This window comes from Nannobrachium achirus, assembly GCF_963921795.1.
Source record: "Nannobrachium achirus genome assembly, chromosome: 15".
In the NCBI taxonomy this organism is placed as follows: domain Eukaryota; kingdom Metazoa; phylum Chordata; class Actinopteri; order Myctophiformes; family Myctophidae; genus Nannobrachium; species Nannobrachium achirus.
The window spans coordinates 10,032,736-10,104,824 of NC_137822.1; the positions used below are offsets into that span (position 1 = coordinate 10,032,736).

Sequence of the window (72,089 nt, forward strand, 5' to 3'; positions counted from 1 at the left end):
CAGATGTAGGAGCGGTTGGCACCGCTCTTTAAATAGTCGACTCCTCACCCCTTTTCATTTATATCGCTCCTTGTCTCTGTGTCTTCTTACTGTCCTTATCCATGCACCCTAACCTCTCTTTTTCTTGTGTCTTCAGGCTCGGGATGAGGAGAAGAACAGGAGGAACAACATGGACACCACCAACCAGGTCATGTTGGACCTAGAGGACCTGCTCCCCAAAGGCCCAGGTTGCATTAAGGTTCCGGAGCCTGAGCCGGAGCCTGAGCCTGGTAAGTTGTGATCTCCTGCTAGACTAGAGCAGTGGTTCTCAACCTTTTCAGGCCGCGACCCCTAAAATAATCAAATTTTAACTGTTTATTTGCATGTCGCAGCGACGCATTGTGAGCTTGTAGATCAGATATTCTCGGTATAATTAAATCCCTCTCTGCCCAGAACCCGAGCCAGAGCCGGAGAAGAAGAAGAAGAAGAAGAAAAAGGTTGTGGTAGAGGAAGACGTGGAGCTGCAAGCGGCCAATCCCAACGCTGGAAGGCCAGTGGTGGACCGGTCCCCGAGGGCCAGAGGAGGCCCTCCTCCCGTATAACGGAGAGAGAAAGTGATGACGTGCATTCATACGGGTTTTTTCACTCCTGGAATAACTCCTTATCATGTTCTATTCATGAAAACTAATGCATACAATTCATAATGTTGATAATAATAATAACTATTCTACACTGCGATACAAACCATTCTGTATAGTGTGGAATTATTTGGGACTTAAGATTTTCAACAACAAAACAACAAAAAAGTAAATATATCACTTTTACCATACCGTTTTTTTCCTTTCTTTTTTAATTGAAGTTGGTAGTAACTACTATAAAATAATGTAAGAGGTTATTGCCTATTTAAACTGAAATCAAATCTGTAATTAGAATGTTGGACCTTATGTGTCACTAGCCAATGTGTGTCAGTATGTAACAGCTTTGTGTGATTTAATTTTGTTTGTTTTATATGTTTGTTTTATCTTGTGTTTTATGCTAATTTGAACTTGCTCTGTGATCTATTTGTGATTGATTGATTGATTGGATACTTTATTAGCAGTTCGCATAGGAAAAGCACAGGACAGTTCATGTATCCACGAGTTTCCAACGCCCCATAGTGCATTGCGCAGACGTCTGTACCGAGCTTCCGGCGCCGATTTACAAGCTCACAACGGGTTGCATCTGCGACGCGACGTGAGCTTGTATGTCTGCTGTTAAACCCGGAAGTTTGGTCCCGATAGTCTCCAGTAAACTCCCGCGGAAACTTGTGGATACAAGGTCTAATAGGATTTAAACCCAAGAAAGCACAATGGCTTGTTTACATTGGGGTACTTTTGTACTCAATTTATAGAGATGTGTGATGCTCATGTTTGTTACATGTGCATTTGAGCTTTGTTCTGTTATTTATTGTGTAGTTTATTTGATTGTTATGTACACTCGATGTTGCTTGAAATGAGGGTAACTTCCATGATTCCATGAAAAAGCATTTCCTGAGAGGTTTTATATCAATCTGAGTATGGAGAAATAAAGCAATTCCTGACAAGTTTTGTATCAATTTGCCTATCAGCAATTACTGATGTGTTTTTAAAACATCCACCAGGGGGCAACATGTTGACTTTCTGTCATAATGGATGATTTATCAACATATTTTTTTGTCACTCAAAATGTGTCACAATTTTCTTTTCATTGTTATAGCATTTGTGGGGTCACCTGTCTCTCCTCTGCAGTGCTGAATGGCAATCCTGTTGATTGGAAGGGGCCAAGCACTCTGGAGAAGGAGGGGTGTTTGTTTAGCCTATGTTGATATCAGGTTTTGTCTTTTTTATACAGATCTGTGAATGAATTGGCGCCTGGGAGAACATTGTTGAACTTTTAAACAGTACAGTAGGCTACTTCGTTATGTCATTGTGTAAGATAACTCATGGCCTTAGTTAGCTGTGTGTGAGTTTACAGAGTTACCGATTGCGATTACTAATTATGTGATGGTTTGCCTCACCTGGTTAAAAGACATGCTACGCCTACAGGTGCCAACTGCCATAAACCTCCACAAACAAGAAGAGGTAGGTTCAAGTTGGCTTGCAGCTAGCCGTTATGACATCCAGGGTCGAGCTGCCAGGGCCTTCTAAAAGGATTTGTCCTGTTCTAGTTTCTAAAGTTCCTGGTTTGTTTCATTACTTTAGCTGTCAAGTGTTGAGTCCTCAGAACTGAGTGTCCTCAGTTCCTTTATTTGGAGGTTAGTTTTGGCCAGGCCTGAGCCTGCTCTGTCAATAAACCTGCACGTTTGGAGGTAAATAAAAGGCAAAAGTCTGCATGTGGACTTGTTGGAGCATCCAACTGTTTCCCAATGTCCCTATAGGCCTATACCAACTAGAGTTCTCAAATTCTGCCCGAACCCGACCCGACATTTAGGGTAGGGTAGGGCCTAAAATGTATGCTAACTAGTCGGGCCGGGTAGGGCCTCGGGCCAACAGTTAGGGCCCAGTTAGGGCCGGGCCTAAATTTTCAGGACCGTTGAGAACTCTAATACCAACAGTTCATGTTGTATATAAACACAGGGCACAGTTGCGTACTATGTATAGTGTCTTTCATTTAGCTGGGGACCCCCTGGAACCTCCTAAAGGACGCCTGGGGATCCCCAGACCCACTTTGAGAACCCAACCCTTTTGTGGGTCACGACTCGAGTAAAATTCCACTTGTTTTCCTACATTAAAAAAAGTCGCGAAAATAGACAATCTACAAGCTCACAATGCTGCAAAGTGATATGCTGTGCACCTGTAGATCTGCTATTTTCACTAGTTTGGGTCCCGGGCAAACGTCTAAACTCTTTTGGGTGTCGACCTGAAAAGGTTTGGGAACCACTGACTTGGTGATATATTACATTTTTGTGCAAGCGTGAGAAATAAATGGCCAAGATCTTTAAAAACGCCAACCTGAAATTGTTTACACCTCTTGTGAGATGTCTGTCTCCGTCTCTGTTGAATTCCGTGCATGATGGTTTGTTTGTCTGGTGTTTTAAACATGTGTTTGTAAAGGGAAAAAATGTTGATTGTCAGGTTCTGGCATGTAATTACATAATTGAGATGACCTCATCATTGCAGACCACAGAATGAGGTGTCCAAGAAGAATTTTTAAAGCTCTTTCTTTTCTGCCTTTAATGATAGTAGCCTACACTGGAGTTGGACAACAGAGAGAGAGATGGGGAGAGACACGGAGCAGGTAGAAGGTCAGCGGGATCAGGATTCAAACCCGCGACATGCTGTTGCATTGGAGCCTATGTGGTCTGCACTCAGACCACTAGGTCAGTGGGTGCCTGAGTGTCCATAGAAACAACTTTACCTTTATTTTTGGAGCTGTGTGGAGCTCCCTATACATGGCCGTGTGTGTATCCGTCCGTCTATGTATGTGGGTATGTATGTGGGTCCGTATGTAGCCTCAAGAATGTGGTAGTACCTTTTATGACCACACATGTTAAGGGAGGGGCGCTGTTTTCAACTGCAATACACACACACACACACACACACACACACACACACACACACACACACACACACACACACACACACACAGCTCCACTTCGAACAGAGGTTCGATTTTTTTTTATTTTTTCCAATTCACATTTATTTTCTTTTTTCAGATTCAAGGGTTAGATATTTGGAGATAGCTGGATAAAGAAGGTCACAATGTTTTAAAAGTATAAGAAATTGAGAGTTGATTTAGTGTCGAAGTGTCCTTGAGCAAAACATTGAACCCCTAATGGCTCCTGATGAGCAGATTAATTCCTTGCATGGTTTCCTCTGCCATCGGTGTGTGAATGGGTGAATGTACAATGTAAAGCCTCTTGTCTTGGATAAAGTTGCGATGTAAAAGCCATTGTTTGATTTGTGTATGAAGCAAGTGGAAATTAAACTTGTCACACAACCCGTTGCATGTAGAAAAGGCCCAAGGTATACACTATACGATATCAGTGTTTAGTAAACTACATCGTCAAACGGGTCTACAGTTACAAGTTGCTCAACCTGTATGAATGAATGCTGGCATTGAGAGAATGCAAGCTAGGGGGTTGGCCAGCCTTGGAATACTTTTGAAAACAACCGTACAAAGGGAGTCACTGCAAGGTGTTGCAGAATTCACAAGATTGCTCTTTAACAGAACGGGTGAGTTTTGTTTTTGTTTGAGTGCATATAGTTTTGCCATTACATTTTTGTGGGATATTAAGTGTTTCAGTAGGTGTGAATAATCTGTTGGATTGTTCTTGTTGAACAGAGTGTGTGACGTGTAATCTCTCTAAATCAGTGGTTCCCAAACGTTTTAGTTTGTGACCCAAAAGCGAAATTAGACATTTGCCAGGACCCAAACTAGTGAAGATAGCAGATCAGACACGACATGTCACAGACACGTGAGCTTGTAGATCGGCTATTTTCTCTACTTCTTAAACATTTGTTTTCTAATTTCTTAGGTTTTTCTTATATTTATTCATGACATTTCTTTATCATTTTATCTTTTATCATGACAAATTTTCCTTTTTTGTTAATGTTTTTTGAAAATGTTTTGAATAATTAAAAACCAAATAGGAGACAGAAAAATTAAGGGACCCATAAAAATATCTGTGACCCACAAATCGATCCTGACCCGCTGTTTGGGAACCAGTGCTCTAAATCACATCAGGGTCCTTATTCAGCTGTGTTTTCAATTCATAGCAAAGCAAAGATGACTTTCTTCAAGAAGTTCTTCAAAAACATTATCCATGACAGGGACCCTGATAAGGACTCTGTGGACTCAGTGAGTACCGGTTCATCACAGTTAATGTGTTTAAGTTAAAGTCCAGTTTTGGTGTTTATAATTATGGTCTTTTCTCTGTTGTCTTATTGAGCTAAAATTGAACATGGTCACTCTGTGTTGTGAGAGTTTCAAGCTATGAATGAACGTATGAAACCCCTTTCTATGATTTCTGAGATGTGATCAATATCAATTAGAGATTGTAGCCTGTGTCTGGCAGCAGAATATTCAGCAGTGTATTCAGGCCTGGAGTTTCACCATTTTAGCCTGGCCTTTGGTGTTGTCAAATCAGCTGGGTCACTGGAGCAGCCTGGGCGAGGCATCAAGGCGCCTCAGTGCATATCATTTATAAGGCCAAACTCTGGGGACACGGTGGCCATGTGAATACTGCCCTGGTCAATTACCAGTGGGGATCTGAGTGGGTTAGTGTATCTTTACTGTCAGTTCATTCTCAATACTTTTTCTGATTGAATGTATATATTCACAGGGCAAGGGTAAGCCATCGAAGCCGAAGCCTAAGTTCTATGGAACTGTTCCTCCGTATCCTAACTTCTCCGCCAGCAGTGATGCCTCAGAACTGCAGAAAGCCATGGAAACCAAAGGTATAAAGAACTAATTAGTGAGGCACTGTACATTATAGGCCTATACTTCTACATTAATTACAAAATGACTTAATTTCTTCAAGATTGGATTGGATCTCTTAATCCACCTTGAGAAACTTGAGAAAGAATACACATTTTTCTTTTAGTGTGTAGTAGCCGTACTAGCCTACAACATAACATATATTCGCATTCACAGGAGTAGATGAGGATGTGATCATTTCCATTCTGGTGAAGAGAAGCAATGAACAAAGACAGAGGATCAAAGGAGTCTATGAGCAATCCACTGGGAAGGTGAGTCATGGTCCTCAAAACCTGTCCCCACATAGTCCACAACATCTTGGGGGGTTGAATTATAGCTTTTAGGGTATTAAAATTCAGGCTACTTTTTATAAACATACTACTAGGTTTTTCAATTGATCATAAAGAGAAAATTTGTTTCGGCTGATTTGGTTTTGGACAGAAAAGAAGATGGCTCTTTAGTTTTTTTGAGGAGACTTATTCTTTCGTGTATCATCGTCCTTGATTGGTTGACAACATTTTATTTCACAAGATTTCTTGTTACTTGGGAGGCCATGGGGAGACGGCAATGAGTGAGTGACTGCCTGCCTACGTTCTTAAACAAAAACTAATCTGTTATTTTCAGCAAGTGACATGTCATGAGAACTTTAGTGCACATTAAAAGAATTCAATCAATTGAACATGATCTCATGTAAACATGCCGGATTTAGAAAGAAGCCAATTTCCGTCTGTAGTCCCACTGCTCCCACATATAAAACATCACAACAACATGACAAACTGAAAAACAAATGACACATGCCTACAAATAAATAAAATACCATACCTAATTTAAGCCTTTAACAAGCAAGCTAATACCTGCTATAAGTCTAATACCAAACCAATAGATATGTCAAAATCGGATTTAGATATTCTAAGATTTAAAATGATCTACAACGTAATAGTGCTTTGAATACTTTATTAGTCAGAAATGCACTTGTTTCTGTTTCAGGCTCTGGCTGATGACCTGAAGTCATCCCTAAGGTCAGACTTCGAGGATGTTGTTCTGGCTCTGCTCATGGCACCTGATCATTTTGATGCCCACTGTCTCAGAAAAGCCACCAAGGTGTGTAGTTTAATTAATATCGACAGAAATCGTTTTCAAGTTCAATATTCACAATTTTTAATATTTATTTTTTGGCTTTTATGCCCAATATTCACTCTTTACGATAGCCATGGTTACAGAGTCTTGTAATTTTAAGAACCAAGCAGTTAAATAGTTTTGTAAATGGTTTCTTATGAGGAACACCTGAATGAGGAATATGGGTTACAGAAATCAACAATGTTTTTTGAACCAGTGTTTAGAATGGATTTGAATATATGTTTGATTTTACCATTTTAATTCTTCGTTACAATTCTTTTTGAAGAATACAAATGATACATTAATTAATAATCTCTTTTTTAAACACTACCAATTGTCTATCCAACAGGGACTGGGCACACATGAAGATGTCTTGGTGGAAATTCTTGCATCACGGTCAAACTATGAAATCAATGAGATCAAGAGTGTTTTTAGCGAAGGTACAGTAATTTTATATTTGATGCTCCCAAGTCCCACTTTACCATACAACAAAAACAACCTTCGTTGTGTTATCGTTCCTACAGTATATTGCACAGTAAAATGTTTATATTTCGGAGTGAATTCCAAACTATGAAGTGTTCTCTCTCCATCAGAGTACCAGGAAGAGCTGGAGGACGTCATTAAAGCGGACACCAGTGGAGACTTCACATTGGCCCTTCAGGCCCTGCTGCAAGCCAACAAAGATGAGGACAGTGAAGTGGACTTGGACCTCGCCAAAAGGGATGCAAAGGTACAGTACTGTACTGTAGTAACATGACCAACATGCAATGCAGTGGTTCTCAAACCTTTTAATTTCAAGGACCACCATAACTACGTCGACCTCAGGGTCTGTAACCACCTAAGGAACCCTGAGTGTCCCTAGGCCTAGACCAAAGGTCTTCAACAGGGGGTCCGGGACCCCTAGGGGGTCCTCAGAGTTACTACAGGGGGTCCTCCAAATCTTTGTGTGATAGAAACTTTTTTTATATTAACCACTTGAACCCTAGCGCCCATATTCTGAGAACTTTGGCCAAAAATAGCAGATCTACAAGCTCACAATGCTATTTTTGGCAAAGAGGTTTGGTGTAGAGGGGAAAAAGAGCAGATTAAGTACAGAGTGAAAGGTCAAGTTTATTACTTATTGACGGTTCAAGTGGTTACATATCTGAAAACACAAATTGACATGAATCCAAAATACACTGATGATTGTGCTGTCAAACAATGAAACTATATGGAATCTATGAAAATGTTGTGGGGGTCCCTGCTTCATCTCTCAACTAAGGGGTTCTTGGCCTGAAAACGTTGAAGACCCCTGCCCTAGACTTTTGAGAACCTGTGTGTATGTGGTCGCTTCAGGACAGAACATTGTAAAAAAGGCTGTTGGCAATTTGTGTTTGATGCTGCGTGACTGCGTGGACCTTAACTGCATTTCCCTTTGTGTATCAATAAAGGTATTGTCTTAACTGAATTTATAATAAATTCTATGACAGGCTCTGTTCGAGGCTGGTGAGAACACCAAAGGAACCGATGTCCAAGCTTTCATTGACATCCTGACGAGTCGAAGTGCTGCTCAGCTCTCTAAAAGTAAGGTTCCTTTATCCACTTTAACCCATTTTGGATCACTGCCATTTTCCTTAGCTTTCCGTAGCTACGACCAAACTGTTGGTACAAAGCCTGCAAGGTCTGTCCAAAATGTTCAAGTGCAAACCGATAGCTGGTCACATCTTATTATCTTATTACAGGCATATAGTTATGAATAAATACTATGTAATGTTAAAGTAAGTAAATCAATATGCCCATCTGTTATTTGTTGGGCTTGAGTTTATGATTTCAGCATTTCTTTCTCCCATGCACTCCTTTGTTTATTTCTCTAATAATAAACATGCATTTGCATAAAGCAAGCATTTGTCTACTACTCCCATGTTGATACGTGTATTCAAGTCTTGAAAAAGATCTGTTTACGGTAGCTTTAGAATGTATAAACAATATGCAATTAATGTGAGATTAATCATGATTAACTATGCGATTCATCAGAGGAAATATTTTAATCGATTGACAGCCCTAGAATAAATATAAACGTTCTGTATTTAGGTAGTTTCATCATGACCACCTGTAAAATTAAATAAAAAACTTAAAGTAAATTAATGTGCACCATTTGACCTCGTAGCGTTCCAGAAATACGCTGGCCTCAGTGATGTCACCTTACCCAAAGCCTTGGACATGGAGCTGAAAGGAGACATTGAAGACTGTCTTGTTGACATTGGTGAGAAGGATTCTTCCTAAAATGATTCCAATCAGAATCTTATTGAGTAAACAGGATTTTCATTATGGCCAGTGGGGACATTTCTTATCCCTGCTTCTGGGCAGACTGAATTAAAGACTCTATTGAAGAGAAGAAATTTAGTTTTGGGAATTGTACACTGTATGTTTGATATCAAAATGTAGTTAAGCGTCACCCCTCTGTATTATTTATGTATTCATCTTTAATATATATATATATATATATATATATATATTATTTGAACTTAGGGTCATATGTGGAAATGACTATAGCGTTATTTATGTCACTGTGCTATGCGCTCTTACTCAGTGATCCATCGGGCTGCCCTCCTAAACTGTGTTTCTTTTGATGTACAGTGAAGTGTGCCTGGAGTAAGCCTGCGTTTTTTGCTGAGAAGCTCCATCTGGCTATGAAGGTATGATGTCTGCCTGTCTTTTGTGTGAATCGGGTTTAATGGAGTGTCATGTTTAGCCTCACAAACTGTTTGCAATTTCACTCCCTTCCCTACTCACTACAGTGCACAATATAGTGATTAAGATTCCTACTATTTGTCACATACATTGCTGTATGTGAGAATGGTTCTCTGTGTTTGACCCATCTCACTGTGCCACAGCTGAAATACAAGCTCACGTCGTGTCGCAGATGCAACCGTTGTGAGCTTGTAGATCACACTCTGCTGCGATGCCGGAACTGCCGCGCACCTTCTGAGCAATGCACGATGGGATGTTGGAAACTTGTAGATAGGCGGTTGAAGATGTAAGCCATTTACCATGAGAGGGAGTGGGTTGTTGGCTGATTTACCACTGTTTCAGGCAGGGACGTGCTGGCCATTGGGAAAAGCGGGACAACTCCCGAACGGCCGGTTCATTATCGGTCGGTCCAGGCCGGGCCATTAGGAAAAAATGAAACTGTTTGCACAAAAGTAAAAAATTTACTGTTTGCACAAAAAGTAGTGAAAACAGCAGATCTACAGTGCGAGGCGTTGTGTGCTTGTAGATCGGCTGTTTTGACTAGTTTAAATCATTTTTTTTTTTTGGACATACATGTGCATATCATATGGAAACTAGACAATATTGTTCCTTCGAAACAATTGTGGGCTCGCTTCAAGCCAGAAAACAATGTCTATAAAAGTACAAAATGTCAAGATCGCAGGCAGTGCTCTCTTTGACGTTACTGAAATTAGCTGCATGCATGATTTGAGGCATTTTGTTCCAAAAATGTGTTATGCAAAAGTTGACCCGCTGGTGGCGCTATAACAGGCCAATGTGAGAAGGGAGGCATCTGTTCCTTGACCTAGTGGGAATGTGCTTGCAAGATTTCACGCATATCGCAGGCTGTATTCATGAATTAATTAAAAAATAAAGTGTGCATGCGTGTGCGTGTGTGCGTGCGTGAATGAATGAATAAATAATAAAGTGTGCGTGCGTGCGTGCGTGCGTGCGTGCGTGCGTGCGTGCACGTGCGTTCGTTCGCTCGCTCGCACGCACGCACGCACGCACGCACGCACGCACGCACACACACACGTGTGTGCACGTGCACTTTATTTATTTATTCATTCATTCATTGAATGAATGCGTTCGTGGAACGAATGCTCACTACGGTCATCTGTATTTTTTAAGCCCTGGGAAACCCACCTTAACGCCCTCATTAGCATAATGTATGCAAGCATAATGTATGCGCAACACGCCCACACGCATTTCCAAACCATGCACCAGCCCCAATTTTCATACGTCGACTAAGCTCCTCCCCTTCATTTACATACGGTCGTCTGCATTTTTTACGCGCTGGGAAACCCACCTTAACGCCCTCATTAGCATAATGTATGCGAGCATAATGTCTGCAAACCACGCCCACACGCATTTCCAAACCATGCCCCGCCCCCAATTTGCATACGTCGCCTAAGCTCCTCCCCTTCATTTACATACGGTCGTCTGCATATTTTACGCGCTGGGAAACGCCACTTAACAGCCTCATTAGCATAATTTATGCGAACCACACCCACACACATTTCCAAACCATGCACCGCCCCCAATTTTCATACGTCGACTAAGCTCCTCCCCTTCATTTACATACGGTCGTCTGCATTTTTTACGCGCTGGGAAACCCACCTTAACGCCCTCATTAGCATAATGTCTGCGAGCATAATGTATGCGAACCATACCCAAACGCATTTCCAAACCATGCCCCGCCCCTAATTTGCATACGTCGACTAAGCTCCTCCCCTTCATTTACATACGGTCATCTACATTTTTTACGCGCTGGGAAACCTACCTTAACACCCTCATTAGCATAATGTATGCGAACCACACCCAAACGCATTTCCAAACCATGCCCCGCCCCAATTTTCATACGTCGACTAAGCTCCTCCCCTTCATTTACATACGGTCGTCTGCATTTTTTACGCGCTGGGAAACCCACCTTAACGCCCTCATTAGCATAATGTATGCGAGCATAATGTCTGCAAACCACGCCCACACGCATTTCCAAACCATGCCCCGCCCCCAATTTGCATACGTCGCCTAAGCTCCTCCCCTTCATTTACATACGGTCGTCTGCATATTTTACGCGCTGGGAAACGCCACTTAACAGCCTCATTAGCATAATTTATGCGAACCACACCCACACACATTTCCAAACCATGCACCGCCCCCAATTTTCATACGTCGACTAAGCTCCTCCCCTTCATTTACATACGGTCGTCTGCATTTTTTACGCGCTGGGAAACCCACCTTAACGCCCTCATTAGCATAATGTCTGCGAGCATAATGTATGCGAACCATACCCAAACGCATTTCCAAACCATGCCCCGCCCCCAATTTGCATACGTCGACTAAGCTCCTCCCCTTCATTTACATACGGTCATCTACATTTTTTACGCGCTGGGAAACCTACCTTAACACCCTCATTAGCATAATGTATGCGAACCACACCCAAACGCATTTCCAAACCATGCCCCGCCCCAATTTTCATACGTCGACTAAGCTCCTCCCCTTCATTTACATACGGACGTCTGCATTTTTTACGCGCTGGGAAACCCACCTTAACGCCCTCATTAGCATAATGTATGCGAGCATAATGTATGCGAACCATACCCAAATGCATTTCCAAACCATGCCCCGCCCCCAATTTGCATACGTCGACTAAGCTCCTCCCCTTCATTTACATACGGTCATCTACATTTTTTACGCGCTGGGAAACCTACCTTAACACCCTCATTAGCATAATGTATGCGAACCACACCCAAACGCATTTCCAAACCATGCCCGCCCCAATTTTCATACGTCGACTAAGCTCCTCCCCTTCATTTACATACGGTCGTCTGCATTTTTTACGCGCTGGGAAACCCACCTTAACGCCCTCATTAGCATAATGTATGCGAGCATAATGTCTGCAAACCACGCCCACACGCATTTCCAAACCATGCCCCGCCCCCAATTTGCATACGTCGCCTAAGCTCCTCCCCTTCATTTACATACGGTCGTCTGCATATTTTACGCGCTGGGAAACGCCACTTAACAGCCTCATTAGCATAATTTATGCGAACCACACCCACACACATTTCCAAACCATGCACCGCCCCCAATTTTCATACGTCGACTAAGCTCCTCCCCTTCATTTACATACGGTCGTCTGCATTTTTTACGCGCTGGGAAACCCACCTTAACGCCCTCATTAGCATAATGTCTGCGAGCATAATGTATGCGAACCATACCCAAACGCATTTCCAAACCATGCCCCGCCCCCAATTTGCATACGTCGACTAAGCTCCTCCCCTTCATTTACATACGGTCGTCTGCATTTTTTACGCGCTGGGAAACCCACCTTAACGCCCTCATTAGCATAATGTATGCGAGCATAATGTATGCGAACCATACCCAAATGCATTTCCAAACCATGCCCCGCCCCCAATTTGCATACGTCGACTAAGCTCCTCCCCTTCATTTACATACGGTCATCTACATTTTTTACGCGCTGGGAAACCTACCTTAACACCCTCATTAGCATAATGTATGCGAACCACACCCAAACGCATTTCCAAACCATGCCCGCCCCAATTTTCATACGTCGACTAAGCTCCTCCCCTTCATTTACATACGGTCGTCTGCATTTTTTACGCGCTGGGAAACCCACCTTAACGCCCTCATTAGCATAATGTATGCGAGCATAATGTCTGCAAACCACGCCCACACGCATTTCCAAACCATGCCCCGCCCCCAATTTGCATACGTCGCCTAAGCTCCTCCCCTTCATTTACATACGGTCGTCTGCATATTTTACGCGCTGGGAAACGCCACTTAACAGCCTCATTAGCATAATTTATGCGAACCACACCCACACACATTTCCAAACCATGCACCGCCCCCAATTTTCATACGTCGACTAAGCTCCTCCCCTTCATTTACATACGGTCGTCTGCATTTTTTACGCGCTGGGAAACCCACCTTAACGCCCTCATTAGCATAATGTCTGCGAGCATAATGTATGCGAACCATACCCAAACGCATTTCCAAACCATGCCCCGCCCCCAATTTGCATACGTCGACTAAGCTCCTCCCCTTCATTTACATACGGTCGTCTGCATTTTTTACGCGCTGGGAAACCCACCTTAACGCCCTCATTAGCATAATGTATGCGAGCATAATGTATGCGAACCATACCCAAATGCATTTCCAAACCATGCCCCGCCCCTTTTGCATAAGTCGGCTTAATTTACATAATTAATGCGTGCGACGCCCACAAAACTCATTACGTTAGGCCCACTCGTTAAGTCAGAGTCCTCCCTCTTGTTGAAACCACGCCCACTCGTTAATAGCAGATCTACAAGCTCACAACGCGTCTTGATGTGGCGCGTTGTGAGCTTGTAGTTGAAACCACGCCCACTCGTTAAGTTCGACTCCACCCCTTGTATTTGCGTGTAATTACCCCGTCAGCGCGGTGACGAGAACGCTTGTCATGCGGCCTCATTTACAGGAAGGAAGGAAGGAAGGAAGGAAGGAAGAAAGAAAGAATTTGCCTAAATGTGTGGGGTTCTTAACGAGGAGGCAGTAATTACGCACGCACGCACGCACGCATGCATGCATGCACACACACACACACACACACACACACACACACACACTTTCTTTGTTTATTTATTTATTTATTCATGTGTTCGTTCATTCATTATATATTTATTTATTTATTTATTTATTTATTTATTTAAATACTCTGTTGCTAGTATCCACAACTTTCCAACATCCCATAATGCATTGCGCAGAAGTTGGATGGAGCTTCCGTGAGCTTGTATGTGGTATTTAATACCAGTAACACGAGAAGCCAGAAAGCGAGTTTGGAGACGGTAGCACGCTGCAAAACGGAGTTATGGCTCTTTAAAGCCCAGCCGATCGATAGGCAGACGCCTGGGGGGGGGCGGAGTCCAGGGGCGGAAATAAATAAATAATTAATTACATAAATAATCAGTCTCGGAAACAGTCAGGAAATAAATAAATAAATAAATAATCAGTCTCGGAAACATAGTCGGGAAATAAATAAATAAATAATCAGTCTCGGAAACATAGTCGGGAAATAAATAATTAAACCAGTAAGACTCCCTAATATATACTGACTGCGTAGCGATTTGTGTGATTTTAGGGCAAAATCTGTAGGAGTAGTGTCCAAAAATGGGTTTAAAAAAATCGGCCTGAAGGTGGCGCTACATGGGACAGATCCATGTTGATGACATGAGCGTAGAGCAAGTGTGTACCGATTTGTGTGATTTTAGGGCAAGATTTGTAGGAGCAGTGTCCAGAATGAGTTTTGGCCTCATGGTGGCGCTAGAAGAGGAGGGCCATGTGAGAATCGTAGTTTGGCAGGCAAGGACTGTGTGTGCCAAATTTGGCACGGATCGGGGCAGCGGTTGCAGAGATATGAGCAGGGCAAAAGTGTGACGGACAGACAGACAGCCGGTCGAGGTTTCGATAGTAACTGCGACCCGACGGTCGCAATTTATCAGTCAGTGGCGGCGCAGTTGGGCCTGGTGTGGAGACAGGGAAATAATTCATTCAATAAATAAAGCTCCTTTTAGTTGAGCTTGTACCAGTGAACTGTACTGTCATGAAACTTGTCGTAAAGTCTTCAATCAATCACTCAATAAAGGGATCAATACAAACCCACATTTACCCAAAACAGCTGATCCACAAGCCCACATGCAGCCTTGTAGATCGGCTGTTTTTATTGTTTTATTTTTTAAATTGTTTCCCCCTGACTTAGTCTTTTCTAGGATCACCTTTTAGTTGACCTTGTACCAGTGAACTGTACTGTCAATGACACTGTACCTATGACAGTCCTATATCAATAATTCGTTCATTCATGAATGACTTCCCTGTGGAAATAAGCCAAAAACATTACTGGGATCTCCTTTTAGTTCATGTTTATTACGTATCTATCTATCTTCCTATCAATTGGTCACATGCATTCACATTGCACTGAACGCACGCAAGCACGCACGCACGCACGCCCGCTCAGCAGCTGGCTTTTTTTCTTTTTTCTTTTTTTCACAGAGCTCCAGACTCAGACACCGAGGTCTCGGAGGGCACCCAAGCCGGACTGCGTGCTCTGGCAGCGGCCGCGAAGCGGCCGCGGCCGCCCCAACCCACTGGAGCTAGGTAGAGTCTGGTGAAATAAAACCAATCAGTAGGTCCCCATCAACAGATGTCGCTGTAGCCAAGGAATTCACACCCAGCCTGCTCACCTGACCAGGAAGTCCAACCAGTCTGTGTTGGAGAAACAACTAACTGCTGCTGCTGCCTCAAGGTAGGAATCACAGTATGTGTGTTCACTAACACTAATCATTGCTATAGAGTGCTTGTTCAGTAACAGTGTTAAACGGCTCTATATTGTGACAGGAATCCTTCCCACCGAGTGTTTGTTCACTAACAGTGTTACAGTGTGATATGAAAGAATCCACATGAGGGCAGTGTTTCCATTCTCAACTCACTGAGTTGAACAGAGGGCGGAACCCAATGCAATAACAAGTCCTATTATTTAGAAAGGAGTCACGTCAATGTCAGCATTTTTTTCTCTCTCTCTCTTTTTGGCAACATTTTTTAAATCATTTTTTTTAAATCATTTCACAATGTAAAAACAAAAATCATTTTGAGAAAAATGTAATGACCTATACACAGTATCTATAGGCTGTGTCTGTGTATATTCTGAGTGTAGATGTTGTTGTACTTTAACCACTTAAGCCCTGTGTCAGGGGTTCCCAAACTTTATAGACCATTCCCAAAAGAGAAATCAGATGTTTGCTCCAGTACCCAAACGAGTGAAAATAGCAGATCTACAAGCTCACAACACATCGCTTCTCGCTGCGTTACAAGCTTGCAGATCTGCTATGTTCACTACTTCTTTCTTAAACATTTGTTTTCTAATTTAGGGAATTTCTTCGATATTCTTTCTTTTATTCATGAAATGAAAAATGATTTTTTCTTCTTTTTTTTGTAATTAAAATGTTTTTTCTTCTTAAAGGAGTAGTTCACCCCCAAAATGACTTTTTTTCTATTGATTGCTCATGCCATGGAGAGTAGAGTTCAATAATATTTTTGTTTTTTGCCACATTCCTAAGACAAAGATTTGATTCGAGTACATTTGCCCCCATTGATTCCGGATGGGGACCCGTTTCAAAACGGGTCCCCATCCGGAACGAATGGGGGTACATTTATTGTTATCACATTTTTGTCTTAGGAATGCGACAAAAAACTAAAAATATTATTGAACTCTAGTCTCCATGGCATGAGTAATCAATAGAAAAAAAGTCATTTTGGGGGTGAACTACTCCTTTAATACAAAATGTGGTAATGGTACAGTGCAGCACAACAACAAATACAAATATATACAGTCAGTCCAAGATAATGCAGAAATAAAAATACAAAATAAATAAAAGTAGGAACCTCTTCAAATAAGGGTCATATATGTTGTTGATTTTTTAAGAAAATCTTTTACAATGATAATAATTACAACATTTAGGAAACACAAAATAAAGGGATATTCAACTTGCGACCCACAAAAAGTGGTCCCGACTCCCGACCCACTGTTTGGGAAACAGTGCAATAGACAATCATATGACAAACACAACGCCTTTTACAATTTAGCACTTTTGTTGGGTATAAATTAAATTTGTGTTTTGTTAGTCCACATAATTCTTGTCTACTCACAAGCTGGCCATCTTGCTTTTACGTCATATTCTGGGGTTGAGAAAGCAATTTTAATTCTGAAGTGTCTAATGGGAATTGGGTGATTCTGATTCCAATACCTCCAGGAAAAAAAAACAATTCTGATTTCAGTGCCTTTGACTGAAATGTCCTATAACTTTGTCTCTTAACAGACTGGCCATTTATTATCTGAACGTAACGTCCAAGGCTTACCAGCAGGCCAACCTAGATCTGAAGAAGAAGATGCAATTGGTGAGTGGAACACAACAGGCAGAGAACGTTATTCATACAAACCCATATTATTTGAAATATACATTTATAATAGTTTTGAAAGTCCTATAAAAACCTAGAGGCACCGGTAAGTGGTGAAATGTCATGCAATTCAAGTAATAACGGGTTCTCAGAACTGATCTACTCTGTACCAATGATTACTGGGCTGGCCCAATTCAGATACTGTCTGTATTCAATGTTTTTCCACGAATACTCCAATTTCCAGTTGTAGACTACCGGTAATTGAAAGAAACGTAATGTTTGATCACAGCCCCCTCTGCTCAGCCAGAGGACTTCAGTGTGGCAGGGTAGGCTATGTCAACTATTACTTACCCAATCAACTTGGCCCTGGTTGCTGTGCTGACAACGTGTCACTTTATGACTCGTCGATCAGCATGTTCTTGTTTCGGTACCCAGCATGGTGCAGTACTCCCTTCTCTCTCCCCCTCCCGCTCTCTCCCCCTGCTTCCCTGTCTTCCCACAGACTCCCTCTCCCCTCTCTGTCTCTGGCTCTCTCTGAAGTTTGGGTATTTTTGGTATTTTTTCCCCTCACAAATGTGAACTAGGTAGGTGACTCAGAATTATCAGGTAAAAGTCATAATTGCAAAGAGAAATCACACCCAGTGTGAAGTGAGCGGTGCCTTTTACGAGTTCATTTCATTAAGTGTCCCGCAGAGCTTGGTCAATGAGCCAAGTGTAGCACATGCGTACATGCAAACAGACAAAGCCAGATGTAGGAGCGGTTGGCACCGCTCTTTAAATAGTCGACTCCTCACCCCTTTTCATTTCTATCGCTCCTTGTCTCTGTGTCTTCTTACTGTCCTTATCCATGCACCCTAACCTCTCTTTTTCTTGTGTCTTCAGGCTCGGGATGAGGAGAAGAACAGGAGGAACAACATGGACACCACCAACCAGGTCATGTTGGACCTAGAGGACCTGCTCCCCAAAGGCCCAGGTTGCATTAAGGTTCCGGAGCCTGAGCCGGAGCCTGAGCCTGGTAAGTTGTGATCTCCTGCTAGACTAGAGCAGTGGTTCTCAACCTTTTCAGGCCGCGACCCCTAAAATAATCACATTTTAACTGTTTATTTGTGTGTCGCAGCGACGCATTGTGAGCTTGTAGATCAGATATTTTCGGTATAATTAAATCCCTCTCTGCCCAGAACCCGAGCCAGAGCCGGAGAAGAAGAAGAAGAAGAAGAAAAAGGTTGTGCTAGAGGAAGACGTGGAGCTGCAAGCGGCCAATCCCAACGCTGGAAGGCCAGTGGTGGACCGGTCCCCGAGGGCCAGAGGAGGCCCTCCTCCCGTATAACGGAGAGAGAAAGTGATGACGTGCATTCATACAGGTTTTTTCACTCCTGGAATAACTCCTTATCATGTTCTATTCATGAAAACTAATGCATACAATTCATAATGTTGATAATAATAATAACTATTCTACACTGCGATGCAAACCATTCTGTATAGTGTGGAATTATTTGGGACTTAAGATTTTCAACAACAAAACAACAAAAAAGTAAATATATCACTTTTACCATACCGTTTTTTTCCTTTCTTTTTTAATTGAAGTTGGTAGTAACTACTATAAAATAATGTAAGAGGTTATTGCCTATTTAAACTGAAATCAAATCTGTAATTAGAATGTTGGACCTTATGTGTCACTAGCCAATGTGTGTCAGTATGTAACAGCTTTGTGTGATTTAATTTTGTTTGTTTTATATGTTTGTTTTATCTTGTGTTTTATGCTAATTTGAACTTGCTCTGTGATCTATTTGTGATTGATTGATTGATTGATTGGATACTTTATTAGCAGTTCGCATAGGAAAAGCACAGGACAGTTCATGTATCCACGAGTTTCCAACGCCCCATAGTGCATTGCGCAGACGTCTGTACCGAGCTTCCGGCGCCGATTTACAAGCTCACAACGGGTTGCATCTGCGACGCGACGTGAGCTTGTATGTCTGCTGTTAAACCCGGAAGTTTGGTCCCGATAGTCTCCAGTAAACTCCCGCGGAAACTTGTGGATACAAGGTCTAATAGGATTTAAACCCAAGAAAGCACAATGGCTTGTTTACATTGGGGTACTTTTGTACTCAATTTATAGAGATGTGTGATGCTCATGTTTGTTACATGTGCATTTGAGCTTTGTTCTGTTATTTATTGTGTAGGTTATTTGATTGTTATGTACACTCGATGTTGCTTGAAATGAGGGTAACTTCCATGATTTTAGAGTTGAAATAAAGGTTTGAAATTAAATGAAATAATCTGTCAATTTAATCTGCAAAGTTTTACATAAACTGTCCCGCAGAGAAAAAAGCATTTCCTGAGAGGTTTTATATCAATCTGAGTATGGAGAAATAAAGCAATTCCTGACAAGTTTTGTATCAATTTGCCTATCAGCAATTACTGATGTGTTTTTAAAACATCCACCAGGGGGCAACATGTTGACTTTCTGTCATAATGGATGATTTATCAACATATTTTTTTGTCACTCAAAATGTGTCACAATTTTCTTTTCATTGTTATAGCATTTGTGGGGTCACCTGTCTCTCCTCTGCAGTGCTGAATGGCAATCCTGTTGATTGGAAGGGGCCAAGCACTCTGGAGAAGGAGGGGTGTTTGTTTAGCCTATGTTGATATCAGGTTTTGTCTTTTTTTATACAGATCTGTGAATGAATTGGCGCCTGGGAGAACATTGTTGAACTTTTAAACAGTACAGTAGGCTACTTCGTTATGTCATTGTGTAAGATAACTCATGGCCTTAGTTAGCTGTGTGTGAGTTTACAGAGTTACCGATTGCGATTACTAATTATGTGATGGTTTGCCTCACCTGGTTAAAAGACATGCTACGCCTACAGGTGCCAACTGCCATAAACCTCCACAAACAAGAAGAGGTAGGTTCAGTTTGGCTTGAGGCTCAGGTTATGACATCCAGGGTCCAGCTGCCAGGGCCTTCTACAAGGATTTTATCCTGTTCTAGCTTTTAAAGTTCCTGGTCATTACTTTAGTTGTCAAGTTTCCTTTATTTGGAGGTTAGTTTTGGGCAGGCCTGAGCCTGCACTGTCAATAAACCTGCACGTTTGGAGGTAAATAAAAGGCAAAAGTCTGCATGTGGACTTGTTGGAGCATCCAACTGTTTCCCAACGTCCCTCTATACCAACAGTTAATGTTGTATATAAACACAGGGTAGAGTTGCTTACTATGTCTAGTGTCTTTCTTTTAGCTGGGAACCCCCTGGAACCTCCTAAAGGACGCCAGGGTATCCCCAGACCCACTTTGAGAACCCAAACCTTTTGTGGGTAGGCCTACCAATTTTAATGGGTCATGACTCGAGTAAAATTCCGCTTGCAATGCTGCGCAAAGTGATATGGTGTGTGCCTGTTAGATCTGGTATTTTCACTAGTTTGGGTCCTGGTCCTGGACAAACGTCTAATCTCTATTTTGGGTGTCGACCTGAAAAGGTTTGGGAACCACTGACTTGGTGAACATATTACTTTTTTGTGCAAGCGTGAGAAATAAATGCCCAAGATCTTTAAAAACGGCAACCTGAAATTGTTTACAGCACTTGTGAGATGTCTGTCTCCGTCTCTGTTGAATTCCATGCATGATGGTTTGTTTGTCTGGTGTTTTAAACATGTGTTTGTAAAGGGAAAAAATGTTGATTGTCAGGTTCTGGCATGTAATTACACCAGTAAGACTCCCTAATCGGGAGATAAGCGACCGTAGGTCACATGTATACACAAAGAGTAGGGAGCAGTGTCCCCAAAAAATGTGGACGGATCCATGTTGATGACATGAGTGTAGACATACTGTGTACCGAGTTGAGTGATTTTAGGGCAAAAATTGGAGGAGCAGTGTCCAAAAATGTGTTTTGCAAGAATCGGCCTCATGGTGGCGCTAGAAGAGGGCCATGTGAGAAATGAGGGGTGGGGTCTCCGCGCCGCCGAGGCGGACGAATAGGTACCGGCCCCGGCTCTCCCGGTGGCTCCTAGGCCAAGTTAGGGCATTTTATGTGCGCTGCAGTGGCAGGGGGTCCTCCACTGGGGGCGCCACCACTTTTGCATCCGTTCTGGAGCACAAGGAGTCGGTGGTCCCCGGGAATTCCCCGTCAGCAGCCCCGTTGGGGTGGTCATTTGGTCATTTTTGCACATTTGGTCATTTTTTACATCTGGGGGTCCCCCAGGGACCTGGGGGTCCCTGGAGCTCCGGGGGTCCTTGGAGGTTGTAGTTTGGCAGGCAAGGAGTGTGTGTGCAAAATCTGGCATGGATCGGGGCAACGGTTGCGGAGATATGAGCAGGGCAAAAGTGTGACGTGTGACGTGTGACGGACTGACTGACGGACGCACGGACACCTGGTGGAGCTTTCTGTAGTAAGTGCGACCTACGGTCGCAATAATTGAGATGACCTCATCATTGCAGACCACAGAATGAGGTGTCCAAGAGGAATTTTTAAAGATCTTTTTTTTCTGCCTTTAATGATAGTACACTGGAGTTGGACAACAGAGAGAGAGGGAGATGGGGAGAGACACACAGCAGGTCAGCGGGATCAGGATTCAAACCCGCGACACGCTGTCGCATTGGAGCCTATGTGGTCTGCACTCGGACCACTAGCCCAGTGGGCGCCTGAGTGTCCATAGAAACAACTTTACCTTTATTTATTTTTTAATTTTTTTTATTCATTATTTTATTTTTTTCAGATTCAAGGGTTAGAGATTTGGAGATAGCTGGATAAAGAAGGTCACAATGTTTTAAAAGTATAAGGAATTGAGAGTTGATATAGTGTCGAAGTGTCCTTGAGCAAAACATTGAACCCCTAATGGCTCCTGATGAGCAGATTAATTCCTTGCATGGTTTCCTCTGCCATCGGTGTGTGAATGGGTGAATGTACAATGTAAAGCCTCTTGTCTTGGATAAAGTTGCGATGTAAAAGCCATTGTTTGATTTGTGTATGAAGCAAGTGGAAATTAAACTTGTCACACAACCCGTTGCATGTAGAAAAGGCCCAAGGTATACACTATACGATATCAGTGTTTAGTAAACTACATCGTCAAACAGGTCTACAGTTACAAGTTGCTCAACCTGTATGAATGAATGCTGGCATTGAGAGAATGCAAGCTAGGGGGTTGGCCAGCCTTGGAATACTTTTGAAAACAACCGTACAAAGGGAGTCACTGCAAGGTGTTGCAGAATTCACAAGATTGCTCTTTAACAGAACGGGTGAGTTTTGTTTTTGTTTGAGTGCATATAGTTTTGCCATTACATTTTGGGGGATATTAAGTGTTTCAGTAGGTGTGAATAATCTGTTGGATTGTTCTTGTTGAACAGAGTGTGTGACGTGTAATCTCTCTAAATCAGTGGTTCCCAAACGTTTTAGTTTGTGACCCAAAAGCGAAATTAGACATTTGCCAGGACCCAAACTAGTGAAGATAGCAGATCAGACACGACATGTCACAGACACGTGAGCTTGTAGATCGGCTATTTTCTCTACTTCTTAAACATTTGTTTTCTAATTTCTTAGGTTTTTCTTATATTTATTCATGACATTTCTTTATCATTTTATCTTTTATCATGACAAATTTTCCTTTTTTGTTAATGTTTTTTGAAAATGTTTTGAATAATTAAAAACCAAATAGGAGACAGAAAAATTAAGGGACCCATAAAAATATCTGTGACCCACAAATCGATCCTGACCCGCTGTTTGGGAACCAGTGCTCTAAATCACATCAGGGTCCTTATTCAGCTGTGTTTTCAATTCATAGCGAAGCAAAGATGACTTTCTTCAAGAAGTTCTTCAAAAACATTATCCATGACAGGGACCCTGATAAGGACTCTGTGGACTCAGTGAGTACCAGTTCATCACAGTTAATGTGTTAGTTAAAGTCCAGTTTTGGTGTTTATAATTATGGTCTTTTCTCTGTTGTCTTATTGAGCTAAAATTGAACATGGTCACTCTGTGTTGTGAGAGTTTCAAGCTATGAATGAACGTATGAAACCCCTTTCTATGATTTCTGAGATGTGATCAATATCAATTAGAGATTGTAGCCTGTGTCTGGCAGCAGAATATTCAGCAGTGTATTCAGGCCTGGAGTTTCACCATTTTAGCCTGGCCTTTGGTGTTGTCAAATCAGCTGGGTCACTGGAGCTGCCTGGGCGAGGCATCAAGGCGCCTCAGTGCATATCATTTATAAGGCCAAACTCTGGGGACACGGTGGCCATGTGAATACTGCCCTGGTCAATTACCAGTGGGGATCTGAGTGGGTTAGTGTATCTTTACTGTCAGTTCATTCTCAATACTTTTTCTGATTGAATGTATATATTCACAGGGCAAGGGTAAGCCATCGAAGCCGAAGCCTAAGTTCTATGGAACTGTTCCTCCGTATCCTAACTTCTCCGCCAGCAGTGATGCCTCAGAACTGCAGAAAGCCATGGAAACCAAAGGTATAAAGAACTAATTAGTGAGGCACTGTACATTATAGGCCTATACTTCTACATTAATTACAAAATGACTTAATTTCTTCAAGATTGGATTGGATCTCTTAATCCACCTTGAGAAACTTGAGAAAGAATACACATTTTTCTTTTAGTGTGTAGTAGCCGTACTAGCCTACAACATAACATATATTCGCATTCACAGGAGTAGATGAGGATGTGATCATTTCCATTCTGGTGAAGAGAAGCAATGAACAAAGACAGAGGATCAAAGGAGTCTATGAGCAATCCACTGGGAAGGTGAGTCATGGTCCTCAAAACCTGTCCCCACATAGTCCACAACATCTTGGGGGGTTGAATTATAGCTTTTAGGGTATTAAAATTCAGGCTACTTTTTATAAACATACTACTAGGTTTTTCAATTGATCATAAAGAGAAAATTTGTTTCGGCTGATTTGGTTTTGGACAGAAAAGAAGATGGCTCTTTAGTTTTTTTGAGGAGACTTATTCTTTCGTGTATCATCGTCCTTGATTGGTTGACAACATTTTATTTCACAAGATTTCTTGTTACTTGGGAGGCCATGGGGAGACGGCAATGAGTGAGTGACTGCCTGCCTACGTTCTTAAACAAAAACTAATCTGTTATTTTCAGCAAGTGACATGTCATGAGAACTTTAGTGCACATTAAAAGAATTCAATCAATTGAACATGATCTCATGTAAACATGCCGGATTTAGAAAGAAGCCAATTTCCGTCTGTAGTCCCACTGCTCCCACATATAAAACATCACAACAACATGACAAACTGAAACACAAATGAGACATGCCTACAAATAAATAAAATACCATACCTAATTTAAGCCTTTAACAAGCAAGCTAATACCTGCTATAAGTCTAATACCAAACCAATAGATATGTCAAAATAGGATTTAGATATTCTAAGATTTAAAATGATCTACAACATAATAGTGCTTTGAATACTTTATTAGTCAGAAATGCACTTGTTTCTGTTTCAGGCTCTGGCTGATGACCTGAAGTCATTCCTAAGGTCAGACTTCGAGGATGTTGTTCTGGCTCTGCTCATGGCACCTGATCATTTTGATGCCCACTGTCTCAGAAAAGCCACCAAGGTGTGTAGTTTAATTAATATCGACAGAAATCGTTTTCAAGTTCAATATTCACAATTTTTAATAGTTATTTTTGGGCTTTTATGCCCAATATTCACTCTTTACGATAGCCATGGTTACAGAGTCTTGTAATTTTAAGAACCAAGCAGTTAAATAGTTTTGTAAATGGTTTCTTATGAGGAACACCTGAATGAGGAATATGGGTTACAGAAATCAACAATGTTTTTTGAACCAGTGTTTAGAATGGATTTGAATATATGTTTGATTTTACCATTTTAATTCTTCGTTACAATTCTTTTTGAAGAATACAAATGATACATTAATTAATAATCTCTTTTTTAAACACTACCAATTGTCTATCCAACAGGGACTGGGCACACATGAAGATGTCTTGGTGGAAATTCTTGCATCACGGTCAAACTATGAAATCAATGAGATCAAGAGTGTTTTTAGCGAAGGTACAGTAATTTTATATTTGATGCTCCCAAGTCCCACTTTACCATACAACAAAAACAACCTTCGTTGTGTTATCGTTCCTACAGTATATTGCACAGTAAAATGTTTATATTTCGGAGTGAATTCCAACCTATGAAGTGTTCTCTCTCCATCAGAGTACCAGGAAGAGCTGGAGGACGTCATTAAAGCGGACACCAGTGGAGACTTCACATTGGCCCTTCAGGCCCTGCTGCAAGCCAACAAAGATGAGTACAGTGAAGTGGACTTGGACCTCGCCAAAAGGGATGCAAAGGTACAGTACTGTACTGTAGTAACATGACCAACATGCAATGCAGTGGTTCTCAAACCTTTTAATTTCAAGGACCACCATAACTACGTCGACCTCAGGGTCTGTAACCACCTAAGGAACCCTGAGTGTCCCTAGGCCTAGACCAAAGGTCTTCAACAGGGGGTCCGGGACCCCTAGGGGGTCCTCAGAGTTACTACAGGGGGTCCTCCAAATCTTTGTGTGATAGAAACTTTTTTTATATTAACCACTTGAACCCTAGCGCCCATATTCTGAGAACTTTGGCCAAAAATAGCAGATCTACAAGCTCACAATGCTATTTTTGGCAAAGAGGTTTGGTGTAGAGGGGAAAAAGAGCAGATTAAGTACAGAGTGAAAGGTCAAGTTTATTACTTATTGACGGTTCAAGTGGTTACATATCTGAAAACACAAATTGACATGAATCCAAAATACACTGATGATTGTGCTGTCAAACAATGAAACTATATGGAATCTATGAAAATGTTGTGGGGTCCCTGCTTCATCTCTCAACTAAGGGGTTCTTGGCCTGAAAACGTTGAAGACCCCTGCCCTAGACTTTTGAGAACCTGTGTGTATGTGGTCGCTTCAGGACAGAACATTGTAAAAAAGGCTGTTGGCAATTTGTGTTTGATGCTGCGTGACTGCGTGGACCTTAACTGCATTTCCCTTTGTGTATCAATAAAGGTATTGTCTTAACTGAATTTATAATAAATTCTATGACAGGCTCTGTTCGAGGCTGGTGAGAACACCAAAGGAACCGATGTCCAAGCTTTCATTGACATCCTGACGAGTCGAAGTGCTGCTCAGCTCTCTAAAAGTAAGGTTCCTTTATCCACTTTAACCCATTTTGGATCACTGCCATTTTCCTTAGCTTTCCGTAGCTACGACCAAACTGTTGGTACAAAGCCTGCAAGGTCTGTCCAAATTGTTCAAGTGCAAACCGATAGCTGGTCACATCTTATTATCTTATTACAGGCATATGTTATGTTGTGCTGGCTGTACTGGTTACTAGTGTAACAATGAGAGCTCTGGACGACGACGTGCTGTCAATATGCTGGCTTTATTCAACTAACGTGTCATACAGGTCATTCTGCATTAAGGCCACTAGGCGGCGGTGATGTATCAGTTACACAACTGAACCCATAACACTACATCCCCCTTTCTGAGTATAAACAATAAATGGAAATGTTTGTTTTTACTTAACTTTGTTTTTTCCAATACACATTCCCCCATTCAACTTAAATTAGATACATTTCAGTTATTCACTTTACTTAGTTTAACTTTACCAAATTTAACAACTACAGTATGACATTCTCTTTTTTTTTTACTTATCAAACACAAAATCAACCAGCTTAATAATATCCAAACAACATTAACCTATCTATGAAGGCGGGGTAGACTGCCCAAACCTTCAGCTGAGTGTGGGGATTATTCTGCCCCAATAATCACTCAGACAATCGAGAGTACCTGCTAAGTAACCTCAAAGTCTTTCAGGTACCCCGGTGGTCTTCTCTCTCTCGCCGGGTAGCGTCTCCCAGCCTCCGGACTCGGTGGACGCGGTTGGCGCAGCTCCGCTGGTTGACGCCCCCCTGGATCGCCGTCTGGTAGGATGTCTGGAAGATCAGCTGGTCTGGTGGGACCCACGGGTGTGCTGACAAGGTGGCTGCGATTCCGGCGCAGGATTCCCCTGGGCGTCTCGATGATGTAGGATCGTGGCATGTCCGACCTCGCCAACACTGTCCCCTTCTCTCTGGTGTCTGCGACCCACACATGATCACCTTGTTGTAGACCTGGCAGATCATGTGCTCTGTGTCTCCTGTTGAAGTTCATCTGCTGTCTCTGTCTGCTGTTCACCTCTCCTTCCTTCAGTTTTGGGATGTCTGCCCATTTCGGATCAAGAGAGGATGGGATGACAGGAACAGTAGTTCTAATCCTCCTGCCCATGAGCAGTTCTGCTGGACTGTACCCATTTGCTAATGGTGTAGCTCTGTAAGCCATCAGTGCCATGTATGGGTCTTCTGCTTTGTCCAGGAGATCTTTGATTGTCCTCACAGCACGCTCTGCCTCTCCATTACTTTGTGGAAATCTGGGACTAGAGGTGATGTGAGTGAATCCCCATGCGGCTGCGAACTGCTTAAAGTTATCAGAAGAGTACTGGGGCCCATTATCACTTTTCAGAATAAACGGGCAACCCCATCTAGAGAAAATGGATTTGAGGTGTTCAATTACTGCTACTGACGTGGTTGAAGTGAGCTTAGCAATCTCCATGTAGCGAGAAAAGTAATCTACTACTACCAAGTAGTGGTTGCTCCTCCACTCAAACAGATCAGTTCCCACTGTAGCCCATGGCCTGTCTAGAAACTCGGTCGGCAGTAGAGTCTCTTTGAAGTTAACCCTCTCCCTTGCACAAATGTCACATCTCTCCACCATCTTCTGTAGCTGCATGCTTAATCCAGGCCACCAGACTGACTGTTTGGCTCGCTCTCGGCACTTCGTTATGCCCTGGTGTCCTACATGCAGTTTCTGTAGTATGTCAGTTTGCAGTGACTTTGGTATAACTAGTCTACTACCTTTCAGTAACAGTCCATCTTGCACTGTAAGCTGGCCTGCAAACTGTTGGTAAGGTAGGAATGCTCTATCTAATGAGAATCTGTCTGGCCACCCCTCAGTGCAGTACTTTCTCACTTCTCTGAGCATGTCATCATTCTCCTGGTGTCTCTTAATCTCCTCCAACTTTTTATCTGTTGCTGGCAGGCTAGACATTATCATGTTTACATACAGGTCTAACTCTGTCTCCTGCTGTGTGTCGCTCACTCTCCCCACGGGTGCTCTAGACAGGACATCAGCAGTGGCTATGTTTTTACCTGCAACATGGGAGATGGAATATGAAAATCTCATCAGTCTCATTCTGAGTCTCTGTATACGAACAGGCAGCTCATCCAGGTTCTTCGCTCCCAGCAGTGGCACCAGCGGTTTGTGGTCAGTCTCTACATGGAAAGTGATTCCCACCAGGAAGTCTGAGAATCGCTCGCACGCCCATGTAATAGCCAAAGCCTCTTTTTCAATTTGTGCGTACCGTTGCTCTGTGTCGGTGAGCGCTCTGGATGCATATGCGACTGGTTTGAGTTGGTCATTTTGTCTCTGCAGTAGTACTGCTCCCAATCCAAATGATGAGGCATCAGCTGAAACCACTGTGTCTGCTTTGGAGTTGTAGAGTGCTAGGCCTGGAGGTGAACTGAGTGTCTTTTTGATGTCATCAAAAGCCCTCTGTTGCATTGGTCCCCAGGTCCACATATTCTTTGCTCTCAACAGATCACGGAGTGGCTGTGTTTTGTCAGCTAAGTGCGGGAGGTATTTTCCAAGGTGATTCACCATCCCAAGGAATCTCCTGACCCCACTCACATCAGTTGGTTCTTTCATGTCAGTAACTGCTTTCACTTTATCAGGATCTGCTTTGACTCCTGTAGCATCAATTATCTGACCAAGGAATTTCACACGGTCTGTGGAGAATACACACTTTTCAGGTTTCAGTGTGACACCTGCTTCTTCCAGCCGTTTGAGTACTGCGTGCAGGTTTGTATCGTGAAGGGCTTGTGTCTGTGCATACACAAGTATGTCGTCCATCTGGCATATGACTCCCTCTAAGCCTTCTAGGATCTGAGACATTCGCTTTTGGAAGTGCTCAGGTGCGGATGAGATTCCAAAGCACAGCCGATTAAAGCAGAATCTGCCAAATGGTGTAATGAATGTCGTGAGCAGTGCAGACTCCTTGGCTAAGGGAATTTGCCAAAACCCAGAATTAGCATCGAGTTTGGAAAATATTTTTGCCCCCTCCAATTGTCCCAGTGTGTGTTCAACTGCGGGAAGCATATGCCTCTCTCTCTTTACTGAGTCATTCAGTTTTGTTAAGTCGACACATATACGCACCTCGTTCTGGTTTGGTTTAGGAACGGTGACCATACCAGCGCACCAATCTGTGGGTTGTTCGACCCTGGAGATCACCTCCATTTCTTCCATTCGTGCAAGCTCCTGCTTCACTTTGGGCATAAGCGGTAATGGGACTCTCCTTGGAGTTGTCAGAGCAAACGGTTTTGCATCAGGCTCGAGCTCTATTTTATATTCCCCTTCTAGTTTGCCTAATCCTGTAAACAGCTTAGGGAATTGCTCTTTCACTGCTTTGGTGGAGTCCAGTGATATGGTGTCCACCCTGGCCACCAGTCCCAGCGCCACACTTGCTGCGCGCCCCAGTAGGCCAGACTTCAGGGTTGTGACCACATAGACATCCTGTACAGTGCTCTTGCTATTTGTTTTCAGAGTCGCTGTGAATTTTCCTGCCACATGCAGACGGTTCCTCCCAGCTCCATAAAGGGCTCTGTCTGATTTTATCAGCTCTGGAAACTGTCCATGTGCCTGGTACACAGATTCTGGTATAGCGGTTACATCAGCACCTGTATCGATTCTGAATTCTGATTCATGGTCATTCACTTTGATCTTTACTCTCCATGCTTCCTCTGTTTCCTGTGCACTGACTGAGCCCAAGAAAGCAATCTCAGTTTCCTCTTCACTGGTGGCATGGACCTCTCTGACTGCCCCAGACCGGCACACCTTTGCATAATGTCCTTTTTTATTGCAATTCTTACAGGCTGCATCTTTGGCTGGGCATTGCTGTTTGCTATGTCTTGGTGTTCTCCCACACCACTTACACCACTGTGTGTCCCCCTGTACCTGAGACTGAGGTTGCACATTCTTCCTTTGAAATTGCATTTTGCCTTGTTGCAGTGGTTTGTTATTTCTCTCTCTGTTGAATGGGCGCTGTTGCATACGAACACTGTCCATATTGGCTCCTGTGGTCTCCGCTTTGAAGTTGCTTTTAAGCATTTCCTGCTGCTTTTTAACAAGTTCACTTTGGCGGACACGAGTGACAGCTTTAGCCAAGGTTAGATCAGCATCCATTTGAAGTTGCTCAGACAGTCTTTTGTCCCTCAGCCCTACAACTATTCTGTCACGTATCATCTCGTCATGCAGCTGTCCATAACCACAGTGCTCAGATAGACAGTGCAGTGCTGTGATAAAGCTCTCCACAGATTCTCCAGCCTCTTGCTGTCTCATGTTGAATTTAGCTCTTTCAAAAATCACATTTCTGCGAACCACAAAATGTGTGTCCAGTTTTGCTTTAACTGTATCATATTTACCAGCCTCATCAGCTGTCATGCTAAGTGAAGTTATCACATCCTCAGCTTCGTCCCCCATTGTATAGATGAGAGTATTCACCTGGTTTCCTTCTGACTGTTGGTCTAGGCCAGATGCAATCCTGAACCTCTCAAATCTTCTGATCCACTTGGGCCATTCCTCTGCCCTTGTGAAATCAAAGTGTGGTGGTGGCTGCAAGCGTTCCATGGTGATGATATTTCAATCTGTGGTTCCCCTCTTCTCTAGGCGTCCACTCACTCACTCACTCACATGTGGTAGCCTGTTAGCCACTTAGCTTCTTAGCCTGTTAGCTTCTCAGTGTAGCAGCCAAGCTGTACAAAAAATAATAGTCCTTGCAGGTCCTTGCTCACAAAAAAACATCTCACAGGCAGTTTTTGTCATGAACTCCGTCTTCTGACACCATGTTATGTTGTGCTGGCTGTACTGGTTACTAGTGTAACAATGAGAGCTCTGGACGACGACGTGCTGTCAATATGCTGGCTTTATTCAACTAACGTGTCATACAGGTCATTCTGCATTAAGGCCACTAGGCGGCGGTGATGTATCAGTTACACAACTGAACCCATAACACTACAGCATATAGTTATGAATAAATACTATGTAATGTTAAAGTAAGTAAATCAATATGCCCATCTGTTATTTGTTGGGCTTGAGTTTATGATTTCAGCATTTCTTTCTCCCATGCACTCCTTTGTTTATTTCTCTAATAATAAACATGCATTTGCATAAAGCAAGCATTTGTCTACTACTCCCATGTTGATACGTGTATTCAAGTCTTGAAAAAGATCTGTTTACGGTAGCTTTAGAATGTATAAACAATATGCAATTAATGTGAGATTAATCATGATTAACTATGCGATTCATCAGAGGAAATATTTTAATCGATTGACAGCCCTAGAATAAATATAAACGTTCTGTATTTAGGTAGTTTCATCATGACCACCTGTAAAATTAAATAAAAAACTTAAAGTAAATTAATGTGCACCATTTGACCTCGTAGCGTTCCAGAAATACGCTGGCCTCAGTGATGTCACCTTACCCAAAGCCTTGGACATGGAGCTGAAAGGAGACATTGAAGACTGTCTTGTTGACATTGGTGAGAAGGATTCTTCCTAAAATGATTCCAATCAGAATCTTATTGAGTAAACAGGATTTTCATTATGGCCAGTGGGGACATTTCTTATCCCTGCTTCTGGGCAGACTGAATTAAAGACTCTATTGAAGAGAAGAAATTTAGTTTTGGGAATTGTACACTGTATGTTTGATATCAAAATGTAGTTAAGCGTCACCCCTCTGTATTATTTATGTATTCATCTTTAATATATATATATATATATATATATATATATATATATATATATATTATTTGAACTTAGGGTCATATGTGGAAATGACTATAGCGTTATTTATGTCACTGTGCTATGCGCTCTTACTCAGTGATCCATCGGGCTGCCCTCCTAAACTGTGTTTCTTTTGATGTACAGTGAAGTGTGCCTGGAGTAAGCCTGCGTTTTTTGCTGAGAAGCTCCATCTGGCTATGAAGGTATGATGTCTGCCTGTCTTTTGTGTGAATCGGGTTTAATGGAGTTACCCAGGGGGCAAAGGAAGGTGTGCTGCATTTGCCCCGACATAAAAGGTTGTCCACCAGAAATATTATCTATGACCCAGTAGGATCACAACCTATATGGACAACCCGGTCAATTTGTACGGAAAAGTTCCAATATGGCCGCCTCAATATTAGCCCCTATTAGTTTTAATGGGGGGTGAATAGGGAAAATTTTTAAACTGAGGGATATTTCCACGAAACTTCACAGGTTGATCAATGGTATACATATGAACATTTTTTGTATTGCAAGTTTCCATGAAATCCAATATGGCCGCCACGATATGGCCGCCATAATGTAAGGACCCAGAAAATAGGTTTTGCCTCTAACTTCTGAACCAGATGAGCTAGAAACGCAAACTTGGTGTCTATTTCATGGTGTCTGACCATGGGAGACTCAATGGAATAGCTAATTTTATTATTGGGTGTGTCTGGACCTTTATTGTGCATATTTGCAAGATGGTGGACTCCCAAAATAGAGCTTTAACATAATTTCTACCATGATTGTTGACTGCTTTTGCAAATACAAGCAATATGAATCCATTTGCTAAGATTTATGGCACAGAAGGGACTTATACCTGTATTATTCTTGAGTTTGCATGTTGTCAAAATAGCTGTAAACAAGATATTATATTTCCGGTCCGATTCTACTGTATGTAGTTGTAGCAATGACTTCAGATAAAATCAGAGACCAAAACAATGTATCTTAGAAATTATTTTTTTATTTAAAAAATTAATAAAAAAGAGAGAGATTATCTCAATGAAATGAATGCAACTGCCTTTTTGGGTCTTTCACACATAGACATGCACATGCTTTCCAACAACTTCAGCTTCAGGGAAATTATAATGAACACATGATTAAAACAGGCTGCATTATAATGCAAATAATTGCTAGTCACTATCACTGTCATGTGTACCTATCCTGCTGCATCTTGTCTCCAGTCATTGGCAACGACACCCCAAGTAGCATGCAATTCCCTTCTTCGCACATGAACAGTTTTTCTGGCAGCCTTTGATACAGCTACATGATATTGCCTTGTCCATTGATATAGGCCAGGCTGACTCTGTAGATGGACAGGGGACTGCCTTCCCATGGCGGCAGCATGATATAGGCATCCATATCATGCTGCCACGCACCTCCTAGACCTTCCAGAGCTGTGGGTGAGAACAGAGCAGGATGCATATCTTCCTATCCATCACATGGTCTCAGTCCTTGGACTCGCACAGTGTCGTGCCCTGCCCTTTATTCACAGCCTGAGTGGCAGAGATACCACCAGCTATCCCTTTTTCACTGGAAAGAAGGCATGGTTCAAGACCAGCATGGGTCTCCCTGCACTTCAGGAGTTTGGTGAAAATTCCTCTTATTCCCTCTCAGAGGATGTCAAGAATCAGGCTAGAGACCTCACGATAGCTGTATATGCATCAAAAGCTGACCATTCGGAGGACTTTGACCTGGCAAAGCTGAGAGTGTACAAGTTCCTAAATAACCGATCAACCCTGTTGAAGCTGCTGCCACCTACAGAAAATGCCTTTGGCCTGCACCTGAAAAGAGCTGCTCTTGCAGCCATAATAGATAAAACTGCACACATCGCGAAGCCAGACATCCCTTGCTTCACTGAATATGGATGGTCTCTCAGTGATGGGAAGGCAGTCCCCTGTCCATCTACAGAGCCAGCCTGGCCTATATCAATGGACAAGGCAATATCATGTAGAAAAACTGTTCATGTGCCATCCATCCATCCATCCATCCATCCATCTTCAACCGATTATCCGGAATCGGGTCGCGGGGGTAACGGTTCCAACTGAGACTTCCAGATTTCCTTATCCTGCGTAACTTCCTCCACTCCCTCTGGGAGTATACCGAGGCGTTCCCAGGCCAGTCTGGAGATATAATCCTTCCATCTGGTCTTAGGTCTGCCACGGGGTCTCCTCCCAGTGGGACGTGCATCGAGGACCTTCCTAGGAAGGCGCTCGGGGGGCATCCGTAATAGATGCCCGAACCACCTAAGCTGACTCCTTTCCAAGTGAAGGAGCAGCGGTTCTACTCCAAGTCTCTCTCGGGTGATTGAACTTCATGTGCGAAGAAGGGAATTGCATGCTACTTGGGGTGTCGTTGCCAAGGACTGGAGACGATGCAGCAGGATAGGTACACATGACAGTGATAGTGACTAGCAATTATTTGCATTATAATGCAGCCTGTTTTAATCATGTGTTCATTATAATTTCCCTGAAGCTGAAGTTGTTGGAAAGCATGTGCATGTCTATGTGTGAAAGACCCAAAAAGGCAGTTGCATTCATTTAATTGAGATAATCTCTCTCTTTTTTTATTAATTTTTTAAATAAAAAAATAATTTCTAAGATACATTGTTTTGGTCTCTGATTTTATCTGAAGTCATTGCTACAACTACATACAGTAGAATCGGACAGGAAATATAATATCTCGTTTACAGCCATTTTAACATGCAAACTCAAGAATAATACAGGTATAAGTCCCTTCTGTGCCATAAATCTTAGCAAATGGATTCATATTGCTTGTATTTGCAAAAGCAGTCAACAATCATGGTAGAAATTATGTTAAAGCTCTATTTTGGGAATCCACCATCTTGCAAATATGCACAATAAAGGTCCAGACACACCCAATAATAAAATTAGCTATTCCATTGAGTCTCCCATGGTCAGACACCATGAAATAGACACCAAGTTTGCATTTCTAGCTCATCTGGTTCAGAAGTTAGAGGCAAAACCTATTTTCTGGGTCCTTACATTATGGCGGCCATATTGTGGCGGCCATATTGGATTTCATGGAAACTTGCAATACAAAAAATGTTCATATGTATACCATTGATCAACCTGTGAAGTTTCGTGGAAATATCCCTCAGTTTAAAAATTTTCCCTATTCACCCCCCATTAAAACTAATAGGGGCTAATATTGAGGCGGCCATATTGGAACTTTTCCGTACAAATTGACCGGGTTGTCCATATAGGTTGTGATCCTACTGGGTCATAGATAATATTTCTGGTGGACAACCTTTTATGTCGGGGCAAATGCAGGTTTCCTAAAAAAAGGCTGGTTTGCCCCCTGGGTAAGTGTCATGTTTAGCCTCACAAACTGTTTGCAATTTCACTCCCTTCCCTACTCACTACAGTGCACAATATAGTGATTAAGATTCCTACTATTTGTCACATACATTGCGAGAATGTGAGAATGGTTCTCTGTGTTTGACCCATCTCACTGTGCCACAGCTGAAATACAAGCTCACGTCGTGTCGCAGATGCAACCGTTGTGAGCTTGTAGATCACACTCTGCTGCGATGCCGGAACTGCCGCGCACCTTCTGAGCAATGCACGATGGGACGTTGGAAACTTGTAGATAGGCGGTTGAAGATGTAAGCCATTTACCATGAGAGGGAGTGGGTTGTTGGCTGATTTACCACTGTTTCAGGGTTGTGGCACGAAATTGGGTCTGTTTGGCCTATTATGTGTCCATTTGGAGTTCTGTAAGGGTCCTTTTGGTTCCATTTATACTCTTCAGACAGAGTTAAAGGAACACTGAGAGTTTTGCTGTGCAGTTTACCAGGGCTGTCTGTTCACAGGGACATGGCACATGTGATGACACTCTTATCAGGGTGGTGGTGAGCCGCTCTGAGGTGGACCTGAAGAAGGTCATGGATGAGTACAAGACCATGTATGGAAAAACTCTACAGGAGGACATATTGGTAATGTGAAACACCACTATTTTACATGCATGTCAGTCTGTCTGTATGTATTTTCAAGATGAATTACAATGTGTCTCATTCTATGGCTGTCATGGCCCATGGTTAAGCAATAGATTTGTTGTGTTGCTGCATTCTGTGGATTTGTGAGGTTACCGGCGTTTGTTGTATTCTCACTGATTACTTGTTTCTCTTGCTTTGACAGGCGGATACCAAGGGACATTATGAAACAATCCTGCTGGCATTGTGTGGAGACGGTGAACCTGTTTAAAATGTTTTAACTTTGTGGTGTTTTTTTTCACATTACTACTACAAGCTGTGAATTTGCTGCTGAGATATCTTTAAAATAATAATCTTACTAATGTTGTCCTGCAAGATTTAATGTTATAATAAAGCTATTACAAACACTTGCCAAGTTTACTCATTTGACAACAAATATTCAGATAATATAATGGGAGGAAATATTGATCCTATAATTATAGACAAACTATATTATGTATTTAGCAATTATATGTATTGTTGTATAAGCTAAATAGTAAAGTGGTCTATGATTTTTTTACAGTATATTTTACAGGCTGCACTGAACCCAACTGTAGCACAATTATATTTTCTGACTAGGCCTGCAGGCGGTTATTTAAAAGAACACGGTAAAACTTAAAGGACAACTCGGCCATAAATAACATCTAGGCTCATTTTCCTACTTGTATTGATCCCAAAACACTGTCCATGCCTCCATGGGGTCTATTAGGCAGAAATGTTCCTGTTGTCCAGTTTCCCCAGCAGAACCCAGCAGCCCTCATATAGCATAGAGAGGAGCCCATAAGCCTATTGTTTTTACTTTATTTGTTGCGGTGTTTTTCATGAATGTGTTACTAGTTGTCATTACTAACACATCCATGTCTTTGTTGTCCAACAGTCAAACACAAACCGTCACAGTCTCATACATCATGTTTTGGGATGAGCATTTGGAACTGACAATTCACTAGTACAGACCACAACTTCAAACCAAACCTTTTCAACATTCTTTATTTAGAAAAGTAGATGGAACCTGTCCGTATGACAGTATGAGAATTGGTTATGCATGGATGGAATGGCGGGGGAAGAGAATGGGTGAATGTCGCTGGGTAGGGGATGAGAAGGGATAGGATAGGGAGTGAGGGATGAAAGTGAGGTTGAGTGGGCCGTGATGTGAGAGAAGGGGAGGAGGGGGGAGTGAGGACAGTGGGTGATAAATTTAGGTTTAGGTGGTCGGACCACCCGGCACCTCCACACGGTGCATAAGAAGCGCTCCCTAGCTCCGGTTCAGCCAAACAAAAGCTTCCATGGGTGAGGTTTGCCTGGAGCTGTGGTGTGATTTCCAATAACGCGGGCACGGATGGCAACAGTGAAGGGGGGAGGTGAGGATGTAGGGAGTGAGGATGAAGGGGCAATGAAGAGGATGTGAGCTGGAGTGAGGGAGGGGGGAGGGAGGGATGATGTTGGCGAGGGAGGGAAGCGTGAATGGGGCGCAAATGAGTAAGCGGCGAGGCCGAAGGCCTGTAGGGTGTAGCCCTGAATGGGGATGGATGAATGTAGGGGAGGGAAGCATAACCATAGGTTCCAGGGGGGTGAAGACCCTAAGTATTTGGCTTGGGATCTGAGAGCGATGGCGTTCTCATCTACAGTCGTCCGTGGACTGGCCATCACTATCTATACTATCTGGAACCTGAAACTGGAAAGGTAGGTTATAACAGTAATAAGGGAGAGAGGGTGGGATGCGAAGTAATATGCACGAGAGACAGGAGAGACTGGCAGGTTTAAATACACCTCCTTATTGGCAAAGGGTGGAGCATGAATTAGTTACTATGGCAGCTGTGCCACTGTAGATGGCGAGGGATGGAGCTATGATCAGTTACCATGGCATATAATTTGAGGGAGGAGTCGACTCAGTTACCGTGGTGATAGATAAGCTTGTGGGTAGTAGGGATGAGTAGGTGTGGAGTAGGAGGAAGAATGTAATAATCTCATTTGAAGGCGTAGTCTTCCTCCTGAACATATGTTGTACCAACTCCATTCAAAGTGACTACGGCCATTCACAGCATGTCTTTTCCGGGACTTGGCAAAACACAGAACAGCCTAACATCTGTTTAGCACACTACGGCAGCTTGTGTGGGACAACCAAGGCATGGAAGTGTTTGTAATGATAACTAGTAACCCCACCGAGAAAAACAATCTCCTTTAACTGCAACAAATAGCGTAAAAGCTATTAGACCACTTTTAGACACCGTCTAAAAGTGGTCTAATAGTGGTATAGATTTGAAAGTTTTTTTGTCGTCTAAACTTAGACTAGACGACTAATAGACGTCTAATAGTCGTCTAAATATAGACAGTCTGCATTTGGACGACTATTAGACGTCTATTAGTCGTCTAGTTTAAGTTTAGACAACAAAAAAACGTTCAAATCTATACCACTATTAGACCACTTTTAGACGGCGTGCTTAGTGGGGGGCTTCACTCTAAGCTATGAGGGCTGCTGGGTTCTGCTTTGGAAACTGGACAACAGGGGCATTTCTGCCTAATAGACCCAATGGACAGTAATTTGGGATCAATATAACTTATATTGATCAATCAACAATCAACAATTAGGTGTTATACGATATGGCAACAGCCAGACTCTCCCGAGAAAGGAAACACATTTTGTGATGACGTAGCTTGGGATGGCAGTGCCAGGCTAGTTATATGATTCAAAGGAGCTTTATTGGCACGAGAAAACATAGTTCACATTACCAAAGCAAGTTTAAAAAATATTGTGTTTTCTGGGAAGAGAAGGTCACAATGTTTTAAAAGTTGTAATAGTGCAAGGGCATTGAAAAGTAGAGGCCATTGTTTGATTTGTGTATGAAGCAAGTGGAAATTTGCAAAGTATAAACTTAGGATTGTCACACAACCCGGAGAAAAGGTATACACTATAAGATATCAGTGTTTAGTATACAATTTTGTCACACATGTCTAGTGTTAGAAGTTGCTCAACCTGTATGAATGAATGCTGGCATTGACAGAATGCAAGGGGGTTGGCCAGCCTTGGAATACTTGAAAACAACCTTAGAAAGGGTGGAGTCACTGCAAGGTGTGTTAAATAGTAGGCTACTGACCATTATTCACAAGATTGTGCTTTCACAGAATAGGTGAGTTTTGTTTTTATATTTGTGAATGAATAGTTTTGCCATTACTTTTTTTTTTGGGGGGGGGGGGGGGGGGTTAAGTGTTTCAGTAGGTGTGATTATATTTATTTTAATCTTCTGGATTGTTCTTGTTGAGTGTGACGCGTAATCTCTTCAAATCACATCAATTGGGTCCTTATTCAGCTGTGTTTCCAATTCATAGCAAAGCAAAGATGACTTTCTTCCAGAAATTCTTCAAAAACGTTATCCATGACAGGGACCCTGATAAAGACTCAGTGAGTACCAATTCATCACAGTTCAATTTTTGTGTTTTTCTATGGTGTTTTTAATATTTATGGTATTTATGGTGGTTTATCTGGGGTCTTTATCTGGCTAAAATGGTGGTTGTCTGGCCCTGTTACAGATGTTGTCCAAAAATCATGCAGATCGGTACACAGTATCTCTATAGCCATTAAACGAAACGGGTATTTCTTACATTGATGCTCCTACATATTATCATGCAAGCACCAGTTAAAGTTACTTTCCATCCCTCATATACTGTGTGCACAGTGCACACCCCATAACCCACACACTGCACATCATTTCGGAGCTCATATCTTTGAACGGGTAAGGGCTAGTAATAATAATTATATAAAAACACATAGTAATCAACAATAATTTACATTTGAGTCAAACATCATACAAGCTCACTCCTGGACTATTCAGAGTCACTGGACTCGTTTGTGGGTGGGGAGTCTAGGGAGTTAAGAATTCACAATCTCAAGAAAAAAGACACTGTGTCTAAAAAGTGGATTGACAGGAAAGAGACAGAGAAGAAATTGGCTCACTGGGACAGCCCGGGCAGGACATCAAGGCCATTGATTAATTGATTGAAGTATTTGAAGTTTACATAGGGAAAGGTACAGTTTCATAACAGTACACTTCAGTCAACTTAAAGGAAACTCGGGTAAGACAAGGCTTATTTCCATTGAGATCCTTCTCTTTAACTCATAACATTGAATGACAGACACATAGAACACATACTATGCAGTAGATATCATCAGAAAAACATAGCAAAAATAAAAGGTATTTACAGAAGAAAGAAGGGTCAGGTTAGGCTATAGGTTTATTGTTACCAGTTTCGAGTGGCATCCGCCTGTAAGTGTTTTTTCGGTACATTTATAAGGCCAAACTCTCATGGCCTCTGTGAAATTATATGGCCCTGGTCAATACAGTGTGGATCCTAGTGGGTCAGTGTACGTAACAGGGTGGTTACGTACACTGTGCCACTTCTTTGTCTCATCATATACTGTCTGTAATTTTCACATTTTCTAAAACGTTCAAATACTTTCTAAACGTATCTAAAAAATGGCACATCTACAAGGCCCCAACACATCGCGGTGCACTGCGTTGTGAGCTTGTAGATGAGCTGTTTCTTTTGCTGCGTAACACCATCATACGACATACTATAAAATAGGGCTCTGCAGTGGTTAAAACTACAGAACAGAAAATAAAACACCTGGACTTATTAAGATGTATTAAGCAAAAAGCTTTGTGTTAAAGTGTATTTCTGGTTTAATGTATGTATTCACAGGGCAAGGGTAAGCAGTCGAAGCCTAAGTTCTATGGAACTGTTCCTCCGTATCCGAACTTCTCTGCCAGCAGTGATGCCTCAGCCCTGCAGAAAGCCATTGAAACCAAAGGTATGAATAACTAATTAGTGATGCACTGTACATTATAGGCCTGCACTTCTACACTAATTAAAAAATGACTCATATTTTGTCTATAAGTGCTTAGCCGTACTACATGTAGCCTATAACATGACACAACATATTTTCACATTCAGGAGTAGATGAGGATGTGATCATTGCTGTTCTGGTGAAGAGAAGCAATGAACAAAGACAGAAGATCAAAGCAGTCTATGAGCAATCCACTGGGAAGGTGCGTCATGGTCATCAAAACCTGTCCCCACATAGTAATTCCGCAAAATACCATATTTCGGGGGGGTTGTCTGATTGAATTATAGCTCTTAAAAATGGGAAAAGGCAGTGGGAAATTCAGACTACCTTTTATAAACATACTAGTAGGCTTCTCAGTTGATCATAAAGAAAAGGATTATAACCGTTTCAGATTATTTGGTTTTGGACAGAACTATTACTGTCTCCAAATACATTTGAGGAGACAGTAATAAGTCAGTGACTGCCTGCCTACTCTTAAACAAAAACAAATCTGTTATTTTCGGCAAGTGACACTATCATACTTTCCGTCTGTAGTCCCACATACTGTAACAACATTGCAAACAGAAAAACAACATAACACAACTGCCTACAAATGAATAAAATACCATACCTAATTTAAGTCACACTAACAAGCTAAATACCTGCTAAGTTTAATACCTAACCAATAGATAGGATAGATATTCCGATATTTAATAAATGTATAAATGATGCTTACACACCTTCACTGAGTGCTTTGAATAATAAACTCTTGTTTCTGTTTCAGGCTCTGGCTGATGACCTGAAGTCAGCCCTAAGGTCAGACTTTGAGAAAGTTGTTCTGGCTCTGCTCATGACACCTGCTCATTTTGATGCCCACTGTCTCAGAAAAGCTACAAAGGTACATTTTGGGAAATTTAATTAATGTAAATATTCACAGAAATCGTTCAATATTCACTCTTTTCTTTAAGAATTATTTGGGGCTTTTATGCCCAATATTAACTCACGGATACAGTCTGAGTCTTAAGAACCAAGCAGTTAAATACAGTTGCGTAAATGGTTTCTTAACTTTTGAGCAAAATAATTAGTGCGCCCTGAACAAGGAAAATGGCTTACAGAAATAGGCACCATCTTTTGAACCAGTCAGTGTTTGGAATGCATTTCACAATTAGGCTGTACTGTTTTTTGATTTGACCCTTTTAATTAGCGTGGTTGCATATAGGGAAATGCAACAGCAACACACTATTGTTCTCTTTCAACTTTATAGAGTAACACTTAGAACACATAGAGTAAACCCCAAAACCATTTTAGTAAACCCCGAAACCCCAAAAGTCCATTGAGTTCAGTGGAGGAGTGGTGCAAGCTTGAGGATTGGTCAAGCTTCACATGACATTTTGGCTATCCAGACATAAATAGGCAACCACACTTGCAATTTCCCATCATTTCTAATTCTTCTTTACGATTGTTTTTGAAGAATAAAAATGCCATGTTATCATGTTTCTTTTTCTTTTTAATTGTCTATCCAACAGGGACTTGGCACAAATGAGGATGTCTTGGTAGAAATTCTTGCATCACGGTCAAACCAGGAGATCCATGAGATCAAGAGGGTTTTTAAAGAAGGTACAGTCTATATAGTATGATTAACATTGTAATATTTTATACTCCTAGAAAATAAAAATCACCTTTGTTATGTTATTGTTCCTACTGTATATTGCATAGTTATATTTGAGTGAATGTATGATTCCAACATATGAAGTGTTCTCTCTCCATCAGAGTACCAGGAGGAGCTGGAGGACGTCATTAAAGCGGACACCAGTGGAGACTTCACATTGGCCCTTCAGGCCCTGCTGCAAGCCAACAAAGATGAGGATAGTGAAGTGGACTTGGACCTCGCCAAAAGGGATGCAAAGGTACTCTACTGTAGTAACTATGCTTAACAGCTAATGCAGTTTTTCTCAAACATTTTTATTTCAAGCATCCCCATAACTACAGTTACAGAACCTAGGGTTGATTTAGAAACACCTATGAAACGCTGATGGTTCCTGGACTATGTGTGTGCAGTATATGGTCGCTTTAGGACAGAACATTTATAAAAGGTTTACTGAATTTGTAATGACTTTTATGACAGGCTCTGTTCGAGGCTGGTGAGAACACCAAAGGAACCGATGTCCAAGCTTTCATTGACATCCTCACGAGTCGAAGTGCGGCTCAGCTCTCTAAAAGTAAGGTTCCTTTATCCACTTCCATCCCTATTTTGGAAAACTGTCCCAAAGTTTAAAAAACGAATGCGTCGCAAAACTACTGTCATCACTGGCATTTTCCTTTGTAGCTACGACCAAACTGTTGGTATAAAGCCTGCAAGGTCTGTCCAAAGGTTCAAGTGCAAACCGAGAGCTGGTCACATCTTACTACATATTAATTACAAGATTGTAGTTAACATATTTTTTTTCTGTATTCAGTGAGTTTCATGACCACTGTGCTTGAAATCTGTTTCAACATCCTGAAAAGTCACTAATTTCCTCAAATAAAATTACAACAAAAACATAAACTTGCTCTTAATGTGCACCATTTGACCTCATAGCGTTCCAGAAATACGCTGGCCTCAGTAAAGTCGGCCTACCCAAAGCCTTGGACATGGAGCTGAGAGGGGACATTGAAGACTGTCTCATTGACATTGGTGAGGAGCCTTCTTCCTGGAAGTATCATATTTATTATGACAAGTAAAAGGGAGTTTTGTTATGGACAGTGGGCTGGGGACATTTCTTATACCTGCTTCTGGGAAGACTGAATAAAATACACACATTTCCTTTTGGGAATTGTACACTGTTTGATATTTATGTTTGATATACAATTTAGCGAAACAATTTAGACAAATGTCACCCCTATCATGTCTTATTTATGTATTAATCTTTTTCAACTCAAATAGTCCAACTGTAGCGCTCTGATTTGAACTGGGGTCAGCAGTGGAAATGACTATAGCCATAAGGCAAAGGCAGTATGCCACAGTATGTCACTGACTGACTGTGCTATGCGCCTATTACTCAGTGGTACACCGGGCTGCCCCCCTAAACTGTGTTTCTTTTGATGTGCAGTGAAGTGTGCCTGGAGTAAGCCTGCGTTCTTTGCGGAGAAGCTCCATCTGGCTATGAAGGTATGATATCTGTCTCTTTGTATGGGGTGTAATTGAGTTGATGCTATGTAATGTTCAACCTCACAAACCTCACAGAAATGTTTCACTCCCTGCACAATGTACCGTTAGTGATTATACCATTTTGTAGTGAATTCCAAATGTAGGCTATATTGTATATTGAAAATTATTATACCCTATAAACTGGGGGCGGGGGGTGGGGGTGGGGGGGGGGGGCAGCAATATTAGGAGCACTACTATTTCACAGACTAGAATTAACCTAACCTCGCGTCACCAGGCTTTCTCGGGGGAAAGCCTGGTGATCGTCTGGTGATCGTTTGTTTTGGTTCCCCCCATTTGGTTCCCCAATCCCTATTAAAATGCTCGAGTAGCCTGTAGTGTAGTCTTGCCAGTAGCTACGAGTTGGACTAAAAGATGCATATACCAAATGCATTTTCAAAAAGCAAAACTACGCCGCATCAAGAGGTTTATTAGGTAGGCCCTAAAAGTATGTCCTTGAGCGCAGGGGAATTATTTTTGGTTAAAACTGTTTGATTCCGGTTTGATAGTTCCGGCCAAAGTGTAGTCCGTTTAGGACTACAACATGACGTAGAGTGGTTTCCGCTCCCGACCGGATCAAACCCTGAAAAGTGAAGGGACCCTAGGCTAGAATTAACCCAGTCAGAGTGTTGGTTTCACTCCCACCACTATCTCTCCACCTACAGTATAGAGAAGGTTGAATATTAATTATATTCCCTTATTGGGATCCCTGGCACAGAATCTTCTCAAATTGGGTCTGTGGCCTATTATGTATCAATTGGGAGGCATTTATACTCTTCTGAGTAAAACGAACAGTGTCTGAGAAGTTTGCTGTGCAGTTTACCAGGGCTGTCTGTTCACAGGGAATTGGCACACGTGATGGTGATCTTATCAGGGTGGTGGTGAGCCGCTCTGAGGTGGACCTGAAGAAGGTCATGGATGAGTACAAGACCATGTATGGAAGAACTCTACAGGAGGACATATTGGTAATGTTATATATTAGTAACATTAATCTATATTCAAGATTATAATTCCAATGTGTCTCATGGCTGTCATGGACCATGGTTAAGTGAGGTTCCCTTTGTTGTATATTCTTACTGATTACTTGTTTCTCTTGCTTTGACAGGCGGATACCAAGGGACACTATGAAAAGATCCTGCTGGGGTTGTGTGGAGAGTCTGGATCTGTTTTACCTTCGTGACGTTTCTGTGAGGTGCTGCTGAAATATCTGTTGGTGTTTTAGAATAATATTCTTAATAATGTTGTCCTACAAGATTGTTTGTTATAATAAAGCTGTTCCAAACACTTGCCAAGTTTACTCATTTGACACAAAATGTTTTATAATGGGAGGAAATTATGATCCTATTAGTAGCCTATCACAAACTATATTGTGTATTTAGCAATTCTATGTTTTCTTGTAGGAGCTAAATAGTTAAGTGGCATAACATCCACTGGTACCCTATCAGACGAGCTGAACCCAACTGTAGCACAATTATATTTTCTGACTGTGTCTGCAGTTGGCTACAAGTTATTTAAAAGAACTAGGTAAAACTTAATTGACAATTATGTGTTATACAATTCAAATCCTTTATTGCATGATAAAACATACATTTACAGTACATTGCCAAAGAAGTGTCAAACATAATACACTTTCAACAGTTGAAAAACATAGTTGGAGGGGGTACAGCATTGTGTAAACAGAGCTATATATGTCACATTTTTGTAGCAGCGTTTTCTGGGGAGACGTCACAATGTTTTAAATGTTGTAGTAGTACATACAAGTTGAAGGCATTGTTTGATTCGTGTATGAAGTACATGGAAATTTGCAATGCAAAGTATAAACATAGGATTGTCACACAACCCGTGGCAAAAAAGCCTACTATACACAATGCAATATTTGTGTTTAGTATAACAATTTTGTCAAACAGGTCTACAGTTACAAGTTGCCCAACCTGTAGCAGAAATCTCACCTTGATGGAATGCTGGCAGTGAGAATGTAAAGGGGGTTGGCCATTCTTGAATACTTTTGAAAACAATCATAGAAAGGGTGGAGTCACTGCAAGGTGTGTTAAATAGTAGGCTACTCTGACACCAGAATTCACAAGGTTTCTCTCTTTCACAGAACAGGTGAGCTTTGCTTTAATATTTGTGAATGATTCAGGTTTTTTTGCCCTTACATTTTGGTGTGTTTCAGTCGATGGGATTATATTTATTTTAATCTGATGGATTGTTCTTTTTAATTATAATCTCTTTAAATCACAGTTTGGGTCCGTATTCAGCTGTGTTCATAGCCAAGCAAAGATGTCTTTCTTCAAGAAATTCTTCAAAAACGTTATCCATGACAGGGACCCTGATGACGACTCTGTGGACTCAGTGAGTACCACAATCAATATATGGTGTTTTATTTCTTATGGTGTGTTTATAATATTTGTGGCGTTTTCTCTGGCCTTCTTGAGCTAAAATTGCACATGGTCACTCTGTGTTGTTGTTGGAGTTTCAAACAACACCCTATTGAAAAGAAATCCCTTTCTATGATTTCAAAGATATGATCAATATCAATCAATTAGAGATGAATTTGAGATCGTGGCCTGTGTGTGGCAACAGTGATATCCAAGATTTGTGAACGGTTGCGATAAAAGAAGTTTCGCTAAAGAAACCTTCCACCCTAAGGAGGACTACTTATACAATTTCCTTCACTATACCTGTACTACAGTAGAACTACTATACAAACAGAGCTGCTACCTTTAAACACATTGTATACTGTTTAAATAGTTTTGAGAAAAAAATACTGCTAATTGTCCAAGAGTGACTGCAAAAGATTGCTGCTATTTGTTTCCAAAAGCGTTATACCCTGTATATATACTATATTACATAACAAACGACAAACTACATAACAGTGAAATAAAGAAATGCATGAATAGAAAGCTTTTTAATTCACAGAAAGAATCTATTGGTATTTACAATGACCAATATGTTAAGGTCAATGTTGAGTCAGAAGTTCTTATAAGCTCACCCCTGTTTGAAGATTTGGTTGGGGAGTCCAGGAGAGTCAAGAATTCAGAATCTCAAAAAAGACACTGGTGTTTGAAAACTGTATTGACAGGAAAGAGATAAACCAACTGTGAGATCAGCTGGGTCACTGGGGCGGCCCAGGCGGTCCATCAAGGCCATCCAGGGCGATAGGGCCACTCAGTGCATATCGTCTCTGTCGGGTTCAAAAATAGCAAAAGCAGATCCACAAGCTCAAAACGCGTCGCTTAGCTTGTAGATCTGCTACTTTTGATGCCTTTGTGAGGTCAAGTAGGGCTTTAATATGCCCCCCAAAAAAAGAAAAACATTAGAACATGGAGACAGGAGGTTTCTTAACCGACAGCAATAATATAATTATACGGCCAAACTCAGGAGACACGGTGTTCGTGGCCTCCATGAAGTTACTGCACTGGTCAATTACCAGTAGTGTGTATCCTAGTAGAGTGGGTCAGTGTACTTAACAGGGTGGTTGCCATAATCGCACCTATGGCCTTTAGGCTACTTCTACTCTGTCTCACTGCTGTATCTGTACTGTCTGTAATTCTCACAAATTTTAATCTGATTGTGGGTATAGGCAAACATTTTTTGCCCTTTCAAAGATTTTCAGAACATCAAAAATAGCAGATCTACAAGCTCACAACACATCACAATGCAATACATTGTGAGTTTGTTCTGTAGTTCAGGCTCACACAACGTTTTCTTTTTTTGTTTGTTATTTCTTTGCAGTGCATCACCATACGGCAAGCTATAAAATAGGGCCCCAGTGGTTAAAATCACGAAAGAAAATAAAACAGCTGGACTTTAAAGTGTATTTCTGATTGAATGTATGTATTATTCACAGCCCAAGGGTAAACCGAAGCCTAAGTTCTATGGAACTGTTCCTCCGTATCCTAACTTCTCCGCCAGCAGTGATGCCTCAGCCCTGCAGAAAGCCATTGAAACCAAAGGTATGAAGAACTAATTAGTGATGCACTGTACATTATAGGCCTGCACTTCTACACTAATTACCAAATTACACAATATCTGCAATATTGAGCATTGCCTGGGTGGTATCTTAGGTATCCAACGTCTCAACAATTTACAGTAGGGCCTATGTTGTTTATTTGTGTATAGTGGGGAAAACGATAACAACAAAGAAACTTAATTCTTGAGTCAAACTGCTCCTCAATATTTTGACTTTGAAAACTTTCTTGGGATTGGATCTTCATATCTCTGTACCTCACTTGAGAAAGTTGGGAAGATACTATTGTCGTCTAGTAGCCGTACTACGTCTAGCCTACAACATCACACAACATTATGTTCCATTCACAGGAGTAGATGAGGAGGTGATCGTTTCCATTCTGGTGAAGAGAAGCAATGAACAAAGACAGAGGATCAAAGCAGTCTATGAGGAATCCACTGGGGAGGTGAGGCGAGATCGACAAAATACCAGATTTTTGTTGAACTAAAGAGTTGTCAGATGAATTAAAGCCTTTATGTGAATATATGGCTCTTAAAAATGGAAAGGGCCTTGGGAAATTCAGCCTACTTTATATTTTGTACAAAGATTAAGATACTAGTACGGTTTTTCAGGTGATGCATTTTAGTATATGAGTGAGTTTTTTTAAATCAAAATTTCCCATCCACTGGGCCGAGCAAATAAGCGGTCTGATCGACCTCTCCCATTGTGTGCACTGGGGTTTATTGACTGTTGGTTGATGCACCGGACGTGGCACCGGTCTGAACGGTACACCTGAAACTTGTCCAGTGAGAAAGGTTTTATGGTGCCAAATCTAAGCGCAATTAAAATGTGTTAATCTTTTTAATCGCATTCATTTTCTGTAATTAATTAATCTAAATTAATCAGTTAAAGTCCCAGCCCCTAATTTCAAGCTAACAATCTGTTGCATTTTTTTAAAATCTGTTCTTTTTGGCAAGTGACACTGTCAAGTTAACGTATGATGCTTGAATGCCTTCACTGTGAGTCACTCACTGAGTTCTCTTGTTTCTGTTTCAGGCTCTGGCTGATGCCCTGAAGTCAGTCCTGAGGTCAGACCTTGAGGATGTTGTCCTGGCTCTGCTGATGACACCTGCTCAGTTTGATGCCCGCACTCTCAGAGAAGCCACAAAGGTACATTCATGTAAACATTTTGTATCCTCTTCACAGAAATCGTTATCTCAAGTTCAAAATTCACTCTAGAAGCCACGGATTGCAGTCTGTTCCTCATCAATTTAAGAACCAAGCAGTTTATTACAGTTGTGTAAATGGTTTCTTCTCACATTTTGAGCAAAATTATGAGTGTGACCTGAATGAGTTACAGAAATCAGCACCATCTTTGTTTAGAATGCATTTGAATGGATTGTTTGATTTTGGCATTTTAATTCTTCTTGGTTCTTTAATTATTACTTGGTTCTATAGCTCTTCTAAAACACAACTGCCATTGTGTTGTCCATGTATTAAGGATTGTTAATTTTATTTTGAAGCACAAATGCCATTTGTATTTTTCTTTTTAACTCTAATAATTGTCTATCCAACAGGGACTGGGCACACACGAAGATGTCTTGGTAGAAATTCTTGCATCAAGGCCAAACCATGAGATCCATGAGATCAAGAGGGTTTTTAAAGAAGGTAGTATGCTAAACATTGTAATATTTGATGCCCCCAATTTAATCTTACCACTACAATACATTTCTGGTAATTAACTGATGCTCCAATCCTCTATGACTTATATTGTGCAGAGAATTAATTGTTCACTTTTGTCAGAGAACTGGGCACTTGACAGGACTCTTTGTGGATTTAAGGGGACTTTGGAGGGAGAATTTAAGGGCACTAATTTTACATTTAGAACTTAAATCATTAACATTAACATTAAACATTAAAAATTAAACCCATTATGACAATCAATGAAGCGTCTGTTCTATGCATCCTATTTTATGTACAAAAGCCTAGCTATACTTCGTCAACCACCGTTAAGCTCAAAATGCACCGCAAGCATTAACCTTAGATAATCTTAAAAATCACCTTTGTTCCTACAGCATATTACACAGTAAAATGGTTATATTTCTGAGTGAAGGTATGATTCCAAACTATGAAGTGTTCTCTCTCCATCAGAGTACCAGGAAGAGCTGGAGGACGTCATTAAAGCGGACACCAGTGGAGACTTTACATTGGCCCTTCAGGCCCTGCTGAAAGCAAACAAAGATGAGGACAGTGAAGTGGACTTGGACCTCGCCAAAAGGGATGCAAAGGTGCTGTACTGTAGTAACACTATGACTAACGTCATATTTCTAATGAACATGGTACTTGGGAACTTTTAAATGAATTTGTCATTGATTTTATGACAGGCTCTGTTCGAGGCTGGTGAGAACGCCAAAGGAACCGACATCTACGCTTTCATTGACATCCTCACAAGTCGAAATAGTCGTCAGCTCTCCAAAAGTAAGGTTCCTACATCCACTTTAACCAATCAAGGCATATTTTGGGCACGAAAATATGTTTAAAATGTTGTACTACCTCTAAACAGACAAGGCCTCAAGTCCCTCTATGATCTTTGGTGCCCTTATTTCTCTTATTGCGCTCTTATTTCCTGTACAAAATAATAATAATAATCTCATTTGTAAATTTACTCTAAATGTGTGTTTCTATTGACCAATGTTAGCGTTCCAGAAATACGCTGGCCTCAGTGATGTCACCTTACCCAAAGCCTTGGACATGGAGCTGAGAGGAGACATTGAAGACTGTCTCATTGACATTGGTGAGGAGGATTCTTCCTGAAATGATTCCAATCAGAATCACATTAACTGCCAAGTGTATACATTTGGCAATGAATATGATTCTGGTTTTGGTTCGATTTGAACTGTGGTCAGCTGTGGAAATTACTATAGCGTAATATGTCACTGTGCTGCTATGCATTCGGTGGTCCATTGGGCTGCCCCCCTAAACTGTGTTTCTTTTGATGTACAGTGAAGTGTGCCTGGAGTAAGCCTGCTTTCTTTGCGGAGAAGCTCCATCTGTCTATGAAGGTATGATGTCTGCCTTTCTCTTTTGGGAGTGATTTGTCACTTTTGTGGGTAATGGAATTAATGCCCTGTCATGTTCAGCCTCACAGACTGTTTCCACATCCACTCCCTACTCATTATAGTGCACTATGTAGTGATTATACCATTTTGTTGTGGTGTATATTGTATACTGATAATTACCGGTATATTATTTGATATTGACTCAACTTATCATACTTTGCATCATTCATGTGCATCTCAAAGTGGGTCCCTTGGACCCCTGGGATGGGGGTGGGTTCAGGCGGTACCCAGTAAAATTAGGAACAGTTTAATTTCACTATTATTTCACCGGCTAGAATGAGAGAATGTATTGTTTCACTCTCTGCACTATGGTATCTCTCCACCTACAGTGGACAGTTGAAAGATTCTCTGCATTCTAATGACAAAAATATTCTCTTATTGGGATCCCTGGCACAGAATCTTCTCAAATTGGGTCTGTGGTAATATTACGTATCAATTTGGAGGCAGTTTGTAGTTTACCAGGGCTGTCTGTTCACAGGGACATGGCACATGTGATGACACTCTTATCAGGGTGGTGGTGAGCCGCTCTGAGGTGGACCTGAAGAAGGTCATGGATGAGTACAAGACCATGTATGGAAGAACTCTACAGGAGGACATATTGGTAATGTGAAACACCACTATTTTACATGCATGTCAGTCTGTCTGTATGTATTTTCAAGATGAATTACAATGTGTCTCATTCTATGGCTGTCATATGGCCCATGGTTATAAGCAATAGATTTGTTGTTGTGTTGCTACATTCTGTGGTTTTGTGAGGTTACCGTTGTTGTATTTTGACTGATTACTTGTTTCTCTTGCTTTGACAGGCGGATACCAAGGGACATTATGAAACAATCCTGCTGGGATTGTGTGGACCTGTTTAAAATGTTTCATTAACCCTGTTGTCGCTTTTACGTCGATAAAAGCTGTGAGGTGCTGCTGAAATATCTGTTGGTGTTCTAGATGGAATAATATTCTTATTATTAATGTTGTCTTACCGATTGGATATTATAATAAAGCTGTTCCAACCACTCGCCAGGTTTCCTCATTTGACAAAATATATAAATGACTATTATCTTTACAGATTTTATAATAGGAGCAACTTGTGATCCAATAATTATCACAAACTATGTGGTATTGAGTAAATGCATCATTCTTCATTATGTATTCTTGATTTATAGAAGCCTTGAACACTCCTGTACCCACTATCAGCTGAGCTGAACGCAACTGTAGCACAATTATATAATATTTTCTGACTGGGCCTGCAGTAAAGTGATCTAAAAGAACATGGCAAAACTATTTGATTTGGCAATCTTGGCAATTCTGCCATCACTCATCACCCAAGCCCCCCGTGGCTGGGTCCGGTTTTGAACCTCAGGTAGCCTACACTGGGATTGTGTCATTGGGACAGTGTTGTTGGCCAGGTCCGGCCTCACGTTGCTGATGGTTCTCGGGGGGTTTTGGGGCGCTGGAATTCACAAAGCAGGGGTCAACAATCAATATCATGGAGAGATCCAGGTGGAGCTTGGAGGCAGCACTTTATTTCTTTTAATAATTTTTATAAGGGAGGACAGGTTTATAAAGTAAACCGTTCACAAAAATAAAAGAATAATTAAGTTGTGTATTACCCCATACTCTTGTCCACCCGGAAGGCTCTGAGTGCAATTCCACAAATTCCACGATGTTACATGAAAGAAGAAGAAGAAAAACAACAATAACATACGTTACAATCAAAACTAAGAAATGTATGTACAATTAAGGGGAATAAAGAAATAGCCTATAGGCCTAAACAGAGTTGTAACTTGTATCACATTGCTTGGGGGAAACAAAATAGCTTATAATAGGCCTACACAATAAGGCCTACATAGGCTAAAAGCAATGCTTGATATAAAGCATTTCTTTTTCCAGGATTTTGCAGTCACTATAAATAATAAAATGCACCCATAAAGTTGAATGCATCCCATTTCATTTGGCTTCCAGTGCAGAGGAAGGCTTTACAAGATGACGTATCTGCCATGTCCTTGTAAGCAGGTGTACGCTCTGCGCATGCGTCACCGACGTGGATTTTCCCCATGTACCCGGAAGTGTGCAGATCAGCTGCTAGCAAAGCAAAGTATTCTGTTGATGTTTACTGCTTATCAACCATGAGACCTTACAGAAAATCTATATTTTTTGGCTTATAACAGTGGAATACTGAATAAGAAGATGACGTGCGTTGTACTTCAAGGATATCTCCGTGCTTGAATGTTTTTTGGGGAGTTAATTTCACTGATGCCTGGTGGCTAGCAGCCAGGTTAGCAAGGCTACTTGCTACCCTCTGTCACCACTTTATGGTTAAATATATACTACTTTTTTATGTTTACATATCAGTGATATTTATGTTAACAACGTAAGCGGGAGTCATTTGGATGTTCCCCACCTCACATTCCGAGATACAACGCTATAACTATAATGTTGACACCACTACTCGACTAGTAGCAGACATGACAGCATAGCATTAATATACGAATTAAGGTTTTGGCTGTGTGAACGTTGGCTTTTTTTTGTGTGGAAATGGATGATAAATATAGCAGTAACGTGCTCTCCAGTTCCAAACTGGGCATGGTGGAAGTGCCCAATGCCAGGTACGTTAAGAAGACAACATATTATGTTGAGAGAGACATATGCTTGCATTGTGCTCCTATTTCATCATCTCATTTTGATGTATTTTTCTTTCATATGTACTCACACCTACCCCTGTTTTTAATTGATAATGGACAATATATCTATTCATACTTTCTCTACAATATCTGCTTGATGGTGTAGATTCCTTTGAAATTACCTATGTTTCTAAGGCAGTGGGTAAGATAATGTCCACAATTCCATACCGTATTGATGTGGTACCATTGATATGAGAGACAACTGGCAAACCTTGATAAAAAAAACACGTTTTGAACATTCCCCAATTGTGTAGACTACTTGTAAATTAAGTAATGCAGATGTTTTATGGGTCCATTTGGTTCCATTTCACACTCTCAAGAGTTAAAGATCTATAAGGGTCCATTTGGCTACCAACTCTCCATCATTTAGCTGGGGACCACCTGGAACCCCCTCAGGGACCACTGGTGGTCCCCTGACCAATGGTTGAAGACCACTGTTCTAAGGGCTTCCTAACATGTTGTATATGTTGTCTTCAATGGACACAACAAGCCTGATATGAGCTTCATATGAAGTCATTGAGTTTATTAATATCCCCATTAGCTGATACATATCTGCCTAGCCTTGGGGTCCACGTCATATGACGGAGCAACAATACTTACCTAATCTGTGGACTTAAACCATAGATTAGGCATATACAATTGCAAGCTATAGATGAGGGGAAACCATGTTATGACACACTGGCTGGATGACAATGGTTAACTTTAGCTTTCACTGAAGTTACAAGGATCATGTCCCGTCCTGTGCCACCCACCCAATGGACCAGGAATTTGACTATACCGTCCCTCTGGTTGGCATCTCTGTGCCTAGCTCTGGTCAGTGTTAGTGAGGTCTCTCTAACGCTCTGCCAGGAAGCAGGCTCATACAGGACCAGGAATTCCACTGCCTTACGAGGGCTCGACTTCAGTAAAAAATAAACGAAACTACTTTGCTACTCACCTAAAGGTAGTCTTGTGTTGATGAAAGTCTATCTCCACCACCGCAGACACAACCCGGAAATAAGAATACTCAACTGCGGCGGTCGAGGTGGATGCATTTTATTTCATGAAAAAAATAGTGTATTTTACAGAGTAGGTGGGGGGCTGAGAGGTTTCCCACCACTGAGAATAGACCTTCAACGACGCAAAATTGACTTTGTTTAGGTGAGTAGCGAAGTAGTTTAGTTTATTTTTACTGATGTTGTGCCCAGAGCGCTAGAGAGACCTCGCTAACGCTCTGGACCAGAGCTACTCTGTGCCCAACTCTCAAAGAACAAAAAAGAAAAAGAGTCATTTTTGTCCCATTGTTATTTAGCTTCAATTTGTGTACGTACACACACACGTGCGCGCATGCGCGCGCACGCACACAGGAATGCATACATGTACCATCACGTATCATCAATGACTACAACAAGTGAACTTAATTTCCTAGGCAGCTGTCTATTTACAATTGTTTCGTTTTTGTTGTCCACAACTTCTATCTTTTTCTCTTTCTTGAATTTCAGGTTAACCAGGTACATAGTTCTACTTGTGATCTCAAAGGTCCTGAAGGCTCTTGGGATCTTTGAATCATATGACATTCTCAAAGTCGTTCACATCGTCCAGTTCATCTTCATACTAAAATTAGGGTATGTACACACACCTACAGTACACACACAGAAGTAGCCCGTTTTTACATGCTTGTCTTATCTATACCTACATTTTAGAACTGCAGCCAGCGGTTTTTGTCAGTTTGTGGTTGTGGATCACTCAGACACGACCAAATGCAGCACTCCAATTGGCTAGGACTGATCACGTGGCACACGGAGTTCTAAACCGGAAGTGCGTCCGGCGATCAAATAGGTCCGACCGGAAACGATTTTTTTTTTTTATTATTTTTTTTTTTAACTTTTTTTTTTAACTTTTTTTTTTTTTTTTTTTTTTTTTAACTAGATGGGAGCGGCCCGAAGGGCCGTGACCCTCTAGTTCCATACATTTTGTATCTTTAGAAGGTTTATTCTATAAATATAATCATAAACCTAGACTGTTATGATTAACAGCAGTAAATATAGAACTGTCTCAGCCAATTCTTAAAGAATATATACAGAGAAATGCCATTTTGCCACTAGCCAAATTGCTTTATTAGCTACATGCAGATGACAATGTATTGATGGTGATTCTTCCTCTTTTACCAGGAGTGCTGTTGTTTTGCTTTTCTTTCAAAAACCATTCTCTTCGGGGAAAGTCGTCTCCAAGCGGCAGGTGTGTTGAAATTCTTCCTCGTCGTCTTTCACCTGATCATGCTGCTGTTAATTTGGGCAGATCACAACACACACATTTTTGAAGCGGTGAAAACCGCTTCCAATGAATGGCTTTGTGTGTATCACGCCCATATATGGTCATTTCAGTCCAGAATGAACAGGCTTTTTCAAAAACAGAATGTCTGTTTAATTACCATATATGGTGATCTCAGTCCAGAATGAACAGGTTTTTCCTGTCCCGTACGTGTAAAATATCAGTCCAGAATGAATAGGCTTTTTCAAAAAGCAAAATGTCGATGTCCCTCCCGGTTAGATGAATGGATACTTTGAGGATTGGTCAAGCTTCACATGATAATTTGGCCTTCAGGGTTTAAAAAATGTAGTAAGCCACAAATACATTCAGAATAGAGGTTTTATCTGTCCACCGCTTCACTTCGAACCGAGGTTTGATTTTTTATATTGTGGTTGATGTACTGACATATTATCTTGCTTATTATAATGACGTGCACGTGCGATTTAAAAAATAACAATGGATCCTCACATTGATGCTACATTACATCGTGTTGCAATGTGTCTCTTTCTCGTTTTCTTTGCAGTGGATCAGGTTGCTCAAACATGCTGTCATCAGCTGCATCATATCACTGCTGGGGTTTTTCGGTCTCACTCTCTGTGGCCCGTTAAGGTACAGTGTGCTGTTTTTTCTTCATTAAACTCATGTCCCACAAAAATGGCGGAGATGTGCTGCTACTTCTACCCATAGAGTACTGAGTGACATGCTATTGTATCATGAAGACATGCCATGATTTTGTGAAACCTATAATATTTGTGTCCTTGTATGCATCTCCTTTTTGTGGACATAAATAAATTGTCATTCTTTTACTTTTTCTAGGACGTTGTTGCTTTTTGAGCACAGTGATGTAGTGGTTATTGCACTCCTTAGTGTGTTATTCACAAGCTCAGGAGGAGGGCCTTCCAAGGTAAAACAAAAATACAAATGTTCACTCATTCACTCATTTCAAACTTCATTTATTTCATTGGCCAAAGTAGTTATAGAACAGAAATGAAAGAAAAGTTGAACTGTGAGTGTTCATAGCTTTCTAACAAGTTGAAAATGTTATTTTTGTCAAGCTACACTTGCCAAAAGTGTCGAGCAACTTAAGCCTGATGTATACTTTGTTGCATGGCGGTGTTGCGTGTCAAAAATAGATGACAAGGTCGCGCAGCAATGCATTGTGAGCTTGTTTCTGCACACGACACTGCAATGCAGTTAAGTATAAACCAAGCCTTAGATTAAAGTAGCATTAACGCGGGAATTATTGCAGGAATTTGTCTTAGCAGACAATTACGTAATACTCTATGAACAGACATACATACATATTTTAAATGTTTTACATTCTTTTTATTTACACAGACGAGAGGTGCTGCATTCTTCATCATCGCTGTGATCTGCCTCCTCCTCTTTGACAACGATGACCTCATGGCAAAGATGGCAGAGCACCGTATCCTTTCAGTGTTGTGAAAGACATTTGCCCAAATTATACATGCCACATTTAGTATTTTGTAGATTTTGTCGGCGTCAGTGTACTTGTGCTACAAATTGCAATTAAGATGCTCTGTTTGAGTAGAAGCATTTAGGCCTAGAATTATTGAATGCTTTAACCAGTGAAAAATAGCAGATATACAAGCTCACAGCGCGGCACCGAGTGCCGCGCTGCGAGCTTGTAGATCTGCTATTTTTGAAAAAGTCGTGAAAATGTGTGCAAATCTTTGAATATATGTATTTTCACAGCGAACGTTTGTAACTCAAATTTTGCTTCTGGGTGGTCCCTGGAACTAGATATTTTGAGATGGGGGTCCGTGGCCAAATAAATGTCATTTTGGGGGTCCTTCACATGAAAGATTATGAGAACCACTGACATCGTAGTCTCTCGAGAACAGACTAACTGAGCTTCAGTGAAGTGAAAAGGACCTTTTCTTTGAAGATGGCTGGCCAGATTGCTGACATAGAAACATTGGGTTTTTCAAAAAATCTGTGTCAAAATTCAAATTTTCACGATTTTTCAAAAATAGCAGATCTACAAGCTCGCAGCGCGGCACTCGGTGCCGCGCTGTGAGCTTGTATATCTGCTATTTTTTTATATTTAAAGCATAAAGTATTGCGTCATATTGTGTTCAGGCCTAAATGGGTTAAAGGAGATCCTTTGCTCCCCTCTACATTATACTCGTATGTATGTGACAATAAAGGACTTGATCTTCTCCATATCTGCCTTAAAACTGACTTCATCCAGCTGAGGGACATCATGACAGTGCCCTCACTCATTTCCTCTACACTGCCATTGCCTTTCTGGGTGTTGCAGATCACAAGGCAAGCTTATTACTTTTAACACACTGAACATTCATTGTCCCCAGCAGCTTTCCATGCACACATAGGTTTATTGCGACCGTAGGTCGCATTTACTACCAAAACCTCCACATGCTGTCTGTCTGTCCGTCCGTCCGTCCGTCCGTCTGTCTGTGAGTCAGTCACACTTTTGCCCTGCTCATATCTCCACAACCGTTGCCCCCATCCATGCCAAATTTTGCACACATACTCCTTACCTGCCAAACTACAACCTCCAAGGACCCCCAGAGCTCCAGGGACCCCCAGGTCCCTGGGGGACCCCCAGGTGTAAAAAAAATGTCCCTCCGTGAGTGACACGTCACACGTCACACTTTTGCCCTGCTCATATCTCCACAACCGTTGCCCCCATCCATGGCACATTTTGCACACACACTCCTTACCTGGCAAACTGCAACCTCCAAGGACCCCCGGAGCTCCAGGGACCCCCAGGTCCCTGGGGGACCCCCAGGTGTAAAAAATGACCACATGTGCAAAAATGACCAAATGACCACCCCAACGGGGCTGCTCACGGGGAATTCCTGGGGACCACCCACTCCTGCTGCTCCAGAACGGATGCAAAAGTGGTGGCGCCCCCAGTGTAGGACCCCCTCCACTGCAGCTCACATCAAATGCCGTAACTCGGGCTAGGAGCGTCCGGGAGAGCCGGGGCCGGTACCTATTCGTCCGCCAAGGCAACGCGGAGACCCCACCCCTCATTTCTCACATGGCCCTCTTCTAACGCCACCTGCAGGCCGATTTTTAAAACACATTTTTGGACACTGCTCCTACAGTTTTTGCCCTAAAATCAGCAAATCGCTACACAGTATGTCTACACTCATCCCATCAACATGAATCTGTCCCATATAGCGCCACCTTCAGGCCGATTTTTAAAAACACATTTTTGGACACTGCTCCTACAGATTTTGCCCTAAAATCACGGAAATCACTACACAGCATGTCTACACTCATGTCATCAACATGGATCAGGAAGATTTTGGAAAAACCCATTTTTGCCCTATTTGTGGAGATAAGCGACCTACGGTCGCTTATCTCTCGATTAGGGAGTCTTACTGGTAATAGATGTTTATTACCTATCTGTAAGAACCCTAAGCACAGCACCTTCAGGTGCCTTAAAAGGATAGTTTACCCAAACATTATATATTTTTCCTATCGATTGCTCATCCCATGGAGACTTGAATTCATGGTTATTATTTAGTTCCTAAGCCAATAATTTGATGACGAGCAGTGGTTCCCTGAGGGCAACTCACTTTTAAAAATGAATACTGCCTGAAAATTAACTGACCTTATGGTCTACTGTAAAAAGACTGCAAGGTCAAAAGTACGTTGTTCTTTGATGCTGTGAATAAAATTGGAGCATAAAAGTGAGTTGCGAGCCACCTTCGTGTTTTGCACGATTTCGCTGTTTTGCAGTTTAGCTCAGAACCAAAGAAGGAGGATGTGCGTTGTTCTTTTCTTCCAATACAAGACATAACTATAAAGAAAACCTTGAACATTTTGAACATCGCATCTCCATCCACTTGCCACTGCAATTATATTGAGCCTGATTCATACTCTGTAGTGGAACAGTGTCGGTTGCTGAAAATGATTGATTCACGTTCAGTTAGAAATGATGCGTTTCGATGAGAATGTTTTCTGCCGTATGTCCCATCAGGGTGGAGTGGTGTTGCTAGTGGCGTCCCTCTGCCTGAAGGTGGGCTTCCACACGGCTTCCAGGAAGCTGTCAGTGGAGCTGGGCGGAGCCAAGCGCCTCTATGCTCTGGACAACCTGGTCTCTGCCATGGTTCTGCTGCCCTGGGTCATCGTGCTCTCAGCGACCACAGAGGTAAGGCTTTAAGAGTGCATGTACTTAACACTTATGTTGCAATGCTTTTTTCTCTTCAATGTCTCGCGTTGCCATGGTTACCATAGACTTCCATGTAATTGTGCAATTGTGTAAAAAGTGCACGCCCATGCCTAGATGATGCACCACGTGTGTAGATGCTGTTCACAGCTTTCAAACAAAAAAATCCGCTTGGAAATCCGTTCAGGCATTCATGATTTATGGGCCATTATGTTTTCTTCAGATGTAAACAAACATGGCTGCCATGTTTGAAAGAATGGGTTGGTATGGGGATTAAACATGCAATTTCGCGATCGCGATCATGCCTAATACATTTCTGGAGGTCCAAAAAAAAATTTTGAAAAAAAAAACCCTAACCCTAACCCTAACCCTTTTTTTTTTTTTTTTTTTTTTTTCAAAAACGGCCCAAACTCGGGAAACTCGGGGTTGGCACAGCGTTGGTATCAATACAAACTCGGGAAACTCGGGGTTGGCACCAGATGTGTTAAAGGTGCTGTAGGTTTTGTTGAAATAAGCCTTTAAAAGCTCTTTACTCTATACCCAATTGTAATCATTGTTATAGAGTGTTGTTTTTATTTTCAGTAACACAGGATCTCCATGTCTTTCCAGCTCTTAACAGCAAATAAGTTTTCAGCTCGCGATACCAATTCATCCCAATCAGAAGAGAGAACTCATACAGGAAACGGGAAAGAAAAGTGAACTGATGGAACAAATAAAGATCAGACAAAATTGGAACTTAAAATATAAATTCAAATTGTAAGCTGTTAAATGGGTTCTCTCTCCTGGTTGGATAACGATTGGTATACCAAACCCCAAAAAAAAGAAAAAACACATTGTAGATCTTCTTTTTTTCAGCCAATGTTTGACGATTTTCCCACAATGTTTGCCTGTTTGGGACGGATGCTAGGGTTGTGATTAATGCCACTCCTGTACCGCTCCCACTGCTGTGTCAAGCATCTGAACCCATCAGTCAGTTGCGCTGTGAAGTGTCCCACGCTCAGACTACAGTTGTAATATAATACTTCTGAACCCTCCACAGAGCAAGGTAGAGTCGTGGTCCGGCCTCATCCTGCCGTTCGCGATGATCATCTTCTCCGTGATGATCCTGGAGTTCTACGTGGAGGCCGTCTGCACGGCCAAGATGGAGACGCCCCGGTGCGCGCGCTACGGCGCACTGGCCCTCTTCCTCAGCGCCCTGCTGCTGGCCAACTTCTGGACGCACCCGCTGACCGACCAGCTGCGCTCCATGAGCAAGCCCCCGCAGCAGGGCAGCACGGAGCACGTGCTCTCTGGAGGCGTGCTGGTCAGCGCCGTCTTCTTCATCCTGTGTGAGTATACTGTAGCAGAGTTGGCCTTTTTATTATTGGCAGAACATTTGAGTTACAAACGTTCACTTTGAAAATACATACAGTATATTCAAAGATTTGCACACATTATCACGACTTTCTCAAAAAATAGCAGATCTACAAGCTCACAGCGCGGCACTTGGTGCCGCGCTGTGAGCTTGTAGATCTGCTATTTTTCACTGGTTAAAGCATTCAATAATTCTAGGCCTAAATGGGTTGAATCATATATCACTGTTTCCCCAAACAGTGTGTCGCGAGTGAATACCCCTTTATTTTTTGTTTCCTACACATTTTGTTTTTAATTATTATTTCAAACGGATTTCCCCCCCAAAAAATCCCCACACAAGTTAAAAACTAAAAAACAAATGTTTTTCAAAAGCATTCCATAAAAATGAAAGAAAATCCAAAGAAGTAGTGAAAATAGATCTACAAGCTTACAGTGCAGTGGAAAGCGTAAATCATAAAAAGAAATATTGTGCTGTACTGTTTTAAAATGCATTATTTCATTCAAACCATTGTATTCTCTCCCACACAGCTGCCAGCATTCTGTCCTCCCCATCGTTGAAAGGTCAGAAGGGGACCCTGGTTGGTTACTCTCCTGAGGGAACTCCTCTGTACAACTTCATGGGGGATGCCCTCCAGCACACCTCCCAGTCTCTGCCTCGCTTCATCAAAGATTCCCTCAAACAGATCCTGGAAGAGTACGACTCCAGGCAGATCTTCTACTTCCTCTGTCTAAACCTGGTATGGACGACAGCCTCAGGCAGGAGCAATACTGAGAGAAATGCAACAAGTTCACTTGTTTTTGTGTTTCCTTCATCGAAGCCAGTGGTTCAACTCTTTTCATGTCAAGGACCCCCAAATTAAAGTATTAGGCCGCAGACCCCACACATGTAACTATTTTGTAACATGGGTTAGCATGAGAACAGTTAAATTAAAATCTACATTTGTCATAATGTTCTGAACACTGAACTTAAACTGTTCAGTGGAGCTCTTGCATTGGGAAAAGAAAAACACATTTGATTTATTCTATGTAGAGAACTTATTTTATAAGCAGATATGTAACAGTTCTGGGGTCTTTGTTAAAATGATGAACAGCTATTGTGTTGATTGGTGTTAGTCTCAAGTTGGCCTATGATGGCAGAGGGGCTGTATACCCGAATTACACCAACCCCAGGTCTTTTCTTTACTGCAACTTTACAGTATGGAAATAACATCTAAATATAGCATCTGTGTTTCTCCCTCTTCTGTTTCAGGCCTTCACATTTGTGGAGCTGTTCTATGGTGTGTGGACCAACAGCTTGGGGCTGATCTCTGATGGCTTCCACATGCTCTTTGACTGCTCTGCTCTAGTCCTGGGTCTTTTTGCTGCACTCATGACCCGCTGGAAGGCTACCAGGATCTTCTCTTATGGGTAACATTCTACCTCAGGGTTCCCCAATAGGCGGCCTGCGGGCCATTTGTGTCCCGCGGGGGGCTACTGTCTGGCCCACACCAACCCCAGTAATAATGGTGGTATAAGAGCAGCAACAACACTAGTATATCGTCGCTGTCGGGTGGAAATCTCGTATCTCCAAATTTGTACGTTCTTTCGCAAGGCGTTGTGTGCTTGTAGATCGGCTGTTTTCACTAGTTTAAATCATTTTTAAAATGATAAATTCAAAATGAACGGTTTTGGACATACAAGATTTTCACCCGACAACGACGAAAACTGTCGCTGGAGTAGTGCGAACGCCGCCGCCGCCCCCTGCAATGTTGTGGCCCTTGGCTTGGTACCCTAGACATAATTCGGCCCTTGGGGAAAACTGATTGGGGAACCCTGTTCTACCTGCTCCCAAAATGATTTGTAAAAAAAAAAAACACTTTTTTATATGATTTTATAAATGTCTAGACTGTTTCATCGAAACACATTCACGTTTCAAGGAGACAAGGAAAAACTTCACGTTTCAAGGAGACAAGGAAAAAACATTTGAATCTTTGGTTAACATGATCTTGTATTTCGCAGCATTTAACTAAATGAAATGTCATCAAGCAGTGCAGTGTAAGTTGGAAGAGAGGGAAGTGAATCCGATAATTTCTCCCCCTTTCTACAGGACAGCTTTCTAAGCAATGAGGCTTTTCAAACAAATTCTGACTGCAGTGCACGCCTCCCCGCTGGCTGAATGTTACTGAACAAAATACAAGCGTTTGGTTGTTATCAACGTAACTTATTTTCAAAGAAGCCAAGAGTATATTCTCATACGAATGTTTGATCGTTATCAACGTAACTTAGGGCGGATTCACACTGTGGTCTCGGGTGCGTACTCGAGGCTACTTGGTCGATGTTTTGATAGTGTGAAGCCTGCCTACTGTCCTCTGAAACGGATCAACGCACCGGCCCCGAGACCACCTCCGGAGGTAGTCCCGAGTCCATTTGATGTGTCCTCGAGACGAGAACGGTGCGCTGCAATGTGAAGCTATCGTTCCATAAACAAGGAAGTGGTGAAGCTTCTGCTGGGATATAAATCTCAAGGATTGGTCCGTCACTATTAAGATACCAAGGATGCACCAGTGGCAATACCTTTAAACAATGATTACAGACAACGTTACATTGTGATGTTTCAAAGTCAGTCAGCACACACTGCTTTGGTTGTGTATTGTTGTTCTGTTATTATGACAACTCAAGATAACGTCAGGAACACAGTCAAACTTTATTATTCACTTTAAACTCTGACAAGTAAGTCTTCTTCTGTTACATGACATTCTATAATCTCCTTAAGCCCCATAGTCAACAGCGCCCCCGGGAGGCACATGAATACCACTACAGTTGAATGAAGTGTACTTAGGCATGGAAGAGTCTTGGCCAATGTGAATGCTGGCCAGCGGGGACCAGGCAACCGTTTTCAGGAACAGTTAGAATCAATTGGACTGCAGTGTGAATCCGCCCTTATTTTCAAATGAGCCTAGACTATATTCTCTGTAGGAAGCTTTTTGTCAGTAACTCATCACTGAAAGCCTTTTCATCGTCGTCCTCCTGCTCAAGGGATTTTCCACTGTGACTGATGAATAAAATTCAAGTTGTGAAACTGTAACGAGTTAAATTTGATCACCACCATTCGTAACTGTACCCCAAAATATGCCCATTTTCTCTGAAAAGGTTTTATGGGAAATTGAAAGATAAAAGACTCTCCTTCTCTCTGTCTCGACTCTTGCTCTCACCCCGTTGTGCTATGTGATTTGAGTCGCTGCCAAAGCCAACTGCACAGCCTATTCTGGCAATAACCGACATGTGTTTTTTTCCCCCCATCCACGCACAGGTTCTCTTTCCATCATTGTTTGGAACCATCACATATCAGGTTGCTGAGTGGGTGGAGTTATGGGATGTATGGGGCAGGTCATTCTGCGCATGCATTAATTGTGTTAAAAAACTATTCATGCGTTAATTCCATTAATTGACTAACTAAATGAATCGACTAATTTTGACACGCCCCAAATTTTAAGATGAAATAGTATTTGAATGGGTCAAACTAGGAATAAAATATATCAGAAGCATCTCACATAAAACCACAATGGTCTTTGGTATTTCATAAAAGGGAAGGTTAAAGCCTCAATCTGCGATTTCTTGCTGTATGTAGAACAGTAGGATAAAATATTTAGAATGACAATACAGAAACATTGTCATTTTACATATTTTGATGATTCATTACGAAACAGAGTACTAGTGGGGGAGGGGCTCCATTCGTGCTGTTGCACAAATCGCACATTGGGACTTGGCCTATTAAATCTTTTAATTTCTTTAATCCATGAGTGATGCTATTCAGTTGGATGGATTCATTGTTCTTTTTCTTTTCTTTTCCCTTTTACAGGTATGGTCGTGTTGAAATTCTCTCTGGCTTCATCAATGGCCTGTTCCTGATGGTCATAGCTTTCTTTGTCTTTATGGAGTCGGTCACCAGAGTGTTTGATCCTCCTAATATTAATACAGACATGCTGACCGTAAGTGAACCCTGCACGTTTCTCAGCTCAATACAAAGGATTGTGAATGCATTATTTAAGATCGATATTCACTATTCACAATATGTCCCATCGCAAACGCACAGCTTGTAGATCGGCAATTTTGTACGCCACCATTGTACAACGAAGTATAATAAAGGATTATGTGGTTAATCAGACTAATCGATTCAACAGATTATAAAAAAGATATTCTGTCAATACGTTGATATAATAAGAAATGAAACGGGAGCCTCACATGTTTTACTACAGTGACGGTACATTCGAACCACAGTGTCACACAAAAGTAAACAAAATAGCAGATGTACAATCCTAAAAGCAACATGTTTGAGCTTGTATATCTGCTATTTTTGAATTTGAATCCTGAAAAGTAACATTTTTGGACACAAGAAAATCGATTATATGATTAACCTACATGTGCAAGATTAATCTGGTTATTAGTTCTAAAGGTCGGTTTCTTTATTGTCGGTTAATCCATTAAAACCGGAGAGCATCTGTGTCATTTAGATTTTTAGCGTTGGCTATTGACAAATAGCAGATCATTTACATCGTGCTCCGCTGTGAGCTTGTACATCTGCTATTTTTGAACATTTTTGAAACCTCTTGAAAGTGTGAGAACTACTTATTTATAGAGAAGGCATTTGTCTTAATGGTTTCCCAGCCCTGACCCAGTGATCATCTCCGTCTTTTACAGCCGGTGTCCGTGGGGGGTCTGCTGGTCAACTTGGTGGGCATCTGTGCCTTCAGTCATGCACACTCCCATGGGAGCAACAAGGGCTGTTCCTCTCAGGACCACGGTCACTCTCACCACGGGCACAGCCACGGCGAGCACAGCCACGGCGCACATGGTCATGGAGGACACGGTCACGGAGGACATGGACACTCCCATGGCTCAGGGGGCGGAGGAATGAATGCCAACATGAGAGGTGAGCACTTTCTTTTGTTTCTTTCTGGGTGACTTGAGGACATGGTATTTGTGAATGAAGTGTATTGGCGAGGAAGCCAAGGAAGTGCAGTTTGAGGTCCATCCGATTCGCAAGTCCATCGGATGATCAACAATGCTGCAATCGGTCAAGCAAGCCCTGGGCTACATCTGTGCAAAATTTGGCACTTTTAGACTGATTAGCGAGAAATACCCCTAACACCTCCGACTAAAAGATGCAATTCAGGGAAATTGCATGAATTCCGTCTTACCATTTATATTACATATTGTAATGTCAAGTAAAGCATGACCAACCGCCCAACTCGGATAACATTACTCAGACAGTTTACAAAACACAGGTTCACTTTGCTGGGAAAAGAATTCTCAGACCAAATACAATGGTGTGTTGCCTCTATATTAGTAACCATACTAATAATGTTTATGGTAATGATAATGATTGTTTGTAATCATAATGATAAGCGTTATAATCTTATTGACCAGTAAGACTCCATAATCGGGAGATAAGCGACCGTCATGTCGCATACACAAACTTTAGAAGGCAATCGTAGCCAGTCAGGAGGGAATATGGGAAATGGGACAGATCCATGTTGATGACATGACTTTAGAGAGACTGTGTACCGCTTTGCGTGATTTTAGGCCAAAATTTGTTGGAGCAGTGTCCAAACATGTGTTTTGCAAAAATCGGCCTGATGGTGGTGCTAGAGGAGGGCCATGTGAGAAATCAGGGCTGGAGTCTTAATGACAATTCTAATTATGTTTTTTCTTTCTTTCACGCTATATTCCAGGTGTTTTCTTGCACATACTGGCTGACACTTTGGGCAGTGTTGGTGTAATAATCTCCACCATCCTAATCCGGCAATTTGGCTGGTTGATCGCCGACCCCATCTGCTCCCTCTTCATCTCTACCCTCATCTTCCTCAGTGTCATTCCACTGTTGAAGGATGCCTGTGAGGTCCTTCTTTTACGGACACCTCCAGAACACGAGAAGGACCTGAACATTGCACTGGAAAGGGTGAGGAATGTAAACACTCTGGACAAGCACACGTATCTTGCATATCTGATCGCTTATCCGATTGCTGAGGCCCCAAAGAAGTGCCGTGTCAAATGTGAATCCCATTCGATAAGCGGATTCACCAGAACTGGGCCAGCCTGCTCTAAGCAGCCATGCGGTATCTGGTGATCCGTTCATCCAATTGACTTGGCACCGGAGTACTTCTGAGGATCCAAGGAAGTGCAGGGTCGTGTGTCGAGTCCATTGGATCAGCAGTTCTCCACGAGTGGCCGCGAACCTCTCATCCGCTTGACATAACGAGGGGTGTCGCACCAATTTCTGGGCCCTGGGTACAAGGAATGATTCACTCACATTTTGTGCATTAACTATTGAAAAATAGCAGATATACAAGCTTTCTATATCAGTGGTGCTCAAATATTGTCATATGAAGGACCCCCAATGATATGTATTTGGCCACGGACCCCCATCTCAAAATATTTAGTTCCAGGGACCCCCCAGAAGCATAATTTGAGTTAAAAATGTTCGATTAAAAAGTACATATTCAAAAGATTTGCACACATTTTCACGACTTTTCAAAAATAGCAGATCTACAAGCTCGCAGCACTCTGTGTCGCGTTGTGAGCTTGTATATCTGCTATTTTTCAATAGCTAGAGACAGGCCCCCTCCACCTTGGGCCCTAGTAACTCAGTCCCATTGCACTAGTATTGCTAATATTTGTGTGTTTTTTTGTTTTGTTTTTGTTTTTTAAATTCAGATTGAGAAGATTGAAGGAGTGCTGTCATACAGAGACCCTCATTTCTGGAGGCACTCCGCCAGTGTCATTGCAGGAACAATTCATCTTCAGATTATGTCGGATGTACTGGAGCAGAGGATCATACAGCAGGTGGGTAGAAATTGGAGAGTTAAGGCAGGAAAAGGATGACTCATAGGGCCCTATTTTCGTCCATGCCTTACCCTTTATCCCTTAACGTTTTCGCAATTCCTTTTACATTTTTGAATATTTCAAATAGCTGACCTACAAGCTCACAACATGTCGATATAGATCGGCTATTTGAAGTATTTTCAAATGTTTTTTCAAAATAGTAAAAAAAGGCAAAGAAGTTTAGGGATAAGGGGCAAGGCATGGACGAAATTATAGCTCATTGTCTCCAACATCCATCCATCTTCAACCGCTTATCCGGCAAAAAATACGACTAAAACCGAATGAAATTTGCTGTCAAATTAATTAACACTTCACCCAACTGTGGTTTTCCTCTCTTACAGGTGACTGCCATTTTAAAAGATGCTGGCGTGAATAATCTGTCGGTCCAGGTGGAGAAGGAAGCCTATTTCCAGCACATGTCTGGCCTGAGCACAGGTTTCCATGAAGTCCTGGCAATGACGCAGCAAATGGAATCCATGAAATACCTGAAAGATGGAACGTGTATCATGTAACTTATGTCCGTTTGTCGGGACCAAATAAAGCGTGTATTGCTTTCTCTTTTTATTAAGATTTCAGTTGTGTGAAAGTGGGTCATGTAAAAATAAAATGGAATATATTGATTTTACAACATTGAGGTTGTGAGCTTGCCATTCTTGTCATTTCTTTTTTTTACAGTATACGCAGAAAAGTTATTAATTTGTCATAGAACAGTATTTCCAAACACGAGATCGGGACACATTGTGTGGATCACGGATAAAAAAAATATATCTACGTTTTTCAAAGAAATTCCATAAAAAAAAGTCAAAATAGCATATCTACATGCTCACAAAGTGTGAATACTGAGGCACATCTAATTTCTCTTTTGGGTAAACGTCACTAACAATGGATAATAATTTGTTTTCTGAAACATCCTTTTATATTAGTGGTTCTAGAACAGACCTGGGCATTGTACGGCCGGGGGGCCGTATGCGGCCCTTTGGTTCACTCTGACCGGCCCTTGTAGGGTTAATGGCAAATTACAAAATAAACACATTTTCTAATTTTACCTCATGTATGGACTAAAGCTGCATTGCTTTTATTTTTAAGTTTTTTATTCACGTACATATGGACGCAATGCGTACATCAGCATGTGTGTGTGTGATCATTGGATGTTGTCTCAATAACAAGCAGGTGGTCAGACTGGTCACAAGTCAAGACGACCCATTAAATATGGCTAAAGTGGCTAAAAAAAGAAAAGTCGATGCCGTATTTATTTAATAAAGTCGGAGGTAAAGCCGTGTGTTTAGTTTGCGGGGAGCACTGCCTTTTGACCTGGCCCTCCACAATATTTTCTGTTGTTCAATTTCCCATGGAAAAAATATTGCACACCCCTGTTCTAGAAAGAACCCATAACCACTTAAACCAATATTCTTCATTGACCACTGTCTACCAGACATCTACATTATCTTTTCCCCTCTTCAACAAACCTCTTTGTCGAACAAGCAGTACAAGCTTACAATACTATACACCGAAATGCAAAACACAGAACATTGTAAGTAATTGCGGATCTGCTATTTTCAGGCAAACACAAAATTGGGATAATAGGGTATAAGTTGTTAAAAAAAAGAACTAGAAGATGTGTGGTTGCCATGACACAAATCACATTTGCAAATTAATTAATTAATTGGAAAATTAATACACTAATAAATCAATTGCCATATGGAGATCTCTGTGTCAGTCCTTGTCCCTTTTATGCCCATATATGGAGATCCCTGATGTCATCAATATTTAGCCCATATCTTGGAATGCCCATATATGGACATACTGTGTCAGTCTCATGTGGTCTATGATGTCAGTCATCTCCATATTTGGGAAACGTTTATTTGTAATAAATTCAAAGGCGAATACATGTATTTAAATTAAACTATAACGTTTCTTTTAGCAAAATGCACCACTACGTGTTTCCGATGAAGCTCAAGCTGGTCGATTTGACATAACGGCCCAAGCCCCTTGGAGGCCAGTCTATGACGTCAGAACGATGATGTCATATTAATGATATCAGAGATCTCCATTTATAGGCACTGTACTTGTGTAGTGTAGTAGCCATTATTCTAGTACCGGTTTGAAGGCCAGTCAATCACATCAGTACTACTATGACATCAGAAATCTCCATATATAAGAATTTAAAGATTTATATTAGGCTAGAGGTTTGCTCCTGTTTTGCCCGCTCACCCGTTTTATAGTAAGATATTGTTATGATGTCACATGAAACTTGACCAATCATAGAGATTGGCCCATTTTTTCTGGTCTGGTTGGCCAAAATGTCATGTGAAGCTCACCCATCTTGGCCCTTATATATATGCCTCGATATTATGACGTCACCCGTTTCCCCTCTGATTGCCATTGGCTACAAGCCCACAGCGCGTGGCCCCTGATAGGCTGCGGCGTAAACACAGACACAGACAGAAAGGCAGATTTGGCTGATTTATTAGATAGAAGATAGAAAATAGATATTTTTTGGAGAACTGCCAATCCAACCAACTTGGGCACTCCATCACGTACACGCCGTGTTTGAAGGTGGACGGTTTGCGAGATGCAAGGTGAAATAAACTGAAGCATGGCCTACAACTAGCCTACATATGGCCTACATCAGAGGTCTTCAACAGGTGTCCTCAAAGTTACTACAGGGGGGCCACCAAATCTTTGTGTGATAGGATCATGTTTTTGAAGCGGTGAAAACCGCTTCCAATGAGTGGCTTTGTGTGTCCCACGCCCATATATGGTCATTTCAGTCCAGAATGAACAGGTTTTTTTCAAAAACAAAATTTGTGTTTCATGTCCATATATGGTCATCTCAGTCCAGAATGAACAGGCTTTTTCAAAAACAAATGTATGTCACCTCATGTCCATATATGGTCACTCCAGTCCAGAACAGGTTTTTTCTGTCTCGTACGTCCAGAATATCAGTCCAGAATGAATAGGCTTTTTCAAAAAGCAAAATGTGTGTCCCATGTCCATATATGGCCATATCAGTTCAGAATGAATAGGTTTTATCTGTCCCGTACGTCTGTCTGTCTGTCTGTCCGTCCGTCCGTCCGTCCGTCCGTCTGTCCGTCCATCCGTACGTCCGTACGTATGTGTGTAGTGTCCGTCCCGGTCTGAGGATTGGTCAAGCTTCACATGACAATTCGGCCCTCCAGATAAAATCATTAATTCATTCAGAATATAATGAATGTATAGATCACAGAGTTCATAACTCTAGAACACATAGAATAAGAGTTCACCGCTTCACTTCGAACCGAGGTTTGATTTTTACATTAATCACTGGAACCCTAACATTAGCCAAAACATAGCAGATCTAGAAGCTTACAATGCCTCGCTGCGCGCTCCGATGAAGACACAGAACATCCCGAGAGAGAGCTTGTAGATCGGCTATTTTTTGGCACAGAGGTGTGTAGAGGGAAAAGAAGAGCAGACTAGTAGGTATTGACAGTTCAAGTGGTTAAATGTATGAAAATATATTAATCCAACATACACAGATGATACTGTGCTGTCAAAC

At 41.7% G+C, this 72,089-nt stretch overlaps 5 protein-coding genes across 5 annotated transcripts in view; all 5 read left to right on the plus strand.

The window, feature by feature from the left end:
* LOC308299584 (annexin A1-like) overlaps positions 1–581 on the plus strand; it is a gene marked incomplete at both ends in the record, with an annotated part of 13,834 nt that extends 13,253 nt beyond the window's left edge. Inside the window, 2 exons of the mRNA XM_080743379.1 lie at positions 137–269; positions 433–581. Of these exons, the coding sequence (XP_080599505.1) occupies positions 137–269; positions 433–581 (282 nt within the window). The remainder of the gene's footprint in view (positions 1–136; positions 270–432) is intronic.
* A 4,144-nt stretch (positions 582–4,725) lies between these two features.
* Positions 4,726–18,559, plus strand: LOC308299585 (annexin A1-like; the record flags this gene model as incomplete). The annotated part of the gene is made up of 11 exons (XM_080743380.1): positions 4,726–4,797; positions 5,282–5,396; positions 5,593–5,687; positions 6,403–6,516; positions 6,881–6,971; positions 7,125–7,261; positions 8,001–8,094; positions 8,678–8,773; positions 9,148–9,206; positions 18,115–18,247; positions 18,411–18,559. 11 exons carry the CDS (start codon positions 4,726–4,728, stop codon positions 18,557–18,559), a joined length of 1,155 nt encoding a protein of 384 aa, XP_080599506.1.
* A 4,457-nt stretch (positions 18,560–23,016) lies between these two features.
* LOC308299586 (annexin A1-like) lies at positions 23,017–37,536 on the plus strand (the record flags this gene model as incomplete). Its single annotated transcript, XM_080743381.1, has 12 exons — positions 23,017–23,088; positions 23,571–23,685; positions 23,882–23,976; positions 24,692–24,805; positions 25,170–25,260; positions 25,414–25,550; positions 26,289–26,382; positions 31,777–31,872; positions 32,261–32,319; positions 35,973–36,095; positions 36,298–36,349; positions 37,478–37,536. The coding sequence occupies 12 exons, from the start codon at positions 23,017–23,019 to the stop codon at positions 37,534–37,536; spliced, it is 1,107 nt and encodes a 368-aa protein (XP_080599507.1).
* Positions 37,537–39,465: 1,929 nt separating this feature from the next.
* Positions 39,466–51,812, plus strand: LOC308299587 (annexin A1-like; the record flags this gene model as incomplete). Its single annotated transcript, XM_080743382.1, has 21 exons — positions 39,466–39,528; positions 40,827–40,935; positions 41,079–41,173; positions 41,735–41,848; positions 42,477–42,567; positions 42,721–42,857; positions 43,076–43,169; positions 43,529–43,624; positions 44,040–44,098; positions 44,977–45,099; positions 45,240–45,289; positions 46,393–46,486; positions 47,985–48,090; positions 48,455–48,549; positions 49,140–49,253; positions 49,661–49,751; positions 50,235–50,371; positions 50,468–50,561; positions 50,782–50,877; positions 51,087–51,145; positions 51,681–51,812. The coding sequence occupies 21 exons, from the start codon at positions 39,466–39,468 to the stop codon at positions 51,810–51,812; spliced, it is 2,049 nt and encodes a 682-aa protein (XP_080599508.1).
* A 1,462-nt stretch (positions 51,813–53,274) lies between these two features.
* slc30a5 (solute carrier family 30 member 5) lies at positions 53,275–69,186 on the plus strand. Its single transcript, XM_080743821.1, has 16 exons — positions 53,275–53,805; positions 55,362–55,484; positions 56,031–56,097; positions 56,693–56,778; positions 56,986–57,073; positions 57,508–57,595; positions 58,385–58,461; positions 60,149–60,319; positions 61,377–61,665; positions 62,219–62,427; positions 62,940–63,097; positions 65,529–65,658; positions 66,368–66,599; positions 67,402–67,628; positions 68,384–68,512; positions 68,893–69,186. The coding sequence occupies exons 1-16, from the start codon at positions 53,735–53,737 to the stop codon at positions 69,061–69,063; spliced, it is 2,316 nt and encodes a 771-aa protein (XP_080599947.1). The 5' UTR covers positions 53,275–53,734; the 3' UTR covers positions 69,064–69,186.
* The last annotated feature ends 2,903 nt before the right edge of the window (positions 69,187–72,089 follow it).

Bases quoted from the DNA above. Each gene is read 5' to 3' on its own strand.
- slc30a5 (XM_080743821.1), top strand. From the start codon at position 53,735: ATGGATGATAAATATAGCAGTAACGTGCTCTCCAGTTCCAAACTGGGC. The intron at 58,462-60,148 runs GCAAGCTTATTA...ATGTCCCATCAG, and splicing joins TGGGTGTTGCAGATCACAAG to GGTGGAGTGGTGTTGCTAGT. The intron at 60,320-61,376 runs GTAAGGCTTTAA...AACCCTCCACAG, and splicing joins TGCTCTCAGCGACCACAGAG to AGCAAGGTAGAGTCGTGGTC.